The sequence below is a fragment of the Peromyscus maniculatus genome, chromosome 8 (genome assembly GCF_049852395.1).
Source record: "Peromyscus maniculatus bairdii isolate BWxNUB_F1_BW_parent chromosome 8, HU_Pman_BW_mat_3.1, whole genome shotgun sequence".
Classification (NCBI taxonomy): Eukaryota; Metazoa; Chordata; class Mammalia; order Rodentia; family Cricetidae; genus Peromyscus; species Peromyscus maniculatus.
The window spans coordinates 35,364,655-35,435,290 of NC_134859.1; the positions used below are offsets into that span (position 1 = coordinate 35,364,655).

Below are 70,636 nucleotides of genomic sequence, written 5' to 3' on the forward strand. Positions count from 1 at the left end.
TTGTTCTTCATAGTGTCTTGGGACCCGGGTTCTCTGTATCCTGGAGGTGCTACAGAGTCTGGAGTGTGGAGGTAAAACTAGGTGGTTGGATAAAGAAAATGTTGTATATTTACACCATGGAGTATTACTCAGCTGTTAAAAAATAGCACCATGAAATTTGTGAGCAAATGGATAAGATAGACCTAGAAAAATCATCCTGAGTGAGGTAACCCAGACCCAGAAAGACAAAGATGGTATGTATTAATTCAAAAGTGATTATTGGCCATTAAGTAAATAACCAATTAACAGTCCATACACTCAGAGGTTAGGTAAAGAGGAGGGATCTAGAGGGAATGCTTAGATCTCCCAGGAATGGAGAAATAGAATAGATCTTGTAGGTGGACAGTTGGAGTTGGAAGTGGGAGAGATGGGGATGAGTGGGTGGAGGAACAGAGGTAGAAAGACAAATAGTTTGTGGGTATTTGGTGGGTAGTGGGGAACCGAAGTCCAGTGTAAACTTCCTGGAATCTGAGGGTGTACCTAGTGAGGACTTCTACCAATGAGGGACACTGAGTCTGAACTGACCATCTCTTGTAGCTAAGCAAGACTCCCAGGGGTTTTTCTCTTTCTCACAGTGGCAGCAAAAATATTTCTGATGACGATTCCGTGGAGCCTTATTCAGAAGTGAATAAGGAAAGTGTGAACCACTGTTTTCAGGCATCAAGAATCTCTGCCTCCTGGCCAAGAATGGATTCAGGATCGAGCCTCTTGCAGCTTGAGAAAACACTGGACCCTTCCTTCCACATCTCCAGATGCTGGATCCTTGTCACCTAAGGGGAAACTTAGGCTGCGATGAGTAACAAGACAAAGCCTCTAATGAATATTGTAGACTTCCACTACTGAAGGGATCATTTAAAGACAGAAGCAGCTCTCCTTTGAGAGGACCTCACCCACTCTGTCCAGCTCACTCTCTTCCTGTTGCGGCAACGCCCACGCTACCACCACCCATTCACCATATATAGGCGAGGGGCTGTGGATTAAAAAATAAGAGACCAGAGACAGCGAGTCATTCGCCACAGCAGAATGCCAAATGCCATTTATTGAAAGAGGGGGGAAACCTTATACAGGTTTACAGCACAATGGAAGTATGTTTTCAAGATCGAGCAGATATTTTAGATAGACAGGTCATCTTCAAACCCTTCAGAGATCTACAGAATATGGCATTTAAAAATGTTTTAATAACTTAGTCATAAAAAAATTTCTATGATACATGTCTGCTCCTAGCAGTACCAATCTACTTCAGAGAAGATATGGACATCTCTCTCAAGTTAGCGGCAGCCTGCGTGTTGAGCCACTCATGGCGGGTTCCTGGCATGCATGCAGACTTGACCTATGCTATGTTACACAGAGGTGTCTCCGAGCTGTGCACTATGCTGTGTGTTGGATATAGTTTTTGCTGGTTTAAAAAAAAAAAAAAAGGCTTCTGAGCTACATGCTGCTTTGTTAGAAGCATAGACCCATTGTTTCTGAGAATTGATGGCTTCCAGAGCTGGCAGTAAACAAACCATGTGGGGAAGCTGAGGTGGGCGGAGCCACCAGCCACAGTGGCCCTTTTGGTCTTACAAATTCTGCAGTTTAAAGCAATAGTTACACAATAAACCGATTCAGATGAAACAAGACTTTAAATGGTTTACAATGTGTGTAAAAATGTACATAGGCTTAAAAGAGAAAAAAGGAATGTGCAGTTATATAAAGAAATACATAGTTTAAAAAAATAAAGTCTTTAAAGAGACAGTAAAGGTAGTATAAAAAATAAGCCACATAAAGATATTACACAGAGAATCTAGGTTGTGTTGTCTTTGAGATTTTTAACTGCAGAAAAGCATTTAATGGTAAAAGCTGAGTTAAGCCAATATGTATATTATAAAGATAACTTGGCTTCAGAATTTGGATGTAAGAATGTTGCTTTGAAAAGGAGGCTCTGCTTTTGTCTCCACAGAAAGCCAGAGGCTATGGATTTGTTCCAGATTAAGATACATCAGGTTTGACCAGCCAAGATCCCCTGAAAGGTCTCTGACACCATGGCCCAGATGATCCAACATCCAGAACGGTTTCAAGGCAACTGGCTCAGACAATACAGCCTCACAGACTACCCCATAATCCTAAAATTTTCTTTGTGTCCCCATAAGAAACGGCACCCCCCCCCCTCCAGCAGGAAGTAGTAAGAGAAGCTACACCCAAATTCCCAAATATACCAAGCTGGCTTTGAAAATGGAATTGGCTCACTCCTTCTCTAAACATAAGCATATTCTTAAAAGAAAAGGTTGAGAGATTCTTGTGTCCAATATCTAAAGAGCCCTCTGATGTGGGACAGAGAAAAAATATTTTTATTTAAAACAGGTTGATTATAAATGATTTCTTTATAAAGAAAAGGGGATAGTTTAGATATGACAGGATGAAAGGGTAGATTAATGAACATACTTTTAAAGAGTAACAACTTGTTTAAAATGTTTTACATTGCAATGGATTTGTTTATTGATAGAAGTTTAATCTTAATTTTGTTATACTGTATATATATTTCTATTATTGTTTGAGGTGTTATGTTTAACTCATTTAGATTGTAGTGGATAATTAAGAAATACAGATTAATAATTAGTCTTCTGATTGTCATACTTAGTCATGTTGTTTTCTAGATATACATAGATATATTTCAATTAGGTAGGTAATCTTTAAACACTTCAAAGACCTACAGGATATGGCATTTAAAATGTTTTAAAAATTTAGACTTTCTGGACAATGAGACATGTCTGCTCCTGGCAGCACCGATTTACTTCAGAGAGGAGGATGGTCATCAAAGACAATCTCTATGGAGTTTATCTTCTTCTTGGCAAAAATAGCCATTTGGGCAAGAAACTGTTCTTGCCTGGACTGCTTGATCGCCTGGACATGCAGGACCCATAGGAAGGTGACCACTGAACTTTGCTTGGCGAAAATGGTCCTTCAGGTTCCTGCTTTGCAGAGGAAACTGCCAGACATTCTACAGGACACACAGAGAAGTGACTGAGAGACTCTAGGCCTGTGGGCTGAAGACAGATCCCCCAACTTTACAAAAGAACTTTGGATGACTGTCCAGGCTCCCAGCTGTCTCTGTCTACTCTCACAAGACTCTCAAAAGTTGCTTGCATCCTTCTACCATTTCTCAGGTAATATTATATCCTTCTGAGGTCTTTGATGTAGTTGAAGACTAGATAGTAATCTTTTATCATAACTAAGGAAATTATAAGTTAACTATGAAATCTTAGACTCACAAATATAGGATAGATAGAATATTTTCTTTAATTTTGCCAAATACAAATAGACTAGATATTATAACTGTAATTCTTGCTTGATAACTGTTTTGTTATATGTAATTTTGCTATGTGAAAGTTAAAGCCTTTCTTTTTGAAAAGAAAAAAAAAAGAAAGGAAGTGCTGTGGATATTGCTCTGTATATAAAATGCTGATTGGCTAGTAGCCAGGCAGGAAGTATAGGTGGGACAAGCAGAGAAGAGAATTCTGGGAACAGAATGGCTGGGTCAGAGAGACGCTGCCAGCTGCTACCATGAGTACCAACATGTAAGATACTGGTAAGCCATGAGTCATGTGGCAAAGTCTAGATTTATATCTTAAATTAACCCATTTCTATAAGAACTAGATAACAAGAAGCCTGCTGCAGCCATACAGTTTGTAAGCAATATAAGTCTGTGTGTTTACTTGGTTGGGTCTAAGCGGCTGCGGGACTGGTGGGTGAAAGAGATTTGTCCTGACTGTGAGCCAGGCAACACTGGAAAAAAACTCCAGCTACAATATCCCTTTTTTTTTTTAGAGTGGAAATTTTTTTTTCTCTTAAGTAGTTTTTCCTTTTAAAATGTCTGATATCTTAATTGACTTAACAAGTCTGTGTACAAGAGTAGAAATCCGAGGGAATTTGAAAACGGCTACCTAGCCAGAGATTGGAATCCAAAGAGAAAAAGAGGAGGGACGGGGCAGGGGGGAATGACGACGGGGTAGAGGGGGACGACGACGGGGCAGAGAGGGACGGTGTGGGGCATTTACCAACCACCCCCACAGTTCCCCAGAGTTTTCTTGAGTGCGAGCAGCAGGAAATATTAGAAGGATTTATAGCGGAGAATCTTGCAGAGATAAACAGATAGAAAATAAAGGATAGCCTCGAGAGGGCCTGGAACCTATTCCAATGGGCCCCGACTATCTCTGGCCCAGGGTTTTTCTAGAGATGCCAAGGGGTGGAGCAAAAGACCTCCTCCCCCAGCACAGCCAAGTGCAGACCATCTCAGACACCTGCACTCAGGCCCGTGGTCCTGATCATCCTCTATTCAGACCTGCTGGGTAAAGCCACGAGGAACCCCAGAACGGGCTCCCACAGGTCCCCCCTTCTTAATATATATAAAAAAAAATAACTATTAATGGCTTACAGCAATCCCCATAGCTGTTACACCTCCCAGTATGGGAGTAGAGGATGATATAGATGGCATTTCTCTTTTGAATTAGGTCCAAGGTCACCACAGCAGTCTTAGCTGCCTCAAGCCCTTTCTAAACCAAAAACTCTTAAGGCGACTACAAACTTAAAGAATCCCTTAGCTTCATCATTACCATTAACAGGTAAACATAAATATTGCTATACATAGTCACAATTCTCTCAACCTTACAACTCAAAGCAAACTCTTAACAGAACCATTTGAATTAGCATATATGGTGCCATATATAGTTAATTTTCTCCGTCTTACAACTTTAACTCAGTCATTTGAATTTTCTTGTTAACAGAACATAGGAAAAACTTTGATGTATTCACATCAAACTTAAACATTTCCTCAACTCCACAAAACCAGGGTGCATTAATATCAATAGGTTTCTGTGAACATAATTCAATCTCATAGATCCTCCTTTTCTTTATAATTTTTAAACAAAAACTCAAACCTAGTTAGAGGAACCCAAACTTATACAATTCCTACAAACCCATATTGAAAAGCAATACTTTCAATCTAACCATTAACACTTTGAAAACTTTTAGCAAAACATCCAAAAGCAGTTTCTTAAATTCTTTACACACTTTAAAAGTAGTCTCTTAGAATACCCCATTTGCATTTCTTACTAACAAAACATGACATTAATCCACTCAAACAGCAATTTAAATTAAATAGACTAAGGAATATTAACTCTCCCTTTTCTTTATAATTTTAAGCAAAATCTCAAGCCTAGTTAGAAAACGCAAACTTTTCTGTTTAAACAGTTCCATTTGTAACACAAAACCAGTTCCATAAATAATTCCATTTTTACATAAACAGTTCCACAAAACAATTCATAAATCACCAGTTAATAAAGCATATATGCATACACAAAATTGCATCTTGATTCTAAGTAGAAATATATTTCTTCATTTAAACAGTTCCATTTTTAACCCAATTCCAGAAAACCGTTCCTAGGTCATTACTCAAAACTGTCCCATTGCAATGAAATCTCTATTGTTTATTTCATTTAAGTCTTAAAATTCAAATGATAAATTCTGGTACTAGCCTTCCAAATATGAAAAATCCATAACCTAAATCTTTTTGTAATTTTATCTCATTTTTAAGTTCAAAAAGTTCAAACAAGAAAAATTCTGGTATCAGGCTTTCACTTCCAAATATGAAGAGACGTTTTTCACCAAAACTTTTTGCAGTTAATAATTTTTGTTCAAACAAGCATCTCTGAACTTTTATTCTCAAGCCAGAGACCTTTTTAGGTACAGTAGTATTCTAAACCGCACCGTTTTTGATGTTAGCTCAGGTTTTTCTGTGTTGTGTCGATTTTTCCACGGATCTCAGCTGTGAATGCCTTGTTGTGCTGGTTCTGGCTTCCACCATTCTTAGCTTCTTAGCGGCTTCTGGAGCTTTTAAAACCATTCAGACTGCCTACTTTGCAGTCTACTGGGACACTAACCTTCTGTGTCTCGGGGTTCTTTCACCATATACATTAAGAATAGATTCACACTTAACATTTACACTTTTTTACAAACTCACATAACATGTGCGTAAGCATAAACTCACTCAACATTTACACATTTTTACAAACTCACATATAACATATTAACATCTACTTATTTATACTTTAAGGAAACTATAGAACTACTTTAGCAAATATATTTCTTATTAATTCTTATATACTTATATTCATTCCATCTTATTTAAACTTACATTTACAACTAGCATCTTACAAGCTCATTACTACATGTCTTAAGACTACCTTAGATACTTCTTACAAGCTTATATTCTTAAAGGAACTCTATAGATCTATTTTACAAACTTATATAGGCTACCATAACTTAGCAAACACCTAAAGATTTCTTAACACAGATCTAACAAGACAGAATTTTTTATTTTTTATTTTTTTTTTGGTTTTTTGAGACAGGGTTTCTCTGTGTAGCTTTGCGCCTTTCCTGGAACTCACTTGGTAGCCCAGGCTGGCCTCGAACTCACAGAGATCCGCCTGGCTCTGCCTCCCGAGTGCTGGGATTAAAGGCGTGCGCCACCACCGCCCGGCAAGACAGAATTTTTACAAACTCACATATCTTATTTTGTCTTTCTACTTCTTACTCTTAATTATTATCACCATCTCTATTAGAAAGATTCTCCCAACTAGACAGGAAGTACGTACATCACTTCTAAAGTTTAGAGTTTATAGTCAGCTTTGTTATAAAGCACTGGGATTTAGTGAGTGTTGTCATTATAGAGTTGTGATACTTGTTGCTAGGGGGCTGTAACATTCTCCGGACAAAGCCACACCCCAAAGAGTTCTCTCGGCTTTTCTGAACCGGCAGAGATGTACTGTCAGTGGTAAACAGTTTTTAACTAGAGGCCGTCTCTTCACCCCAATTCATGATAGCTCCCCTAAGTACTTCAATTCAGACAAACGTTTCTATTACAGCAGTACTTTTGGTTTGTTCTACCGAAAAACTTCACTTCACACTGAGGGTGAAATTACTGGATTTAGCTGCTGTAAAGCTCTCAGCCAAATACTGCACAGCTATTAGGTGAATAAGGCATTTTACCAATGGAGCCCCAAACCTCGAAGCATCTAGTTCCGTATCCTTTCAATTTTTCATTGGAACTGACACTTAAACCCTTAGACGATTTTCCTCCTTATTCTTTTAAAAGCTGTATTTTAATTTTAGAGCTGACATATGTGTTTCAGGGCAATGTCGCCAGTGGAAAAACTACCTTTCCCAGAATGCATTTCCCTTATATCAGTCCATAATAATATCAGTCCCTTACATCATTTTTCTTATATCATTCATTTCCCATAGTTCTTTTCAGGTCTGAGAGTCAACTGGTTCTTTTACTAGACTTGCTTACAAATTCTTGCCCGGGAGGTTTGAACAAAGTTTTTTGCTTTTACAATGGGAGATTTGAACAAGCATTTTACATTTTCAGCTATGGCACATTGGGAGGTTCTGGTCTCTCCTCAGCTGGCTTTAACAGGTGTTTCTCCTTCATCAGACACTGGCCTGGATCAGAACCACACCTGCCTCATTAGCCAGCATTGAGGCTGGCATTCCTGATAGCAATTTTCCTCGGGGCTTGTGTTTGTTTTAGCCAGTCAGTGAAAAACAAAATCATTTACAACAGCTTTTCCATAGCTCTTTCAGAGAGATTTTCTCCCACTGATCTATCTCATTTTTCTTGTCCCCCCCCCCCCCACCACCACCACCAGATGCAGAGCTTCAGGTATCTGTCTGCAGCTCTGTACCTCTACTAGCTGCCTTTTGGAGGTAGGGGCTTTTTCTCTCCCCCTGAATCTGCCTCAAATTCTAGCAGCTTTTTCAGGTCATGTATTTCCTGGGGAGGTATCCCTACTACTGAAGGTAGGGGCTTTAGTCCGTTTCTGTTTTCGGGGTCTGTGTGGTTTGCATACAGACTGAAAATCTAACAAGGGAGGTTTTTGTCATGTCTAAACTCCCATTAGGACAGGTGTTTTGCCTCATCAGGCCTTCACCTGGCCCAGTCCCTCAGTGGGTTGTATTTGCTTGTCTGGGTGCTCAAGGACAGAGCTTATGCCAGAGGCAATCACCCCTCAGGGCCACACTCCCTAATCTCACAGGACTCAGTTGAAACAAAGCTTTTCTCAAAGAGATGCTTTCTCTGACAGAAAAGAGCTTTACTCCTGGATAGTTTTCTTCTGCCCAGGCTGGGCTCTTTCCCCAGACGGCGTTCTGACTCGGCAGCACAACTGCTTCAGACACAGTTCAGCTTTACTGTTTTCCCTGAAAGGTCCTTACTCTGATAGGAAAGCTTTTTCTCAGATTTCTTTTTTGCAGTTGTGGACCTATCAACCCGGGACTTGTAGGAAAGCGCACAACTGTGCCGTTCCCACAGGCTTTAGCTTTGTTTGTTCATTGGCAATCTTCCCCTGGGTCCTGCACCTTCCTGCCTCAGCTCTGTGCTTCAGGAAGTTTGCAACTGCAGGAACCCTAGTATCCCTGAAATGCACTCCAACTCAGAGATGCTGGCCAGTCACCTCTGGGTTTTTGCTCAGAAGCAAGGATACAATGCTAACAGTTTGCATTGCTTCAGGGGATTTTTGCATTAGAACGATTAGGAGCACCTTTTCATTCTGAAATGCTCACTCAAAACCTTTGCTGCCTCAGCTCAGCTGTAACTGAAAAGCTTGGCTTTTTTTCTTTTCTCAGGTAAAGTTTCCTGCACTTTTGGGCTCTCTGTAGCTCTTTACCCACACTCTCCCAAGAGTTTCCCTCAGGGTACTCTGACCCACTGTCTTTTACTAGCTTGAAGAGACAGAGCTTAGAAGAGCTTTTTAGAAACTTGTTCCTGCCTCCTGCATTGCAGGGAGGATTGTTAAAGCTTGAAAGAGAACTTAGAGGTTTTGCTGTCTTAAGAGTTTTGTTTTCCCAAGCCGGGCGTTGGTGGCGCACGCCTTTAATCCCAGCACTCGGGAGGCAGAGCCAGGTGGATCTCTGTGAGTTCGAGGCCAGCCTGGGCTACCAAGTGAGCTCCAGGAAAGGCACAAAGCTACACAGAGAAACCCTGTCTCGAAAAACCAAAAAAAAAAAAAAAAAAGAGTTTTGTTTTCCCTTAGAGCTAATCACAGGTGGTCCCCCTACTAATATCTTCAGGTGATTCTAATTTTTGTCCTTCTGAGAAAGTTAAAGGCTTTAGTTTTTAAGTTTAAGAGCTTTTGAGAATGATTAAGGCTTTTTAGAGATTTTCCCCTAAAGTTTTTCAAGAAAAGCTTTCGAGTTTAAGAGAAAGATTCCCCCCCCCCAGGAGAAAGACCAACTTTTCCCCAAAACTTCTGAACTTCAAACTTTGACTTCTTACACCCCCATTTTTGCCTCAGGGAGAAAACACTTTCTCCTGCCGCTTGGACTTAGCATTTCAGCTGTCCCCAGGTCAAAAGCTTCCATAGGAAACTTTTTCTTCCCCATAAGCTCAAAGAAGAGCTTTTTTACTACCCGTAAATCCCAAAGAATTTTTTTCCCCAGTTTGCGTTTATAGCCCCCAAAGTGAGAAAATTGAAGAGTTTTTCTGTCTAGTTGCCTTACTTATTTTTTCCTACACAATCTTACACTTCTAAGTTTTTCCTAAACTATATTACTACCCTATACCTTATACTTATTTTTCACAGATAGAAATTGAGACAGGGATAGAAGATAGAAAATTTTGACAGAAGAGAATTTCGCTGCAGCATCGGACATCCTTCCAGTCCGCTTTCCTTTTCTCTCGAGGATAAAACCCCTGCCTCCCAAAAATATATATAAAAAATATATTTTCATAACACCGGCATGCCTTTCCACTGGCAGGGCTGACTCAGCACTTTCACCAAAAACTCTGTAATAAAACTATTTTCCTTTATCTTTAGTCCCTGTTCATTTGTCTTTAGTCCCCCCTTTTTTTGTTCCCCTTTTTTTCTTTAGTCTCCCCTTTTTTTGTTCCCCTTTTTTTCTTTAGTCCCTGTTCATGGCGCCATTCTGTGGGGCGTTTACCCACCACCCCCACAGTTCCCCAGAGTTTTCTTGAGTGCGAGCAGCAGGAAATATTAGAAGGATTTATAGCGGAGAATCTTGCAGAGATAAACAGATCGAAAATAAAGGATAGCCTCGAGAGGGCCTGGAACCTATTCCAATGGGCCCCGACTGTCTCTGGCCCAGGGTTTTTATAGAGATGCCAAGGGGTAGAGCAAAAGACCTCCCCCAGCACAGCCAAGTGCAGACCATCTCAGACACCTGCACTCAGGCCCGTGGTCCTGATCATCCTCTATGCGGACCTGCTGGGTAAAGCCACTGGAACCTGAGGGACGGGCTCCCGAGGGACGGGCTCCCGAGGGACGGGCTCAGTTAAAAGCCCAAGAGGTCAGAGCACTAGCGAATAGCATTTAGCTTACCAGCCACTGCAGTCCTTCCCCTGAGAAAAGAGACCTACTTCCTGTGTGTTTGTATTTCTTATTGATTTTCTGTTCTGCCTTCTCATTGGGTCTAAACCCAACCACATAACATCTTCGTCACTGCCTTTCTATACAGACCTTCAGGTCTCTCTGGTTGGTACTTGGATTAAAGGCATGTGTCACCAAGCTGGCTATGTCCTTGAACAGACACTACCTGCCATGTGATCAGATTAAGGGCCTGTGCTGCCACTGCCAGACTTCTGCTAAATAGCTTGCTATTAGCTCTAACCCCCAGGCAACTTTATTGACATGCAAATAAAATCACATTTTGGCACAAATAAAATCACCATGCCACTTGATCTGCCAGTTGCTGAGATTGCATCTAGGAGAGGAGTCGCACACTCACATGTGATACAGGGGAGGGAAAACCGCCCGCTCACAGAGCAGCATGGGTAGAGTGTGTTGAGACATGTTACTATGGATGTTAAGGCCCAGCCCAAGGGAAAGTCAGCTGGAAGACCTGCATGTGGACTCCTGAAGGGAGGGAGGCATCCGTTTGTCCTTTTTGCTGTTGTTGGTGCTGTTGATTTCTTCTCCTTTGGGAGAGAGGGTCACAGGGATCCTAGGCTGCCCTGAAACTGCTGGTGTGCCCTGTGTAGTCTGGAATCGCTGCACACCTCTGGCCCCACGTGAAGGACTTAGGGTGCCAGCCCCACAGCAGGATGCCTTCCTTGGCAGCCCTTCTCCAACAAGAGCCCTGTCTCTTCTGATGCCCAATCCCAGCGCTTCCTAGCAACCTTGATGGTCTTTGGATGACTGGACACAGCAATGCCTGGGGTGTATGAGGCAAGGTTCTCTAGAGAAATAAGAATATCTCCCTACTTTGAGAGACAACTTCTAGGTCCCCGGACTTCACCAGTAGGGAACTGATGGCAAATGGCAGCCAAGGCAGGTGTGTGAAAGAGCAGAGGAGATCTCAAGCCATCAACACCAGGTGAACAAGAGAGCGAGAGCGATGGGACATGCAGGAGTCCTCCAGCTCTCAGAGCTCACCTTACTCACATACTAAGTCCAACAAGACCAGAGCCCCTAACCCTAACAAAGAGGACCACCAGCTGTGGAACAAAAGATGAAGAATGAGAGACCATGAGACACAGTCTGAAACCACCAGTTTGTGTTCCTTCCTATCCTAAAAATAGTTCCTGAGATAAGAATGAGTCTCTGATTTTTTTCTCCATTGCATGCATAAGCCACTGTCTTTGTGTGTCCGATGCCATCCAGCAACACCCCGGCTCCATCCCGTTTGCATTGCACTGTGGAGAGACTGAGGCTGTGAGACACTGAACAAGAATGACCAAGAATGAAATGGCAGAGCACAGGTCTATGGAAGTAGAGGTTGCCCTGGTGAGAGAGGAGACCCCATGCCAGGAGTCAGATGGGAGAGGGCAAGTCCTGGGGCACCAGAGAATGAACCTCTGAAAATAATTTCATAGCCCCTCTTTACTTATGGACCCCACTCAAGAGACAAGGACAGGGCAGAGCATTACTTCAGGGACATTTATTGACTTTATTGATTTTTACATTGTCCTCTCTTAGGAGGTAGAGAAAGAAGCCTAAACCCACAATGCTGCACGGTCCTGAGGTTTTGAGAGAAGAAAAAAAAAAATCCACTAGTCTTTATTGAGAATCTGAGTTTTAATCAGGGGTTGACCATGGCTGCTGATGCTGGAGGCCCCAGAGTCCTGGATCACAGGCAGATAGTAGGTGTGGAACTGAGGACAAACAGCAGTGCTTCTGGGTCTCCCATCTGAGAAATCAGGAATTTCCCTGGGACATCATAGGCAATGGGTTCCTTTGAAGCTGTGCAGAAGGAACAGGGATGCAATGATCTCCAGGCTGGTCCCTGAAAGGTTGAGGGTTCTCAGGATGCAGGTGGTTACCAAACCCTTCATGGTAGAGAGGACCTGAGAGGGAGAAAAAATGGAGAGAGTTCAAAGGACCTGCATGAGAAGGAGGGAGGTGATGAGCAAACACTGGACCCTTCCTTCCACATCTCCAGTTGCTGATTCCTTGTCACCTAAGGAGAAACCTAGGCTGTGATGAGTAACCAGACAAAGCCTCTAATGAATATTGTAGACTTCCACTGCTGAAGGGATCATTCAAAGACAGAAGCACCTCTCCTTTGAGAGGACCTCGCCCACTCTGTCCAGCTCACTCTTTCCCAAACTCCTTTCTGTTATCCAAGGGATAGAAAACCCCTAATAGAATCTCCTTGTGAGTCCCAGCTGTGCTTCAAGCACATTAAGGTCTCAGAAGAACTCTGTGATTAAGTAACTGTTGTTCTAGTATCACACAACAAGGGTGCTTGGCACGGGGTACTATCCAACCCCTTCCATGAGAGATGAAGGCCAGTTCAGAAGTTCAGCATCAATCTTGGCTGTAGAGTATCCTGTGGGCAAGCATTGGACCACTCAGAGGCTGCCTTAACAAAGGAAAACCTAGAGATATCCCAAGGACAGGGAAGGGGCTGACTTCTGTACCTCTGTAAATTGGAGCATGGTTTCAAGTTCACTGCTGTGGAATGGTCTGTATGTCAAATGTGTTGTTCTGATTGGTCAATAAATAAAACAGATTGGCCAGTAGCCAGGCAGGAAGTATAGGCAGGACTAACAGAATTGAGAGAACAGGAAGGCGGAGGGAGGCACTGCCAGACACCGCCATGACAAGCAACATGTGAAGATGCCGGTAAGCCACCAGCCACATGGCAAGGTATAGATTTATAGAAATGGGTTAATTTAAGATGTAAGAACTAGATAGCTAGAAGCCTGAGCCATTAAGCCAAACAGTTTAAATAATATAAGTGTCTGTGTGTTTATTTTATAAGTGGGCTGTCGGACTGCTGGGGCTTGGCGAGACCTGAGGAGAAAACTCTCCAGCTACAGTTCACCATGTCTTCCCAAATTCCTGATCAGAGGCAGGAAGTAGGTGTGGAACTTAGGGCAGACAACAGTGCTTCTGGGTCTCCCTTCTGAGTAACAGAAAATCTCCCTGGGACATCACAGGCAATGGGTTCTCTTGAAGCTGTGCAGAAGAACCAGGGATGCCATGATCCCCAGGCTGGTCCCTGGAAGTTTGAGGGTTCACAGGAGGCAGGTGGTTACCTAACCCTTCATGGTAGGGAGAACCTGAGATAAGAAATGGAGAGAGCTCATAAGCATGGCACCCTCACTCTCCCAGAATCATGCTAAACCATGGTCTGTCTGTCCTGTGTGTCTTGGTCCACCCAGAACATGTCCAATTTCCACTCCCCTGGGGTGACAGAGGAAGGTAGACAAACACCAGAGGACAGGTGTTTGTTTTCACCATGTGTAAAACTGGCCCCTGGGAATGGGGGTTCCCTCCAGACTGTGCTCTGTTCTGTGCTCATGAAGGGCAGCCCAGCCCATGCTGCCCTCTAGTGGAATTGGCGGGGCAATGCAGAGGATACTAACATGGGAAGCAACCCATGATGCTGAACAGGTCTTCTGAGAAAGAAAACAAGGATATGGTGTCTCCTCTCCCATTGCACAGTCTCCTGTGCAGATTCTGCAGGGTCAGCAGCAGGTCCACACAGCTTTCCCAGCTCTTCTTCAGGTCCCAATACCCATTGAGTCGCTGGTAAATAGCCCAGCTCTTCTGGTAGATCTTCTTGCCTGGGTGCCCAGCATTTCTTTCAACTACTTTCCACTCCTGCAGGAAGATCCTGATTTCAGAGGCAGGCAATGGGTGTCTACAGGAAGGACCAGCAAGAGAAGGTGGAAGGTGATGAGTGCCATTGATGCTATGCACGGCGCATCTCATCACTTCTAGAGACCCTCTCTGCACACTGAGAGAAGACAAGAGTGGCCTCATTCACTTCTCAAGAGATCGGGAGCCCTTGCTAGCAAGCCCAGGCTTACCATCTGCCCTGATCTTCACACCGAGGAGTACACCTGCTTGCAAGTGTAGCTGCCTTCAAGTGTAGAAAATGCATTGCAAAACAGAAAGGGCTCTCAGGGGACAAGTGCTCCCTGGGGACATTGTCCCTACATAGACTCAACCCATCTGCCTCCTGAGAGACTCTCACAGAACCCTGAGACTTTGGGTCTCTTGCAAGAAGGGCAGGAAGCTGGGACCACTGGGGACAAGAACATCCTTGACACAGCTGTCCACGCCTGAGGTCCTGCCTGAGCTCCTCTGTCCAATAGTTAAGAAATGCTATGGTGGAAGATTTTGGTCTTAACTCAGGATTCCTCTGAATACCTGAGGGCCTTTGTCCTCCCTGCTTCTGACGCTGTCTCATACAGGATGTCTTGGTGTTCCTCAAACCTTCAATGTGCTCTGCGTCTCCCTGTTCAGAAGTGAATAAGAAAAATGTTAAGCTGTTTTGGGGCATCAAGAATCTCTGCCTCCTGGCCAGAAGTGGACTGAGGATTCAGCCTCTTGCAGCTGGAGCAAACAATGGACCCTTCCTTCCCCATCTCCAGATGCTGAATCCTTGTCATGTAAGGGGAAACCTTGGCAGTGAAGTGTAACCAGGGAAAGCCTCCACTGAATATAGTGGCAGCCCACTGCTGAAGGGAACATTCAAAGATAGAAGCACCTCTCTTTTGAGAGGACCTCGTCCACTCTGTCTAGCTCACTCTCTTCCCAAACTCCTTTCTGTTATCCAAGGGATAGAAAACCCCTAATAGAATCTCCTTGTGAGTCCCAGCTCTGCTTCACACACATTAAGGTCTCAGAAGAACTCTGTGATCAAGTTGTTGGACCCCAAAGTCTGGGAGTCTGGAGTGGGTACTTCAAGAACCCAGACTCCAGTCCAGTTGATGCAACAGCACGAGGTTTTTATTGAAGCAAACTCTGCTCCTAAGAGCAAGAGCCACATCTTACTGCAGCCACATGGGGGCTTATAAAGGAAAAACTCACAAAACCCACAAGATTACAATTCCCATACAATTTCATGGCCTGATCACAGAGTGATCACCGAGTGGGTACAGTCACGTCTGCATGCACATTCTTCCTGAAACCTCAAGGGGGGTATCAGGGCGGGAGTGGAGTTTACACAAAGGTCACAGTGGTCCTTCCTGGAACACCTGCAACTATCCCAGTCACAGTTGAGCACATCTCTTAACACAAATCTTTTTACATTGTTACATTGTGGCAGGGGTGGTTGAACAATGGCTGAGTCAGCTTGCTCTTGGAACTAGATTCTTAGTTTCTCATTTCCTGGGGCTTGGGGGGTGTAAGCCTGAAGTGTTAGGGTCTTTCAAAGTTACTGTTGTTCTAGTATCACACAACAAGGGTGCTTGGCACAGGGCTACTATCCCAGCCCTTCCACAAGAGTTGAAGGCCAGTTCAGAAGTTCAGGATCATCTTGGCCCTAGAGTGGCCTATGGACTAGCCTTAAACCACTCAGACACTGCCTTAACAAGGTAAAACCTAGAGAGACCCCAAGGACAGGGAGGGTGCTGACTTCTGTACCTCTGCCATTTGGGGGCATGGGTTCAGGTTCAAGGTGTATTGCCAAGTTTCCTTGGCTGTATAATGGACACAGTGTCAATACCTTCCAGGAGACTTGCTCTGACTACCCAGTGAGTTCATATGCACATGGGAAGGAGACACCTGCCAGAGATACCCTTTTGGAGCTATAAAATTTCTGAGAGAAATTGAAAGACAAATACACAAGCCATCCCCCAGATCATGTACCTGCATTGTGTCTTCAGAGTTCTGTTGTGTTGCATAGAGTCTAGGGCCCTGGACTCTCTGCACCCTGGTGGGTGCTACAGAGTCTAGATTGTGGAGGTAGAGCTGTCTTGGCACCTCTCTTGGCTTCTGAGGTCTGAGAACCAGGTGGAGATCTGGGCCTTTATGTAGCTCTTGGATGAGATTGAATCAGACACACCCTATGTGGGTGTGGGATATAGGCTGGATCAGCAGAGCTTAAGCCAGAGCCTTTCACCCCCTCTCAGGAGGCTGAGACAGGAGGATTTCCCAGATTCCTGGAACTCTTCGGCTACTTGGCAAGACCCAGGCTCAAGAGAAAATATCCAAGAGAGAACATTCACTATTCAAATTTCATTTTTAAAGCAGGGTCTCTTTCCATGGTCCTGGCCATCCTGGAACTCACTATTCAGAGGCAACTAACTGTCCAGGCACTGACTCCCCTCCAGGGTGCTTTGATTAATGTTTGATTTGATAATTGTACTCATTTGCTAAATATCCTCAATTCATCTAGTATTTGATTGAAAACCTGAGAGATACAGAATGTTTTCAGTCCGTTATTTTGTAACTTGGAGACACCTATTAGATGCAGTGGGACCCTGCAACGTCTTCACCGTGGGCACAAAGAGCAAAAGGGAGCAGTGGGAGACACAGGGTACCAGGACAGTAGAGCTGTGGAAAAGTTTGGACTGCTTGAACAGTGGGACTTCATATGATGGAGGTCACTCCGGGTCCTTCAACTCCGAGCCTGGTAGTAGAGCCCACTGTCCTTTATTCCATGTCAGTACCATTAATAGCCCAAAGGTCTGTGTCCTGAACCCTTCCCTGCTCTTCCCAAGCTCTCAGTTGCTTCTAGGTGGTGTGATGGGAGGTTTTGCTACTGTGTTCACTTGAATGTTAAGGAAACTGAGGGAGAATATGGGTGATTGACCCACGTCAGTAATTTTCAAGGGTTGTGGGAAAAACCCTTGAAAGACCCTAACCCTTCAGGCTTACCCCCCCCCCCAAGCCCCAGGAGAATAAGGAAATAAAAAGAAAACTAGTTCCAAGGGCAACCTGACTCAGCCATTATTCAACCACCCCTGCCACAATGTAACAATGTAAAAAAATTTCTGTTAAGAGATGTGCTCAACTGTGACTGGGATAGTTGCAGGTGTTCCAGGAAGGACCACTGTGACCTTTGTGTAAACTCCACTCCTGCCCTGATAACCCCCTTGAGGTTTCAGGAAGAATGTACATATGGACATGACTGTACCCACTCTGTGATCAGACCATGATCTTGTGAAACGAAATTGTATCGGAATTGTAATCTTATGGCTTTTTGTGGGTTTTTCCTTTGAAGGTGCCCATGTGATTGCAATAGGTGTGACTCTTGCTCTTTGGAACAGAGTTTGCCCAACTGTACAGCTGCATCAATAAACACCTCTTGCTATTTCATCAACTGGACCGGAGTCTGGGTTCTTGGGGTGCCCACTTGAGACCCAAGATTTTGGGGTCTAACACCCTCATTCTGCTTTTCGTTGGGTTTTCTTGGCTTGAGACAGATTTTTACAGAGACAGGATCTCATGTACCTCAAGCTATCCCACAATCCACTCCCTATGCAAACATGGCCGTCCGCTTCTACCCCTCCCTTGATCTGCGTTTCTGGATTACTGCCAGGGTCACACACATATCATGTGACACAGTGGAGAGAAAATCATTGGCTTACAAGGGTGCTACAAGGGTGTGATGTGTTCAAGGGAGAGATACATCTGTTTCCTTTTTTCTTCCTTCGAAGTCCATCCTCTCACTTTATCATGATACCCAATTGTCTGCTTTTGTTTCCTACTCCGTCCCAAAAGTCCTACTGTTGATGTTTCTGACTCATGCTTCTGAGTCCTGAGGGTTCACTTTGATTCTCAAGGCCCAGCTATTTACTCATCTGTTTTTTCTTTTCCCTCCTTTAAAATACCCTCTTTCACCATGGGAATGGAGTTCACTGAATCAACTAAACAGGGCATATATGGGCTCATAGAGACAAAGTGGCAACAGGGATCCCACAGTGGTCTGCACCAGGTCCTCTGTACTTATGTTGTGGCTGGTAGCTTGGGTTTTTTGGTTTTTTTTTTTTTTTTTTTTTTTTTTGTGGGACTCCCAATTGTGGGAGCAGGTGTGTCTTTGACTCAGTTGCCTGCTCTTGAGACTCTCTTCCTTCTGTTGGGTTTCCTTGTCCAGCTTCAATGTGATGGCTTTAGCCTTGTCTTATTGGTTTTTCTATTTTTTTGTTTGTTTATTCTTTTTATTTTTCTGTTGTGATTCATTGTTGTTGTCAGGACGTATTGTATGGGAGAAGAATCTATTTTCAATAAAAAAAAATACCATCTTACTTTGTACAGTTTTTCTCCCCTCTTTCTTTGATGATCAAGCTTTGATGGCCATGGCATGTGCTCATCTACCACCCCCATCTATAAATTCAATTATTTTTTAATTGGTATTGTAATTAGATTAGTGTAGGTTCATAGTGACTAGTAATGTGTGATAGACTTTATGAGATTAACAAACATTTAGCTGCTAGTTTAATTCCCAAGGTCTCCTTTGTGGAATACCTGAGTGATTAAAGTCCTCCATTTAATTTGTAGGTTTCCATTCTGGTGGGCGGGATGGATAATCTAAGAATCCATTACTGAGTCTGCAGAGGAATTCTTCCTTCTCTAGAAACTTTTGGGCATGACCTAATGAAAGTTTTGGTAAATGGCTTGTCCCCTGCCGCTTCCAGAGCCAATATCCTGAGGACTGCAGAAGGCTGACCACATCCCTCTGTCAGGTATTTCCAAAAGGTACATGCATCTGTGACCTGACCCTGGCTCTGAGACCCATTCAGTGATGAGTCAGACCTAATGGCTCACACCAGTAATCCCAGCAATTAGGGAGCTGCAACAGGAGGATTTCTGTGAGTTCCAGGCAGGCTTGAGCTAGGTAAATTCCAGGTCAGCCCTGGCTATACAGAGACTATAAAAAAAAAAGAAAGGGCGGGGGGGGGTAGAAGAAGAAAAAGGAGGAAGAGAAGGAGGAGGAGGAGAGGCAGATATAAGTAATTAAAGGAGTGGTCCAGGGCTCTTCCTGTGTTCCCTGTGAACCGGCTGAATTCAGTTATTCCTGCGCACTCCACTCCTACCTCACACAGGCACTGCCAAGCCCACTGGGAGTGGAGCTGCTTCCCATGCTGATATGTTTGAGTCTCGGTTACCAGTGTGCGGTTTAGCTTTCTCCCAGGGAAGTATGAGGAATTCTGGGGGAACCAGGGCACTGTCCATCTTGGCAGTGTGGGATGCCTGGGAGATCTACTGTGACTCATGGTGTGGTCTTTAATCATCTTAGGATGTGAAAGGATTCATTGTTTCATCATGTGAGCTTTGGTGACATGTCACCTTGAAAAGCTGTTTTGTAAGACAGAAGCTTTTGATCTTGCCAAAAGATGGACTCAGGACATTTTCCTCTAAATGACTAAGAAAAGTAAGTTGTTTTTTGTATTTGTTTTTTTCCTTTGTTGCACTAATTGAAGCGGTCAGTATGACAACGTAAACACAAGCTCTCTGGAGCTAGCAAGGCCGAGGTCTGAATAACATTTCCAGAAGTTAAATCTGTAACTGGAGCAAGGAACTAATAATCACCTCTTGGGGTCGTCCAGATTACTAGAAAAGACTATAAAGCGATTGGCAGAGAGGATTTAATTAATCTGGGTATGGTAGCTCATATTTATCATTCCGGCTCTTCTGGGAAGGAGGACCAGAAGTTTAACCCTACAGGGTTAGGCAGTATTTATGGTGTTGGTGGATTCTCAGACAGCTTTGCTGTTTCAGTTTTGATCTCATGTAGCCCAGACTGGCCTTGAACTTGCTATGTAGCTGAGGATGACCTAGAACTCCTAATCCTCCTGATCCTCCTGCCCATAACTTCTGGGATTACAGGCCTGTGCCACAAAAGTCCAGTTCTCAGAAATTAAAATTATACATATACACATATCAAAAATGTATTATGTCTTCTGACCACAAATGTCCATTTGTCCAGTAACTGTAATAGAAAGGAACGAGACTGCCATGGTCATGACAGGAAGAATGCCTGCAGGAGTCTCAGGAGGAACTTGCCCATTCCTTTTGTTTTGCAGGCTGAGGGGCGAATGCCTTGAAAGGGTAAACACCTCCTAAGCTTGTTTTCAGAGATATATTCAGATAAACTTCTCCAAATCCAGTTTAGAGCGGAGCTCCAGGTGACTAACACATCCCGTCACTGAGCTGCCCTGGCATCAGCCTGGACCTGGCACAGAGCCTCTGAGGACTCTGTGCTCTGATGGCTTCTGCCTGGGGCTGAGGTCCCGGGAAGGCTGAGCAGTGACTGGCAGGCGGAGTCCGATGGGGGCCCCACTCTAGGATGAAAGGGAAGGGTCAGAGGTAGGCCCTGCCCAGGGCGGCCACTCCCAGAAAAACTCTTTTTTAAGAGGCTGACACGCGCCATAGACTCAGGGCGGCCCGCCAGGTTCACCTAAGAACAGAAAGAACCTCCACTGGACAGCCTGACAGCCCCTCGTTCTACATACAGGTGCGGTCCGCGCCGCGCAGCCGCGGTGTGGATGAGCGAGCCCCCCCCGCGCCCCTGACGTCACAGACCCCGCCCCCTTGCGGGATCTGTGGGCGGGCACGAGGCTCCGCGACGCATGCGCGCTGGCTGGGCGTAGGTGGCGCTGGATCCACCTGAGGAGGTTGTGGGGTGACGGCGCGGACGCCATTTTGTCGGTGTTTGTCGCAGCGGCTGGAGAGAGAGAGGGGACGGCGGTTTGGCGACATTTCTCGGCCAGAAGGCCTTTCGCTTTTGCGGAGGTGAGGCGGGCAGGGCCTCGCTGAGCTAGCTGTCTGAGGGAAGAACGGGCTTTGGGGAACCTCGGCGCCCGGGGGATGTCTTGTCGGGGCGCCGCTCAGCCGGCGGCGACAACACCCGAGCCGCTGCGGTTTCGCCGCTCAAGTCGCCGCGGCCCCCGCGGGTCCCGGGTTCGCCCGACGGTACCGGCCGGCCGCTCGGGGCTCGCTCACCCGAGGTCAGGTCAGGGGCTCGGCCGGCCGTGGTGGGAGCCGGTGGGGAGACGTTAGCGGGGCCCGGCCCCGGTGTCGTCGGGAGTCGGGCCACCCGACCCTCTCCTCGCTCCTCCCGGCGGCCTCGGTGGTTTGCGGCGCTGGCGGGTGTTGCAGAGTCCCGCGGTCGCCCTGCGGGTCTGCGCCAGAGGCCCTGGCCCGCTGCCCGGGGGAGGTGGAGCCGCCGCTGCGGCCAGCCAGGTGCCCGGGGGAGGTGGGGCCGCCGCTGCGGCCAGCCAGGTGCCCGGGGGAGGTGGGGCCGCCGCTGCGGCCAGCCAGGTGCCCGGGCTCACCCCCAGCTCGGAGGAAGACGCTTGGGAAAGAAGGCTCGTCCCTTGCGGCAGGCGGGGCTTTTTTCCCCTCCCCAAAGACCTGGGTCTCCCTGACAGCCCTCGAACTCACGGCGATCCTCCTGCCTCTGCCTCCCGAAGGACGGGATTAAAGGCGGCCGGCGCCACGCCCAGCCTGTTTGGTTAGTTGTTTTTTTTTTAACCCGCCCCTCCCCTATACCAACGTTGCAGAGAACGAACCTTGCTTTTACGTTGTGACAGCCCTGTTGCTGAAGTAGGTCTGTCGGCCCTCCAAACCCCGTGGACCGGTAGTCGCCTCGTTTTCTGTTAGAGCTGCGGCTGTTTGACCCAAGTTTGAACAAGCACCCGAGGGGCCTCCTGTTCCCCACTTACAAAATGCAGCCCTTGGAGAGACTGGAAACTCATGTCTTGATGTTTTTAATCCGTGTGTTTAGTGTGGAGTTGACAGATAACATATGGTTTTTAAAAGGATGGTGGCGAACCATATTTCTAATATGTATATATACATATTGGTTCCATTGCATTATTTTATTGAAAGATACCAATAATTCTAGCATGTAGGTAGGGCTGTTGTTTTTTTTTTAAGTATTAGAGACAGTGTAATATTTTAAGGTAGCTTTCCTTCCTGTGTATGAGAAGGAACTTCAATCATATATGAGCCCAAAAATCTTTTACTTTGCCTTATAAGTAAATATTTGTTGGTTTGTTTGAGACAAGGCCTTACTCTGCAAACCAGGCTGACGTCGAACCCACTGTCTAGAGCTCTGCCTGCCTCTGCCTCCCAGAGTGGCATGTGCCACCACACCTGACTAAGAAAATTATTTCTGACCTTTGCTGGAGATAAAGTGGGGATGGGGGATGTTCAGCGGGAGTGGTTGGGACTGGGACCAACTGCTGGATTTTAAGTAGTGAATCTAACTAGAGGAATACAGCTCTTGGCCTCTCCTGAGGAATCCCTTTTAATTTTAATGTTTGCATGTTAGTATAACTTGAGAATTCTGTCTGGTAAGAGGTAAACGGGTTGTGGCGGTGTGGAATAGAAGCGGGGTTGGGGGCAGGGAGGACACTGAAGCAAGCAGTAAGTCTTGTGAAACCCTGCATAAGGGACGGTCTGATGAGTCATCAGAAGCTGTGAATTTGCCTGCTGTTATTTAAGAGCCTGTAGCCTAGTGATAGTGCTTAGTTTAACTTGAGATTCAGGATTCAGTTCCCAAAGAAATGGAGAAAAAAAGGCTTAATCGGACCAAAACCTAAATGTAGTTAAAATACAATTTTGATATAGAAGGAATGGGTCAGCAGAATGCCCGTAGAAATAGAAAGATGAGTACTTCTCTGAAGAAAGTTTGAGTTTTTGGCTTTTGTCTCAAGTAAATTATTATTATTTTTGTACTTTGCCATGTTGAAATAACTATATCAAAGGGAATGCTTGGCTTTCTTTTACTGAGACACCTAGCAACAATCTAGAGATGTGTGTGGCTTAATCCATCCTTTCTCTTTTAACTGAGCTAAAAGAGAAGCCACATTATCAGAAAGATGCCTGATAGACACAGAACTAGAAGGAAGAGAATAGAATTTACTGAATATTTGGGCAGGGGATACAGGTCAGTGGTAGAATCCTTGCCTGGCAATTAGGAACTCCCTCATCCCCCATTACATCCTCAGTAGTCAGGACAAAAAAAAAGAATATTGATATCACACCCTATGGTGTGATGCACACCCTTTCTTAGGAGCACTTTGGAGGAGAGAACTGAAACTGCCTTTTTTCCACGCTTGGGGTTTAAATAGATTTGTTGGCATATTTTTCAGACATTTAGGCAAGCTGAAGGTGGTTAACTAAATTTGTGTCTTATTCAGCTCCTTTGGTAAGTTATCGTGTTCTCTCTCTCTCTCTCTCTCTCTCTCTCTCTCTCTCTCTCTCTCTCTCCTCTCTCTCTCTCTCTCACTCTCACTCTCACACACACACCATTTAAACTCTGCTTCGCAGAGTTCAGAATTAAAGATTTAACTAGAACTGCAGAGACTGGCTCAGAGGTTAAGAGTGTGTATACTGCTCTTGTAAAGGACCTTAGTTTGACTATAGATTTAGGGAATCTTATGCCCTCTTGTGGCTTCCATGGGCAATTACACTACTCATGTGCAGCTTCTCCCCCCCCCCCCCCCCCCCCCCCCCGCCCCCCATTAAAAAAAATGAATCTTTTACAAAACTGCTCTGGAGAGCAGGATGGTTAAGTGAATAAAGTGCATACCTTTGATCTCTGAGACTCACATGATGAACGGAGAAAACTAACTCTGGCAAGTTGTCCATTGACCTCGTTAACGCTGGCATACAGCATTCACACACATGTAAAAGGGGTAAATGTTAGATAGTGAGCCAGGCTGTACATAGGAAATTGTAGATGAAGTCTGGGCATTGTTACCATTATTATCCGATGTCACTGGTCAAGCCTCAGTTTGAGGATTGGTCCAATTCTGGCAGTTGGAGAAAACAACTCTACAGAGTTTGAAGAAAAAGACACCTCATTAATGAAAGGCTCTTTACCTTTTAACCAGTCACTTCCTTGCTTCTCTTCTAATTATTTGTATTATACTTTGCCAGGCTGAAGGACATTTGTGATACTCTTGGTGTGAACTAGCCCTAACTATAGCGAGGGTGCTGGGTTTTTTGTTGTTTTTGTTTGTTTAAAGATTTATTTATGTATACAGTATTCTGCCTGCATGTGTCCCTGCTGGCCAGAAGAGGGCACCAGATCTCTTTACATATGGTCGTGACCCACCATGTGGTTACTGGGAATTGAACTCGGGACCTCTGGAAGAGCAGTCAGTGCTCTTAACTGCTGAGCCATCTCTCCAGCCCATAGGTGCTGTTCTTATATTCAGATCTGTGTATTCATTTCAGTCTTAATTTTTGAAATCCAAATTCAGAGGTGGGATTGTAGCTTAGTTGGTAAGAGTGACCTAATTAAAACATAAGCATAAATAGAAGGTAACAAGAAATAATCACTTTCTGCCTAAATGCTTTGTCTAAGCTTGAACTATTTTGTGTGTCGGGGTGGATATGTACATTCTGGTTCATGTGTAGACCAGAGGTCAACATGGGTATGTTTGTTCATGGCTTTCGCATTATTTTTGAGGCAGGGTATCTCATTGAACCTGGAGCTTGCCAATTAAGTTAAACTGGCTAGCCAGCGAGTTTCAGGGATCTGTGTCCGTCCGTTCCCCCCCCCCCCCAGGTCTGGAATTACAGTTCTGAGCTATGATGTCTGGCTTTTAATATGGATGTGAGTGATATGAACTCAGGTCCTCATACTTGCACAGCATGCACATTACTGGTTGAGTAATCTCCAGCCCTTGAGCAATTTTAATTTTAACCCTTTTTAAAAAAATTTAAAGGATAGCCAGATGCATTGATGCATGCCTTTGATAACAGCACTTGGATGTCAAGGGCAGGCAGATCTCTTTGAGTTTGGGGCCAGCCTGTTCTACAGAGTTCCAGGACAGCCAGGGCTACAGGGAGAAACCCTATCTCAAAACAAAACAAACAAACAAAGCAAGCAAAAAAATTAATGAGTATTTCTGAAAGCAAACTAACTTGTGGATTTGTCCTTTTACTAAGTAGTGTAAGAAATGTATTAAAGGCTCAATGTTGTCCATCATTTAGTATTAGATCAGCTCCATTCTTCAGTCATTTCACATAGCAGTGGTATTGTGTTCTAAGCTTTGGGAAATGTAACTAAAAAGATTTTTAAGAGCCTGTGTGGCCCTATGTATAATTATACAATCATCTTTAGCTTTCCAGCTCATTCTTTACCCCTCCTCCTGATTAACAGATGCGGCATTCCAAACGAACTCACTGCCCTGATTGGGATAACAGAGAAAGCTGGGGCCATGAGAGCTACAGTGGAAGTCACAAACGGAAGAGGAGATCTCACAGTAGTACACAAGAAAACAGGCATTGTAAACCACATCATCAGTTTAAAGACTCTGATTGGTAAATGACTTGTATTTTAAGTTCTAACAGTTTTAACAATTTATCATTTGCTTATATAGCTTTTATCAAATTTAGAATTCAGGCAACAAGTTTATTTCAAAAACAGTTACAGAGTGCAATAATTGGCTAGCTTCTATAGTGCTTGGACTATATCTGTGAATAAAATAGTTTCTCATATGTCTGACTGGGAATGGTGGGGGACAGATGCTCAGCAAGTGAATGAAATAAGGCCTCTGGGGATGTATGTAGTTCAATGCTAGAACACTTGGTGCCTACTATGCGTGATATTTAAAATCCTTAGAAACCCCTTCATCAGAAAAGGAGAGGGGAGGCAAAAAAATATATTCAGTAACATACAAAGTTGAATAATAATGATACCCAGTAGTGGTTTTAAGTTGTATAGGAAGGTGGTATGTATATTTGGGTGTGCAAAAAGTGTTTCACAATTGAGATGTCATAGAGGGTGGTTAATCCAGGTGAGAAAAGCAGCATATGCTATTTGAGAACATTCAAGTGCTTTGGGGATTTTAGTCACTCATGTTCTACGGGTTATAGTTATAGAAGAAAACTAATGGGTATGTCTGTTGGAGATTTTTAGAAACTTGCTATATTTTGAGAACTATTTCTTTCCACGGGCATTCTCGGCTCATTTAGGATAGAGCCTCAGTTAAAAAAAAATGGGGGGAAGTCTTGTTTATTATAATTATGATATAAAATTTGGAAGCAATATGTTAAAAAAATTAAAAGAACCTTAGTTCTAACTAGTAAAGAAAGGCTAGGTGAGTAGTTTCTTTCACTCTGCCTTCCGTTAATTTCCCTTTCTCACTTGTTTTGTTGGTTCTATGTTTTCTCCTTGTTTGTACAGATGTTCGATGGGGGCTGGTTACCAGATTGCTTTCTAAATTAGCCAGCTGGGGTTACTTTAAAAAACAGTATGTAATTTTTTTTTCCTTCTCTGTGCTAAACAAGAGTTGTTCTGCCAAAGAGCTTGTTTGTAGTTCTTGTACAGTAATCACGCTTTATCAAACAGTTACGTAAGGGGTAAGGTTTATGGCAAGATTCAATGGCCAGATCTTATTAATGAACAGTACACAATACAAATTGTACCCCATTATTACAATATGCAAAAGTACAAAATACTCTGTAAGGCTTACCCTCTTACAACTAATTATTCATAGTGCTAGTGTATATTATATATGTGTAAAGGTTGATTTCAGTGATTTATGTTCATAATTAACTATAAAAACCAAGTCAGTCCAAATAGCCAGTAAGCCAGCACTGCCATCTTTGACATTGACACCAGACAAATTTGGTGGTGGTTATTCATCCTAATCCAGAATATTCATTAATTGTAAAAAAAAAAAATACTTTTTGAAAGCTAAATATTTTAACAAAATTACTGGGAAATTGAAGCAGCAGCAAAGCATAAGAAAGGAGCAGGATGGAAACCATTGCCCATTACTTGACTGAATTACTTCTCACTGTCTGTTCCTAAAGGATCTTTGTGTGCAAATCTTTGCCTGAAAGTAGATTCTAAGAAGAGGCATTTTCAAGTTAAAGGGTATGAAGTCTCACAAGGTTCTTGTTGCATATTCTCATTTCTTTTTCTAGAAAGCTTGTAACATGCTCCTTCATGCTGTCTAGTTTTGTCTGTTTTAAATTGTTTTCTTAATCTGAATTTCTAAATTTCTAGTGAATTTGTTCAGTTTTATGAAGAATTTTTACATCAATTGTTTTATGTTAAAGTATGTTTATTACTGATTTACAAGACTTTTATTATGTATTAATTATTTTAGCCCTTTGTTACATGAATTATAAAGCCTTTTCCCCCTGATAAATCTTTTGGCAGTAGCCTGTGAGTTGATCTCTTTTTTCAGGAGGCTTAATTAATACCCAGAAGACTAACATAGCTGTAAATAATCTTTATATATTAAATCCAAAATCCTTCAGTGTCGCCCCATAACACAGAATACCGAGTTTTATACCTTTGATAAACTAGAAATCACCTAGGAGGTATGCAGACTAAGATTCAGACTCAGTGTGATCTGGGTCCTCATTTATAAACTATATTCAGTATTAGTGCTAGTACACTGTCCTTTCATAAACACCTTTAGTTTGGGGGCGGGGGGGCTTCTAGTGACATATTCTCCTGGGTGAAAATTGGCTCTTGATGCAGTCATCTACCTGCTGTCTGCAGAGTAAAGTGTAGATACACGCATTCTAAGCCTCTGGCTGGTGGTGCTCTCTATATAAGATGGCCCTATGCTGTTCTGGAATTTCTTCTACTGTCCACTTTGTCCAAATCCTGGCTTTCCTTTAAGATGCCTATCTGCTTCCGTCTTTGTCATGAATTCTTCCCAAATTGAATTCCTTGCTTCCCTGAGTCTAAGCGATCATTTGCACCTTTTCAACATTTTTTTGCATTTGTCTATTTTGAGTTTTCCTTTTCTTTTTCTTTTCTTCTTTTTTTTTGTGAGTAATCTTAAATTGTTCATTTGTTGGCAGAGACTTTGCCTTATATGATTTTATTTTATCTCCCACAGGACCTGTGTGGAAATAAAAGCAAATGTCAGTGCACTCAACAGTTTGGGCTGTTTTGAAAAGCTACAATGAAATATTTACTAGGCAATCAGTGGATATTTTTTAAAAATCAAATCTGTTCTTCTGTCTACCCTGTCCACAGCTTGTATAATTCTGTAGACTTTAATCTTAACCTTTGGTCTTTGGTTGTCATAAACTGGAAAAGTCCTTCTCATGCTAGTTCTACTTAACGATAGTACATCACCACCCCATTTTTTATCATTGGTAGATTGTATTGGAGTGTCAGCAGGGCCGGTTTCACATAGTATCCCAGTTAAAGATTATCAGTCTAGTTTTTTAAGGTAGACTTTTGGATGTGGTAGAGGTGGGTGTAATACCTTATAAAATTAAATAGGATGCCCTTAGAAGTATGACATCTAGCTTGTTGTGTTCCATCTAGGTCTCTGTTTAGACCAACTGACTCAGGCCCAGAGTTTTATCCTAATAGCCTGAGTTGTTTCTCCAGAGGTCAGGAAGAACTTGAGAATGGTGCTAGGCAATAAGAAGGCCCAGCCTGAATTAGTGCCGGTCCTGTTGAGTAGTTGTCCTAGGGATGTTTCTCTCTAGTTCTGCTTAAACCAGCACTTGGGAAGAAAATGACAGCATATTCTGGGGAGTGTAAAGGGGTTGGTGGGGTCAGCCTCAGCAACATCTGTCACTCCATTGCTTGTCAGGATTATTTAGCTGATTTGTCTGACTGGGCAGGTGTCCCCTCTCTCCCTCAGTGCTCCATGTGCATCCCTCTTGAAGCTTCGCACTCTGTTGAAGAGGACACTCATCCCAGGTAGAGGGGGGATGGGAAACTGGGCCAATTGAATCTGTCCTTTTCTTTCCATCAGATCAGGACACTTAACTGGGATCCATTGACTTCCTGAGGTCCATGACCTCCATGAAGTTCTTGCCAAGTTTTGTTTATGCATTTGTACATTTCTTGGGGAAAAGGGTCTACAACCTATCCCATCAGGTTCTCAAAGGGATCTAGAGAAGCACTGTGGCACTAGAAAATGCTGTTTTCTTTTCTGTATCTTGGGTATTTTGCAAGAGTCACAGGAAATTAGAAATGCAAACTCGAGCTGGAGAGATGGCTCAGCCGTTAAAAGGCTAGGCTCACAACAAAAAAATATAAGAGATGCAAAGGCAAACAGAATGGATGTCCACAGTCCTGGACCCTTTCTTGTTAGGAGGGTCAGTTTTAGATGTGTTTGGCACACTAGGCAGGCCTCAGAAGTTCTGGTGTCTGATTCTCAAACGGGTAACAGAAAACTTAGAAAAGAGAGGAGATAGAATAGGTGACATGTAAGGTGGTAGTGACAGCTTGAAAAATCTTAGTTTTTGCCACTAGTGTGCTCTGCAACAATGGCATATCCTTTAGGGATCTTAACTGAGTCAGTAAATGAAAGGGCTGAAAGACATTTAAGGCTCCTCGCATCTGTGATACATAATATGGAAGAAGTCTGTCGGGGATATCCAAAATGCACTTACATTAAAGGGGAAAGGAAACCTTTTGCCTTTCTCTAAATGTGTGGCTCTGAGGGAGAGGGAAAGGAAGCCAGTTTCAGGTTCCTATGTTGTAAGATCAGTGCATTTCAGAACAGGTTTGTGGGCTTGGTCTTGATTTTTCAGGAGGTAAAGGAACATTTAATTATAAGTATATTGTAATTGAGGCTTTGTTCCTTGGCATGAATTGTTGACAGTAATTTTCTAATGTATGGGATTTTTTGTTTGTTTGTGTGGGGTGGGTTTTTTTTTTGTTTTGTTTTTTGTTTGGTTTTGGTTTTGGTTTTTTGTTTTGTTTTGTTTTTTTGGAGATGGTTTCATGTGGCCCAGACTGGCTTCAAACTTGCAGTGTACCTCAGGATGACCTTGAATTCTTGATCCTCCTGCCCTCACCTTCCAAGTGCTGGGATTACAGGCATGCACCAACATGCCTGGCTATAGAAATTATATATGAAAAATATAGACCTATTTGTTTAAAGTTATTAAGCTGAGATAAGCATAAATTTCATCTCATCGATCTGAATCGTTCCTTTTATTGAGTTAGCCATTTAAGCCAAGAATTCTTGAGAATTTTGTTTGAAACCACATTATTCCAGAATGAAGAGAATAATTTGAAATCCTTTAATGTGTTTGCAGTCACTATTTAGAAGCAAGGTGCTTGAATCAAAGAGATTATCGGGACCGGAGATACATTGATGAGTATAGAAATGAGTACTGCGAAGGATATGTTCCAAGACATTACCATAGAGACATTGAAGGCACTTACCGAACCCACTGCAGTAAATCCTCAATCCGAAGCAGGAGAAGCAGCCCTAAAAGGAAGCATAATAGACACTGTGCAAGTCATCAGTCACATTCGGTATGAGTGGTTTGTTTTTATTTTGAGTGGATTCTTGTTTGTAAGGCTCTAAAAGAACAGTGATTAAGTTTCTAAAAGTTTCTTTAATGCTATTTGGATATGCTGTAATTTATATTCATATTACTTGAACCCTTAAAGGAAGTGAACACATTCTCATAACTGACACCTGGGTATTAGCTAGTCTTCACTTGCCCACACTTACTCATTCTGCAAACCAGATTATGAGTTTGTTGGTTTTAATAGTAAAAATATCTTATTTTGTGGTCTTGCAGTATATTTAAAAAATGAGGCACCCATATTTTTCTTTGAATATAAACATTTTTTTATTTTGAAAGAATCTGCTTTACTGATAATTGGAAACAACTCAGGCAGGTCACACTGTTGGGTGCTTAGCCATTGCTGACTAGTGTGTAGTCTAGCACCTCGTTTTCCTAGTACAGCATTGTCTGCAGTTCATTTTGCTGAATTTGTGAACCTGGGTGCTGAGTGGGAAATAAATTGAGAAAGCCAGACATTCTTATTCGTAAATTTTGAGATGCCATTTCCCTCTCCAAGTTTTTTCCTATAGAACTAGCATTTACTAGATTGCAGATTGAAATTAGCCTTTACTTCCCCCTCTTACTTTGATGTCCATTTTTAAATGTTGCTAAAAGAGAAAAATTTCAACTAATCTTGACATTTTTCTGACTGACTAGACAACTCAACTCACAGCATATGGTTATAGCAGAAATAGTAAATCTTGACATTGCATTCTTTAAACTTCAGACTTCAATTAAATCAGTATTTTAAAGAGACAATTGTGTTGTTTTTTTCTATTGCCACTTTAAGTATCTTATCTGAAAATCTGTTCCTTGCCATGTTTTTCTTCTGTAACATAAACTGTGCCCTGTGAATTTCTGGGGACTGAATTTGAAATTGCTCCTGCCAACTGTTCGTGGCCTGGTGCTTATCTGAATGCCTGAATATCTCCCCGCTGAATGAATTGCGTATTCTGCCCTGAATTCACTCTGATATATTGATTGGCTGGACGATCTTGGTGCTGCCCACTTGCCGTTCCAGAAGAGCCACCGAAGGAAAAGATCCAGGAGTATAGAGGATGATGAGGAGGGTCACCTGATCTGTCAAAGTGGAGACGTTCTAAGAGCAAGATGTATAGAATATTTTTCAACACTTTTTAAACTTTGCAGACAGAATAATCTTTTAAAGAATAGTTTGTCAGCGGGGGGCTAAAGACTCTTCATTGCTTTTTTGTTTTGTTTTTTGTGGGTTTGTTTGTTCTTTTGTATTTCTTCTTTTCTGTAGAATTTAAATATTTCTATTCTTAAAATTCCAAAATAATCAGTGGAGTTTGAGATTAGAGCAAGACAGATAGCTCTATCTAATTGCTTTGTAGCAGCTGAAAATACAATAACTTGAGCGATGAAACCTTAGTTATGCTTTGCTAGAGATCATTTGGAAATATGCCACACTTAAGCATTCATTGTTTAACAACTGGATAATTGTACTCGGACACTTAGACCTCTCCTTCTCTCCTCACTTTAGATGAAATCGTGGACACTTTAGGTGAAGGGGCCTTTGGCAAAGTTGTAGAGTGCATTGACCATGGCATGTAAGTTTGCTTTTTTTTTTTTGAACGTTCTGATGAAATGTATTTTAAAGTAGTTGCTATGAGCTTTCCTGAGAGGTATTCAACCTAATTTCTGGAACTCAATATCATTTATGTGCCATAAGTATTAATTTTGTTTTGTGCGATGGCAGTTTCTCTCAGATGGAGGTTACTCTGTAATTAGAGTGCTCAAGTTCTGTAGGGTTCAGTGGCTTTTAGATTGCAGAGTCAATAAAGTACACCCAAATTTGCATATTAAAATGTATTTCCTAAACTACAGAGAAAGTCTGTTAGGACCTATGAAGTGTGCATTCTTTAGTGGGATATACTGACCTACCTCATTGCACCATGTCCGTTCAGAACCTCTGTTCTGTCGTTTCACCACTGTTTTTGTAAGTGTCTTAAAATAATTTAGTGAAGCTATACCTTTCTAAAATAACATCTGAATTTTTTTTCATCAGAAATAGTTGGAAAGAGTATAATTTTCCAGCTTACTGTATATATCAGTAGTTGGGGCGGGGTTGGGGTTTGTTTGTTTGTTTGTTTGTGTGCTTGGTGCGCGTTTTTGGTTTGTTTTGGTTTGTTTTTTGATTTTTTTCAAGACAGGGTTTCTCTGTGTAGTATTGGCTATCCTGGAACTCACTTTGTAGACCTGGCTGACTTCGAACTCATAGAGATCCGCCTGCCTCTGCCTCCCGAGTGCTGGGATTAAAAGCATACACCGCCACTGCCTAGCTAGTAGTTTTGAAAGTAAAGTTTATCTGTCTTTAAACATATTTGATGACTCTTAGTATTATAGCCACTTGATCTATGATCAGACTGCTTGAGTTCATACTTGGAAATGTTTTATTGTTGAGCTTGGTGTGTGGCTTAGTGGTAAAGCGCTTGGCTAACTTGGGCAAGGTCCTGATTCCATCACTAGCCAGAAAAAGTTTTAGCCCTAAATTTCCTTTCATTCCATTGTCTATGATTTTCTTTAAATACTGTTTATACTCTTTAAGAATTAATCCTGGAAATGTCCCACTACTCTTGCTGTAGCTATTTGTACGTAATTGCAAGAATGAGTCTGCTTGGGGGGTGGGTGGGGTTCACTAACTTGTAGATAATGTCTTTACTCAGCTGTTTTATTTCTCTCCCAGTTTGACAGGCTCACAGCAATCGGTTCTGTATCATTGTATAAATTGCTATTTTATTGTATGAGTAGTTGGGGCTTCATCTTTTGTGAGAATGTCTTAATACTCATCTGCCTTTGTCATTAGAGTGAGGCATGTAGGAGTGAGTCCCATAGTTGAGTACTAGCACTAGCACCTGTGCCTTGTCTCTAACACAAAGTAGATCCAGCCTAGCAAATAGACAAGTGCTTTGAATAGCAACATACTCTGATTCTTTTTGTGTGTGTGTGTGTGTGTGTGTGTGTGTGTGTGTGTGTGTGTGTGTGTTTTACTTTTAAATTTTTGTACAAAATATAAATGTAAATTTTTAAAAGCAAATGTTAAAACTCCTAAGTATTATATGAATGATTGCTTTGTTTTGAAAAGATGTTCTGGAACCTAGTATTAATGTGCTCTGAAAGATTTAGAACAATAATATGGGAAAGTTGTAATTACAATTGTATTTTAGGAGGCTGAGGTAGGAGTTTCACAAGTTCAGTGTCAGTCTGAGCTACATAATGAGTTTAAGCCCAGCCTAAGCTACATAGAGTAAAATCTGGTCTCAAAAACAAAACAACAAAAGAATGTGCATTTCACAGGGTGTGTAGTTTTATCCCACCACTTGTATATTTAGCAGCATCATCTTTTGTTTTTAAGGGATGGCTTACATGTAGCAGTGAAAATTGTAAAAAATGTAGGCCGTTACCGGGAGGCAGCTCGCTCTGAAATCCAAGTGTTGGAGCACTTGAACAGCACTGACCCCAACAGTGTCTTGTAAGTGTACATCGAACCACAAGCTGTCACACTGTGTGAGCTGCGCGCTTCTGTGCACTCAATTTTTATTTTGATCTCTTTTAGCCGATGTGTCCAGATGCTAGAATGGTTTGATCATCATGGTCATGTTTGTATTGTGTTTGAGCTGCTGGGACTTAGTACCTATGATTTTATTAAAGAAAATAGCTTTCTGCCATTTCAAATTGATCACATCAGGCAAATGGCCTATCAGATCTGCCAATCTATAAATTGTAAGTATTCGTGAGTACACGGTATATTTTATTGTCTTTATTATCTAATCAGGTTGCAGGTAAAGCTGAAATCCCTTTTGACCCCATATCCTAGCATTGGTTAAAAATCTCTAAGACTAATGATGGTTTTCTGTTTTCTTTGTAGTTTTACATCATAATAAATTGACTCATACAGATCTAAAACCTGAAAATATTTTATTTGTGAAGTCTGACTATGTAGTCAAGTACAATTCTAAAATGGTAAGTTAAAGACTTGTTTTAATTTTGGGTGTTGTCTTTAAAATTAATTTAGCTTGGTGATCCTTGAATGAGGAATTTCACTTCTGAGCCTGTTTATATCTGATGTTCATCCACAAATGGAGTAGAAATAGGATGTTTGTATCCCAGCTGGGGAGAGAGGAGGGAGGATTCATTTGCAAGCTTTATGAGTAGTGCTATAGAATGTTTTATGTCTTTATTGAATTTCATCTTCACTCAACTGTGTCTCTAGAAACGAGATGAGCGCACATTGAAAAACACAGATATCAAAGTTGTTGACTTTGGAAGTGCAACATATGATGACGAACATCATAGTACTTTGGTGTCCACACGGCACTACAGAGCTCCAGAGGTCATTTTGGGTTAGTAGATACCAGACTTCCTTACACTCTTAATTGTTGAAGGTCATGGTTGACTAAAATGATGCTAGCAGGATATAGAAATGAGTTTTGTAGGTTTCTCCTGTGTGACAGTGTTTGTGAAAGGTATTCTAAATGCTAATGATTTGTAAACCTCAAGTGATCATAACAGTGGGTATGTTCAGTAAGGGCATCATAGTCTTGTGATTGTAAGGTTACGTAGTCACCTATTTCCACTCTATCGCTAAAATAAGGCTCTGGTACAGATGCCCAGGACTTTGTTGGCTGACTTAGAAATGATAGATAGGGAGCAGAGGAAAGAGACTTAAGCAAGAGTTTCTGTGTTAGCCATTGTGGGAGAAAGCTGGAAGTGAAAGGGCAGAATTTGAAACTCAGGGTATATATTACACCTCAAAACTTAGAAGTCACTGATAGAATTGGGGGCTTGGAAACAGGACAGATGAGATATTGTTGCTACAGATGTGAAGTTGGAGTCACTAGAAAAGGAATCTGGAGTCTGATGATTAGAATACTAAGTGTGGGTGTGTGTGTGATGTTCCCAGGGTGAAGGCAGATTAGAGAGGAAGGTGCAGTTGGATGTTACAGTTGAGGGTTGAGGGAAGGCAATTGCCTTAGATGTTAGCAGTCAGGTAACATTGGGGAAAGGGTGAGAAAAGCAAGATGAAGTTCCATAGTATCAGAAGTGATTCATTGAGTAATGAGGTGAAGGGCTACAGTTAGTCACCTGAGGAAAAATATATTGAGATGTAGTGATTGAAAACTTTGTCAGAACTCAAATTCTAATGTCTACCAATGTTACTGTATTGCTCTATAAGTTTTCCAGTGGTGAGCATTGTGGAATGAACAAAAGTGACTAAATCGGGGCCAGGTGTGGTCGTACCCACCTATAATTTGACCACTTGGTAAGACTGAGGAAAATACCAAGTTCCAGACCAGCCTGAGCTACGTGCACTAAAACTGTAAATCCTGCTGTTGTGGTCTCCCAGATAGACTGTAAAGAGCCCCCAAATGTGGGGAAGGGTCAGCAGTTTAAAGTTGTTCCATAGTAATATGCCTATGTTTGTTTTGAATAGCTTTAGGTTGGTCTCAGCCGTGTGATGTTTGGAGCATAGGCTGCATTCTTATTGAGTATTACCTTGGGTTCACAGTCTTTCAGGTATGTATCTAATACGTTTTATTTGATGGTCTTGAATGAATTTTATGTTAAACATGCTTTATATTTAACTTCCATACTGGAGATTTCCCATAGAGCATTATTGAAAGTAAAACATAAATATCATCCTTCTGAAACCACAGTTGATTGAATTCCTACTACTAGTGAGGTTGTAACTTGTTTTGAATATGTGTGACATCTTCAATGTGTAATTCATGCAGAGTTCATGTTAGTGTTCTGGTTTTTCTCTTTTGTTTTATTGAACTTCTTCCAATTTATATTGGTGTCAATGTGGCTAATTGTGATTCTGCTCTATCTATGCTAACCATGTTTCCAAATACATAAAAATAATAAAAACATAAAAATGTGGAACTGACTAGGCATGGTGACACCTGCTGATAGTTCTATCACTCAGGCTGAAACAGGAGGATCAAGTTGTGAGGCCTCACCTACCCAGTGAAATTAAGGCCAGTCTTGGCTGCAAAAGGAATCTGTCTCACAAAACAAAAACAAATGTGGGAGTAAGAATATTTATTCCTGTCAGTAATAATGTTTTAAAGGCAATATGCTTGGGCCCTGTAGTTGATAACTGTAAAAACATTAAACACAACACACAGTCTCTGCTCTCTAGAACAAAGATTGACAAACTGGGCTATTGTAAAAGCCTCTGCTCTAGACTAGACACCATTTCACCTGTGTGGATAGCTCTGCTTCTCTGATGTAGCAGCTCTGTGCCGTGTCAATTTTGAGTAAGATCCTTGACTTGGGTTTGTTGTCAACTTTGCTTATTTATGAGCTATGTGCCTTTGTCTTAATCTCTTTGAATTTTAAACAAAGCTCAGAATTATGGTAAAAATTGTTGGAATGGCTATATTACCTGGGATAAGTGTCAGTAAATGGTCTAGTTAAATAATTCATGATATGGAAATTGTTGCATTATTTTGTTAGACACTTTTCATGTTGTTTACTACGTAGATCTTACCAGTCTATCTTGGACTGTATTATGTTTGCACTAGACAACCTAGCTCTTTCAGTATCGTTCATCTTGGAAGAATTTATAATGTTAATTGTGTAACTGGCTAATCTAGTCTTTTGGTTGTTATTAATTATATTTATTTATTTGAAGGAGTGCACACGTGTGGAAGATAACTTGTGGGGTTGGTTCTTTTACCATCGAGACCAGGGATGATCTTGGCAGCAAGGGCTCTTTACCCATTAAGCCATCCCTCTGGCCTTAGTCTAGTTCTTTTTAATTTTGGGTTTGTTTTTTTTTTGTTTTGTTTTGTTTTGTTTTTTTTTCAAGACAAGGTTTCTCTGTATAGTCCTACCTGTCCTAGAACTCACTCTATAGACCAGGCTGGCCTCGAACTCACAGAAATCCGCCTGCCTCTGTCTCCTGAATGCTAGGATTAAAGATGTGCACCACCACAGCCTGGCTTAGACTAGTCCTTTTATATCAGCACATATTTTACTTTTCTCTTTTATGTGTATCTAAGAAAGTGGAGAGCTAAATTCCCTTTTCCTGATTTTTTTTTTTTTTTTTTTAGACTCATGATAGTAAGGAACACCTGGCAATGATGGAGCGGATATTAGGACCCATCCCAGTGCACATGATTCAAAAGACAAGGTTTGTCTAAGATGCATGCAATGGCCTTTGCTTAGACTATAGAAAATGTAATGCCTGTTTTAAGGGCTGTAGGTTTAGAAGGAAAAAGAAATTTTGTACAAGTGATTACTAGGAGCTATAATCTTAGCATTTAAAAGTCGTTTTCAAAAATAATTCAGTATTTTAACTTGTGCTCTTGTGGAGAAGGGGACTTAATTTTAGTGCTCAGGTTACTTTTATGTAGATGTTTTTGTAAGTTGATAACAATACATACGAGAGCCTGTTCTTACTGGAGTCTGTCAGTCTTGTTTGAATTTCCTGTTGTTGCTAGCCAGCTCTGAACCCTTGAACAGGATAGTGTAGTGTTTTCTAGCTCACCTGGAAAGTTGTTACAAGATTTCCATCTCCATCCAGATCTGGTGATTCACAGCCAAGAGTCTTCCTGTGTAAGTGAGCGTTTTCTCATTTGTGAACAGCTTAGTTGAGATAACTCAAATTCCCCAGGGTACATGAAAAAGGAAGATCCCACATAAGTTGTCATGTATAATTGTTGCCAATATTTTAAAGACTTATACACAGGTAAAAATTATATGTCTGTACATTTAGTGAGAGATCTATTCTGTCTTGTCCCCACTAGGGGACAGATGTGGAATTTTGCTTATTTTATTAATTTCAACTTCTTTTCTCTTACAGGAAACGCAAGTATTTTCACCATAACCAACTAGATTGGGATGAGCATAGTTCAGCTGGGAGATATGTTAGGAGACGCTGCAAGCCATTAAAGGTAACAGGAAAAAAAGATTATGACTAAGTAACATTTCCACTCATGTCTTCATTTAACAAGACCATTTTCCCCAGGAATTTATGCTGTGTCACGATGAAGAGCATGAAAAGCTGTTTGACCTGGTTCGAAGAATGTTGGAGTATGACCCAACGAAAAGGATTACCTTGGATGAAGCATTGCAGCACCCTTTCTTTGATTTATTAAAAAGGAAATGAATGGGAATCAGTGGTCTTCCTATATACTTCTCTAGAAGCAATTACTTAAGACTGTGTCAGTCAACTAAACATTCTAATATTTTTGTAAACATTAAATTATTTTGTACAGTTAAGTGTAAATACTGTATGTTTTGTATCAATAGTATAACTACCTTGTTAAGTATGGTGTTGATAATGAATGCAATATGAGTTAAAGTGAATTTTCCCTTTTGATGTTAATTGCCATTTTTAAAGGCCTTTGGAATACCCTTTGTGTCCAGTAATTAATGTGATTGGTCTTGTCTTTTGTACATGAAGGTTGACTCTGCAGTGATTCTTTTTTTCTTGAGTAAAAGGAAATCTTGACCACTTTGTGTGATTGAGTATTCTTTATATACCTCTAATGTAGAACTTTTCATGACAAAGGTGTTTTTTGTAATTGGTTATTGATCGTTCTAGGTGGGCAGATTTTAAAAACCAAAACTCAGAAAAATTAGCATGCTAAAGTTTCATTAAATTTTGTTTTCTGTTCTTTGGGTGATGTCCACAGGCCCTCATGGAAAGACACCCAGTTAGTCCATGACAGAGTTTAATCAGGCCAAACATAGATCATTTAAGACTTAAATCTTAATTTTTCATTGCAGACCAATTTGAGCTGTATCTGTCTATATTTCAAACCACAAATATGTGGAGCTTTCTTTCTTCTTCATGACAAGTAGTAAAGCCAGGCTGTCTAGAGGCAGTTTTCCTAGTACAGTAGGACTAGGAACTTCAAGGCTATAGCTCCATGTCAGAGAGTTCCACATAAAGCATATTTAGGCTTCTGTTGTAGTCCACATATCAGCATGCACCACCTTCAGAACATTTCTAAAGTCACTGTTTAAAGATAGTCCTGAAACTGGCATTGCTACACAATGTTTCCATTTTTTATTTTCCATCCTAGTCTTCAGTCTGCTTCCTGTGCTTCCCCTAAGCCTGTCTTTCCCCAGCATGGGCTCCTGGGTCCCATCTTCAAAAACTTCTCATTGGCTGATGGTGATGTAAAAGGAAAGATGGTCACATTTCTAAAAAGTCAATGGCTGCTTTTGGGGACTGGAGAGATGGCTCAGCACTTGAGATCATGTACTGTTCTTAGTACCAGAGTTAGATTACCGGCACTATGTTAGGCAAACATAACTCCAGCTCTAGGAAATCCAAGAGCTGCTGTCTTCTGACATCTAGGCAGCTGCACTAATGTGCACATAATCACACGTAACTAAAACAATGTTGTTTTTTTTTAAAGTAACGGTCTCTAAGTCCATTTTCCTTTGAAAGTTAACATTCTTCACAGGGTGTTTTACTAACTTGTGTTCTAATTCACATTTTAGGAGTTACTGTATGTAGAAGAAATGAGTAGTGGTCAGGGTGGTCATTCTGGAAATGTGCTTTGCTGAGCATTACCTCCTCTGAGCTCTCAGCTGCCTGCTCCTACCTTCCTGTATTGGTGCACTCAAATTCTGGAAGGTTCACTGCTTTTCACAGTGTTTGCAGCTTCAGCACTAAAAGGAAAAGGGCTTAGACTGGCAGATATATGAATGTGGATCATTTGTAATGGAGGTAATTTTTTAAAATATTTTTAAGTCTTGGATTATGATCATATCTCCTTAGTCCCTTTTATCTCCCATTCCCTCTAGACTCCTTCCCTATATGTTTTAGTTTTTTTAAGAGGAATGTTATGCTCTTAAAAGATGAAAGTTCTCTGATAGGACTATACTTGAGTTATTGGGGGAGGCTGGTTCTTTATTAGTAATTTTTTTTTCATCTAAAAAACCTTTTTTAATGTAAGATAGAATGAGTCCCCCTCCCTAAATATATAGCTCAGCTTCAAAATATTAAAACACTTGGCATTTTTTTAAGTCAGTCTACTGTTATGTTTAAATACAAATGTTAGATACCATAGTTCATAATTCTATATTTTAATAGACTTAAATATATATGTGTGTATAATACTGCTATCATCAAACAGTTGTGTTTGGGCTGGCAAGGTAGCTTGGTGGCTAAAAGCATTTGCTGCCAAGCCTGACAACTGAGTCGTCATGCATGCCTTGGGCCCACACCCACCTCCAAACAAATAAATATAACGAAATCAGCAAAAAAAAAAAAAATCTGATGTTTTAAGTCTAAGCTTGCCTCAAAACGTTATCTTATACTTGGGCTGTTATATTTACAGGACGCAGCCAGGATGACACATTGACATCTCACTGGCCTTTGTCCTTCCTGTGTTTTATAGTTAAGGAGCCGTCATGTGTCCTTTAACTTATTTTAGGCTGTTTTTCATGACTTTTGGTGCCTTGGGTGATAAGCAGCTATTCAGCCTTTGACAGTTCAGAGTGTGCATCCTCTTAAGCAGCATGTGGCATCCTACCTCTTAGCACAAGAATGACAGCACAATGAGATGACATCTCCTCTGCTGAGCTTTGGTCTTCATGCATTCTATTCAGCCATATAAAGTCATACAAGGTGTCACTATTTTTGTTTTAAGCCTTTGAAGTGTCTTAATGAGATAGCTTTGTTTTGAGACAAGGTCTTTCTCTAGCTCAGGATACCTCAAAATCCTCAAGGTGATCATCCTGCCTCAATCATTGTGGGGCCAGAGCTAGTATGTCTAGATTTTTATAAGATGTGAATGTTTTGTTTTGGAGACAGGATATATAGTCCAGGGTGGCCTTGAACTTGCTATGTAACCATAGTTAGCTTTGAACTCCTGATCCTTCTGTCCCACCTCCCAAGTGTGGGATCACAGGCCTGCATCCTCACCAGCACAGCAAGGAGTCTTATGTTTATCCAGAGACTTAGGGTTTCCTTTGTGTAAGTTCATATTTCTAGTGTGGTTTTCCTTCTGCCCTGAGTTATGGCATTAACATTTCTCTTTACTGTGGCTGTGATGATGACAATGAATTCTTTTAGCTTTCGTGTTTCTGAGAGTTTTCAACACCCTCCCCCCATGAGACAGTTTCATTAACCCATGCTGGCCTTGAAGCTTTCAACTCATGGTCTTCCTGCCTCAGCCTCATGAGTAATAGGATTACAGGTATGTATCATTGTCATTGTTGTCCTTGCATTCAGGCTGGGTCTGGAGTTGTGTTGATGAAAATGGAAGGTTCTCTACCCTGTATGTTATATGTACTGAGGCCAGGAAACCTGCTGTTTTGTTCCTTTGCATGTTTTTCTTTTTTTCTAATTGCTTTTAAGTTGGTTTTTCTTTACCACTCAGTTCAAACAACCTTTACTGTGCCTTGTGTGGTTGTCTTCATTGCATAGCCCACCGATCGATGCCCTTGGGCCAGAGAGTGTGGGGTCCCCTGCTGTAGTATGCTCTGCCTTATTTCTTTGAGAAAGTCTTGTCACCAAACCTGGACCTAGTCTGACCTGGCCAACATGCCCTAATCTTGTCTCTGCCCCACACAGTGCTGAAGTTATACTTGGCTTTTTGTGGGGGTTTTAGGAACTCTTAACTCAGATCCCCATGCTTGCAAAGCGCAAGAACTCTTCCCCACTCTCTAGCCACCTTCTAGTTTTGTAGGTTTGTAAGTGTTTTGCTTGTTTAAATGTCTGTGCCCATGAAGCCAGAAGAGGGCATTGGATTCCCCGGAACTGGAGTTACAGATGATCATGAACCACTGTGTGGGTGCTAGGAATTGAACCCATTTCTCTGCAATAATAGCAAGTGTTCTTTTTCTTTCCTTATTTTAGGTTTATTATTTATTTCATTTGGGTTTTTTCAAGACAAGGCTTCTCTGTGTAGCCCTGGCTATTCTGGAACTCACTCTGTAGACCAGGTTGACATCGAACTCTGCCTGCCTCTGCCTCCCAAGTGCTAGGATTAAAGAGGTTTATTTATTCTTATTTTATGTATATGGATATTTTGTCTACATGTATGTCTGTAGGGTGTTATATTCCCCCAGAACTGGAATTACAGATGTTTGTGAGCCACCCTGTGGATGATGGGAAGCAAACCTGGGTCCTCGGAGAGCAGCAAGTGTACTCAATTGCTCCGAGCCCAGAGTTGCGGTTTTTTGTTTTGTCTTTAAAATTTCAAATTTTCATCTTCTAGAATTTGTTTTGGGTCTTTTAAAAAAATATCTGTCATGGCTCCTTACCTTTAGTTCCTTGAGCATGAAGAATACAGTCCTCACTTTGATACCTTTGTCCACTAATTCTCTTGTCCCTGCCATTTCTGGATTGCTTGTGATTGCTTCTATTCATCTCTGCTATATGGTCCGGGTAGTTTCCTGTTGTACCTTACTAGTCTGTGCTTGTATTCCCTCACACTTCAGCCATTACATGCTTATTTGCATCAATTTGATCTTTTCAGGTTTTGGTTTTAAGCTTTTAAGCAAGACCTAGGTCAATACTTAGTCTAGGGTTAGTTTCCCCAGGTTTGGGTCCTCCCCCCCTCCCCGCCCCCCATCAAAAAACATTAGTGCTCAATGACATCTGATCTATCAGATTTTCTGTACTAGCCGGCAGGAAGACCCCCTGGCCTGTAGGGCTTGTTTGCATTTAGAATTCCAATCATCCTGGTCTGTTTTCTTACTCACCGGGAGCCTAGATCTCCAGCTCTCTTTCCTGCAACTCCGAACTGCCTGCCCTGGCTAGACTACCAGAGCTGTAGGCCAGCTCTGGCTTTGAGGCCCTCTTGCACCACGGCCTGGGAAGTCTCCAGAGTCCTTGAGTTCCCTGTTACCATCTCCCAAGGCTCACCATCCTTTCTGTTGCTGATGTCCCATGCCTTGCAATGTGCCATGTAGTTTACTGGGTTTTGAACACAGTAAAGCTAGATGGTCCCCATTAGCTTTTTAAAAAAGCTGAAAACTGAGGGTCTGAAGGGTAAGTAGTACTTGCTTCAGTTGTACTGTCAGCTGGTAGACCAGGACAAGAGTCACTGAGTGAAGACCTGGTGACTTTTCTTCAGTGACACTCTGGCCATGTAATTGTCTCTTAAAACCTTAGAACTTAATTTAAACTTTGGGAGGATGTAGCTGGAAATACACAAAGTCCTGCAACCTTGAGCAACATTGTGAACACATTCAGACCCTTTGGTTGTCTGTGTTACCTAGGAGTATCAGCTGGGGGAAGGTATTGCGCTTTTCTGTTCCAGTTACAATTCAGCAAAGTGGTATGGTCAAGCAGCCCATGTATCTCCCTGCCCCTGGTGTGGAATTGCAGTACTCCCTGGTGGTCAGGCTCAGTTACTCGTTCAGCCTCCTGAACAGAATTCAGAGCTCACAATTCATGGGTCCCTTGCTCCCTTGGCACGCATAGCCCAGAGATGCGAGAAGAGCAAATGCCAGGTCTTTGTAGCTGTGAAGTTGGGTCACATGTGATGGCTGATAGTGCCATTCTTGCTTCCACCCCTAAGTTCTTTGATGCATATGTTCTTATTAAGAACACAGCATCACAGAGAGGTACCCTGCTTAATCATGTGCCACATCCCAAAACTGCACCCTTCTGAGTTATTTCATCAGCGCCTCAGAGGCAGCTCCAGTATTCCAAGACTGACTCCTTCAGCCAGTGAGTTCATGGTCATGGACTCACCCCACTTCTTTGGCTAATAAGTAGATTGCTTGATTGGGTGTGTGGTATTAGATTTCATACCTGTAGATTGCCTGTTATGTGAACATCGTGCAGGTGACTGAGACTCTGTAAATTGGAAAAACAGCTCATAACTGAAATAGTTATCCCTGTGGACCCCTGGCTCTTCCTTTGCTGGGAGAGTCCAAAGTAATCCAGGTGGCCAGTTGGTCCCTGAGGAGTGCCATGCAGGGGTATATCACTGACACACTGACACTCAGAGGCAACAGTAGCTCACTGAATGCATGAGAGGTTGGGTACATACCTGACCTCTGTCTGCTTTTTGTGGGTCTGCCCTCTGTACGGCTCTTACTGGCCAGTGGGGGTCTCTAGCAGGAGAGGGACATAATTTCTTCTTCCAGCCTCTTCTCCCACCAAGCCATGGTTCACAAAGGCTGTGTCCTCAGCCAAAGGTCACAGCGCCTGCTGAGCAGATGACTTCTTAGAGTCCCCGACTTTCCACAGGCTGCCCAGCAGGCTTCTCTCACCTGTTTGCTAGGGATAATGGCTTCCCATTACTGTGAGCCTGAGAGTGCTCCCCCAACACTCCCACCCCCTGCTGGCTTCCCTCCTTGCCACTGTAAAGCCTGTCTGCAGTCAAGCTGGCTTCAATCACCTGTTCTGAGGGTGCCGCCTTTTCCTTCTAGGACCCCAACTGACAAGTAACAGTGTTTTCTAGATTCTCGCTTTTCCAATTGAGAACTGCAGACAGTAAACTTATTTTTTGTCTTAATTTACTTACCAAGTGTTTATTGAGCGTGGACTATGGGCCAGATAGTGTTCTGTAAAAAGACAGTGGAGGAGAAAACAAGGGGATACAGTTAAAAGGTAACTAGGGACAGATGTCCCCATCCCCTAGTTAATCATGAAGGGGCCTGAGGATGGGGCCACCTTAGATTGGGCAGTCTGGGACAGGCTCTGGAAACCTTGACTTCAAGATTAGGAGCCTGTTCTTCACAGTCTGAGAGGAAGCTAATCCACATAGCTGATAAGAATAAAGGCCTGGGGAGCAATGAGCTTGGCCTGTTCAATACACAGAAGCTTCTAGAACAGCAGTATCCATTAACACTAACACTGGTAGGAAGTGGGAAATTACCTTTTAATGAGAATGAGTGTTAACTTGTAATACAGTGTTGGCCTCTTTACGGAGACTTCAGTAGGCTGCCGGGTTTGCTTAACAAGTGGTTTGCAGAGTATTTATTGGGCACACACTCAATTTTCTCACTGGGCCAAGAATGTATAATCACTACCAGGAACTCACTTTACCTGAGGCCACAGCTAAGAAGCTGTTGGAAATTGCATCCTTGCTTCATTTCAGTTCAGTGGGTCTCGAGGGCAGGGTGCTTTCCCTCTGAATTAAGGGAGTACGAGTTTTGCTGGGGGTTGGGAGGGCGGAGTTCAACAGTCTTAACAAATACAGAATGGATAATGTAGGCACAGGAATTAAGCAGACAACCACAGGAGATTCAGGTGGCAAGTCATCTAAAAACCATCACAGTTGCCCATTACCAGGTTCATGATTGGCTGTTCTCAAATGGGTATCCCAGGAACTAATGCAACAATTCCTTGAGACCTGTTTTGACCTATAAATATGCCTTAGGGCCCCCGACAGCTAAAACCTAGGTTCCAACTTCAGCCTCCCTGGCCACCCTGTAAATGGATGGCTTTCTCTTTGGCCCCTGTTGGTGTCCTGATATCACTGTAGTTAAGTCAGTTTGGTGCATTCCAGATTTCGGTTTTGTCCAAGTTTTTCCCTGCAGAATTCAAGTTCTACAAAGTTTGGAGCTCCTTGCCCTTTTATTTTCGTCTGCTTCCCGAACTAAACGCTCCCTCTGGGGCAGCTCCCTCCAAAGTGAGACCATGTCTGTCTAGTGTCCATGCCTGACATTATAAACGGTGAGAGCATTGACTAAGAGGTGTCTGCTTCTTTCCCTCCGTTTCTTCCCTTCTTCTTTTCCCTTCCTCCTTCCTCCCTCTTCTCGCGTGCTCTCTCCCCAGCCCCCCTCATCCTTTCTTTTCTTCCTCTATTTCTTTTTCTCTGGTTCTCTACCAAGTCTTTCCGTGCCCACATGCAGGGGTCGCTTTCGGCCACCAAGCGGCGCTCAGCGACCGTCTAGGACGGACTTCTAACTTTCCCACAGGGTTCCAGGTTTTGGTTTGCAAGTGTCAGAAAGGTCAATCCACAAGTTTGGGGGTCGCTTCTAGGACACGAACCGCGCTGCAGCCTCAGAAGGGCTGCAGGAGAGCCGAGACAAGGCGCATCTGGTCCCCTCGGGTGGCCGCGGCCGGGCACAGAGGCTCGCGCGCCGGGACCAGCGTGGCGAGGACCCGGAGCCAGGGAGCCGGTGAGCGCCGGGGGCCCCCGCCCTCCCCGACCGGCCGCTCCTCCCCTGGGTGGGTCCCCGCGCCTTTTCTGGCGGGGTCTATTTGCATAGAGGGAACTGCCCGCAGTGGCCGCTGAGTTGGAGCGGGCGGCTAGGGGGGCGTGCGCGATCCGCGGCCGCCGGGACGCCGATCCCCGCAGCCGCCGACCTGGATTCGCCCCGGGCCGCAGCGCCGACGCAGAACCGGCTGGACGCTATGGGCGCGGGCGAGCGCCCGGCGGGCGGGGGAGGCGTGCAGGACCCTCGCGCGGGCTGCGGGGCCCGGGTGCTGGGCGCGCTGTGCCTGTTGCTGTCGGTGGGCTCGGCCGCTGCCTGCCTGCTGCTGGGCGCCCAGGCGGCCGCACTGCACGGCCGAGTGGCGGCGCTGGAGCAGGAACGCGAGCTGTGGCGGCGTGCGGGGCCGTCCGGAGCCCTGACCACCTGGGCCGAAACGCACCTGGAGCGCCTGCTGCAGGAGGTGAGGCGCACGATCGCGGGCCCGGGGATGTTACGCTGCGCGCGGGGGTGTGGGGCTGCGGGAGCGGCGTGATCGTCACCCCTAGGAACGGGGCTCACCCAGTGGATTGCACTGGGGTCGCTGGTCGTGAGGTGTCCTGCCGTCCAGCTCCAGTGCCAGGACTTGCTTCTGTAGGAAAAACCATCCAAAGGGGCCGTTTAGGGGACACTCAGGAGCGAGGGTAAGGTAAGACCTTGGAGTAACAGTCCTGAGCGCTGCGTTTCTACTGAAGTGTGCGCTCAGACCCACCGCCTCCTGCCTGCTCCTGGCGCCCGAGATACTAATGAGGCTCGTGCGTCCGTCCCTAAGCTTGCTCAGCCTGTAACAGCCCGGATCCATCAAGGCTCGGGCCAGCCCTCCCTCGGTGCCCTGCCCGAGAGGTTTGGCTTGGAGCGGCTCTGACTTGGAAGTGCAGTGTTCGCAAGCTGTCCTACTCAAACCGCACATCTGCAGGACGCAGCTGAGCTGCCTGTGTGCATTTGTCTGTTGGGATCGCCACAGCGCACTCCAGAGCGTCTTTGATTTGTTTTCTGAGAGTTAAGACGGCTGTTGTGAGCGAGGGTTTGGTGGCTCATCGTAATCCCAGAACTTGGGAGGCTAGAGGCTGCTTTAAGCTGTGTGTGTGTGTGTGTGTGTGTGTGTGTGTGTGTGTGTGTGTGTGTGTGTGTGTGTGTGTGTGTGTGTGTTTAAGATCCAGGTCCAGCCTGGGCTACAGAATAAGACTTAAAAAGAACAGCAGCAGCAGAGCAGAAGTGGAGCACGTCTCTAACCCCAGCACTTTGAAGGCAGAGGCAGACGGATTTCTGAGTTTGAGGCCAGCCTGTGCAGGACAGCCAGAGCTATGTAGTGAGACCTTGTCTGGGGGGAGGGGGAAAAGATGGTCACTTTATGGTCGGACCTCTGAACCTCCGCATCTGATACGTTGGGCAGAACCTCTACCTTTTGTGCAGCAAGCCTCTTTCCTGTAGAACTATGGCAGACACCAGCACACTAGTCAGAGTTTTTCTTGGCTCTGCTTCCCTTGTGCGAATGGTTATCCTCCTCCTGGGGGAGGTGGCTGCCTCAGATCTAAAGAGGTGGGGGGAGGGGTCACTCCTGAGCACAGTAGAAAATAAACCTTACTTCATGGAGGAGGAAGCAGGAAGACAGGTGAGCTACCTACCACCCATTCCTAAGCGGTGCCCATCTGTGATCTTTGTTACTACACTGAGCCAGCCGCGCAGGGCTGGGGGTGTAGGTCAGTGGTAGAGGCTTGCTTAGCACGTTCAAGGCCTTGGGTTGCACCCCTGGAATCAGATACAAGTATTGAGCTGTATATAGTGAGCTCAAGTGTACCCGAGATGGGGTGAATTTGAGATTTCAAAGGGAATGGAAGAACTCTAGAATTAACCTTCCTGTTCCCCACAGTTCCTTCTTAGTCACTTTAATAAGCCAACAGTACCTCTCCTGCTTGCTTCTCGGCAAAATTGCTGCTTCCTGAATGATTTCCTCTTTCCTTGCTGAAGTGTCTGCAGAAGGCAGAGCCCAGCCGGCACACTATGGCAGTAGTTTCATAATTGCCGCCATTATCCTCTGCCAAGCCCCTAGAGACCGGGGTGTTGAACTGCTTTGTGGAGAGCTGCTTTGTGGAGAGCCAGTTACTTTCTACCTGTGAATACCATGCTGTCCTTTTTTTCTCTTCTTCCTCTCCCTTCTCTTCTCCCCATTCCTTTCCTCTTCCTTCTCATTCTTGTTTCTCCGTTTCCTTCCTGCTATCACCCTTCCTTCTCTTTTTCCATCTCATATCATTTTTTCAGATAGAGTCTTGCTATATTGTCCAGGCTTGCCTGGGACTCACTATGTAGGCCAGGCTGGCCTCAAATTTGCAGTGATCCTCCTGCCTCTGTCTCCAGAGTGCTGAGATTACAGGCATGGACCACCATGCCTAGCCTCATACTTTTTTCCCCCTTTGCTGAGACAGGGTCTTTCTTGTAATGTAGTCCTGGCTGGCCTTGAACTCAATACTGACTTCCTACTCTGTCTGGACTTTAAAGGCAAAAGGAAAAAATTCAGGCCCTGAGATCCCCACCCCTACCCATTGAGAACCACTGTACCCTTCAACACATGGTACTGTGGCTATGTATCCATGTTCTGAGGCACTGTGATGCTCCAAGTGTAGACTGTGGGGATAGGAGTGTAGACGGGCTCCTTTTCCTTCCGGGAAGAGTCAGAGATGACCCGGCTCCAACACTTGAGGGTTGTTTTCTGCTGCGGGTCTCTCTGTCTCTAGTGACAAGGCCCCACTCTCCCTGAGTGCCGTTCGGGTCCTGCTGCTTGTTAAATGTTTCTGGGTGGGGAATGCACACACTGATCAGGATGGGAGATCTTGGGAGGCACTTTATGGGGAGCCCACAGTGGGCTTGACCTCCATGTGCAGATAGTTTTTCTAACCATTCGGTATGGAGGATAAACACTTATCGAACTGAACATCTCTAGGGAAACGATGCTTGGATTCAGCATGTTTCCTAGCTTGCTTTGCTCCCTGGGAAGCCCCTTTTTAAGTCACCGCTGAAGTAGCTGTGTATAAACAAGTGCCTGTTGCTTGCTCTTTAACCAATAAAGTCGTGTGTAGAGGATCCGAGGCAGAAACCATGTCCAAATTTTAAAAAAAGAAACTCTTGCCAACCACACACAAGTTTAATGTCAGGGGGAAAAGAAATGAGTCAACAAAAGCCACTGTTTATAGGGGACCCACTGTCCCTGTTCCCTTGGGAACAGAACCATGACATCAGTTTTTCTGGGGCCGGCTGATGTGCCTGATAACATAGCTACAGAAGGAATATTCATGTTCTGTCGTGATTATCGAAGGACTCTTCCCGCAGTACATATGGGAAAGAAAGGACTTTCAGAATATCAAAACAAGATTTCCAAGCAAGAGCCATTAAAGGCAGTATCTTTAGTAGGATCTAAAAATATTCATGCAAAACCAAACATCTCCTATCCTGCTTTGAAAGTGCCTTAAGTAACTGCCCAATTAATCCCCCGGCTCAGCAATCACACCTCTAGCTAGTGTTGCAGAAGCTGAGAATGCAGAATGCATAGCTTTCATACTGCAGTGAAAAACTTAATGCAGAGGATTAAAGCAATAGTTGGTTGTGTTCAGAGGAGGCCCTTTCCAGCTTAGAGTGGCTTGATTGTTGGCTCTTGGCCTTCTATTGTCCAGACCAGTTTGAAAACAAGGAAAGCCCAGAAAGCTGGAGAACACTCAAGCACTTTCCTTCCTATGTATTTGGTTGTGTTCCTGTCAAATCCAGAATCCAGTGTGACTTTCTCAGCCTCTCTGGTAGTCGGCTTCTCAGGGATGCTCTGTGGGGTCTCTGGTAGTCGGCTTGTAGGGCTGCTCTGTGGAGTTTCTGTTAATAAAGATGCCTAGAAATGGAATATAAATCAGCTCTGATTCGGTTCCTTGACATTTCCTGGCTCCGACCAGCCCCCCTCACCTCCCCCCACCCCCCGGAAAAAAGAGGTTTCCTTCCAATTACTTTCTGGCACACTTTACTTTCTCTTTCTGCTGTTCCCTTTGCCTTTAAAACTTTTTTTTTTTTAAATGCTGCCATTTGGGAGAGCTTCGTAATAATAGCAATGTGTTTAGAAGAAGCCAACTGTGTGGGGTGTTCTCTCCAAAGACACTTTAGAGTTGTGGAATTGGTCATTTCCAGGCTGACTTTGAAGATGGGGGGGGAGGGAATGGACGGACACGAGGCAGGCTCCTGAAAGGGGATTGAGGTCCTCTGGAAGCTGACTGAATGCTACCATGGAACCGAAACCAAGCCAGGCAATGCTGCACATGGTGTTCATCCCATGAAGGGAGTTTGAGACCTGGCCCCGACATGTATAAGCTGCCATCCGACTTCTTCAGCTTCTTGCTCCTCAGCCTCCTTTTTCTAATGGCATGTGTAATGAGAGGCAAGTAGGCTGATGCAGAGGCCACTCCTGGTTGATGCTAGGGTTAGGATGTCACTCGAGATATCCCCCAAAGGTTCATGCACTGAGAGCCTAGTTGCCAGGATGCCAATGCTGGGAGGCGGCGCGGGTCTTTAAGAGGTGGTAGAGCCCAGTTGAAGTCCTTAGGTCAGTCTTAGACATGCCGACCTTTAGAATATAGGATGCCCCCTGTTCTGACTTCCTGATGGTGCTGTGATTCATTGCCTCCCCTTTTATCCTCTGCTTCTCTCTCTTCCTCTCCCTTCCTGCCATCATACCATCTGCCAATAGGTCATGACCAGAGGCAAAAGAAAGAGGCTGCCTGATCTTGCACTTTCGGTCTACAAGAGTGTGCTAAATCTCTTTTCTTTATAAAATATCCGGTCTCTAGTATTTGATTATAATAATGAAAAACAGGCCAGTCGTCAGACAAGGTCTCATTACATAGCCCAGACTGACTTTGAATTCACTATGTAGCCTAGGCTGACTTCAAACTTGTAGTCCTCCTGCCTCAGCCTCCTCAGTGCTGATATTATGAGCATGCATCACCATGCCTAAGAGTAGATATGCTTTAGATGGCAGGTAATGGGACGCCTGATGTGGCTGCTTAACCGTGATGATCTAATGGCAGCATTGGATTAGCTCGTATAGTAAGAGAAGCCTGGAATACAGCGGACTTGGGCAGTTCATGGCTCGCACCTTGGTGCCAGATTGTGCTGGCAGTTCTCTACTTTTCCAGGGCCCTGGTCTGAAACTCCCTTGGCACCAAATAGCTAAGGTAGGGGATGGAAGAGAAAGGGCTACCCTCCTGAGCTTCCCCCTAGTGTTTAAACCTGGGGGAAATGCTGGAGGCTTCTTACAGCAGAATCCCCTTGTAGCTGTCAGCCAGAATCAGGTCACGTGACCATGGCCACCCTTTCACTGGTGAAGGTAATGAGCTGCCAACCGGGGGGCTTCAGCCAATCTGGATTCATCCTCTGGGGCTGGGCACCTTGCCACTGGAATAGAATCGAGGCTTTGTTAGGAAGGAAAGACAACTTGGGGACTGCCCAGCAGTGTCAGCCAGGTGCTAACTGTTGCTGATGCCACTTTGGAGCACAGGGGCAGTGCTATGCTATGCTAACTTCGCACGGTTTCCACAACCGTATTCTCCTTCCGCTCCGTGTTTCCCAAGCACCACACTGAGGACCCGTCTCCAGTGACAAACCCGTTAGGCCTTGGGAACTTGCTGCCCATATTCAGCTCTTGTCCAACCCGAGTTGGAGGGAACACCCGTGTGTTTGAATTCTTCCTGGTGCGTTCCCATTCTCTGCAGTTGCATTAGTCTGTTGCATTTTCTGTTAGCGTAACACAACGTCAGAGGCTTGGCCACTTATAAAGAGAAAAGGTTTATTGAGTTCATTGCTACGGAGGTAAAAAGCCCAAAGAGCATGACACTTGCTTTGGTGGGGGCTCCTGGTGACATCATGTCATGTCAGATGTAGTACGGAAGAGCCAAGACAAAAGGGGGAGAAGAAGCCAGAGCACAGATGGGTTCTTACAACAACCCTCTCTCATGAGGACTAACTCAGAGGTCCAGCGTGCTACCTTAATCCCTTCCCAGGGCACCATCTCCAACGACTTAAGGACTCCCGCTAGGCCCCACCTCTTAGAGTCCTATTTCTTAACATGACATGGTCATACAGAGGACCAAGCTTTGGACACATAGGCCCTGGAGGGGGGGTGTCTTTAACCCTTGACTGGACTGTCGTGCTGACGTGCTCTAACTCTCTGTTCCCAGCGTTTGCAGAGAAAGGTATCACTTCACATCACCGCCAGAAATGGGAGTGGCTGCAGGTGGAGGCAGCTGATCCAGCCGATCTGAGCACTGAGATCTGATGTGTGGGCTGCGCCTGTCCCTGCTCAGTGCGCCCAGGCAGCTCTGCGTCTCTCAGGCCTGCTTCCCAAGCCAGAGATCTCTGCAAACGTATTTCAATGTGGGCTCTGAATCCTGCAGCAGAGGAGGTCATGGTCCCCACGGCAGGGTGTCTGTCCCCTTTTCCTTTACTAAGAATGATCTATGTATTTGTCTGATCATGCATCTGCAGTCACGTTGCAGACAGAGAGGAACACTGGCGCTCCGTTTGCTTTCTCCTTATTTTGCAGTCCAGGATCCCAGTCTATGACCTGGGGCTACCTTCACTTTGGGTTAACCAAGTCTTGATAATCCTTCACAGACTTGTCTAGAGATGTGTCCCTTCCGTGAGTCTACATTCTGGCAAGTTGACAGTATTAACTATCATACTCACTAGGTAGCCAAGGATGGCCCTGAAATCTTGATCCTCCTGCCTCTACCTCTCAAGTACTGGAGTTGCAGGTGTGTGTTACTATACCACACTAGCATGGTATTTAAGTCAACCTTTCTATGTCTTTTGAGTCCTGTACCTTCAGACAATGTAACAGAGCCCCTCTCCGCTGAAGGGGACTCAGATTCCAAAAGGCTTCATGGTTTGAATATCCTAGAAGTTGGAGTGCGTATCTGCTCAGGCACAGCTGCTGGCGTCTTGATCTGGGGCTTCAGTTGGTTCCATATTTCTTAAGGATGTCCTCAATGTCTTCAGGAGATGCCAGGGAAGCTTCTAGAAGCAACAGATTCACACTCATAGCATCAGAGTTTCTTTTCTGCTGCAGTACTGACAGAAATTCCCTAGTTCACTCTCTGAGAATCCACTATACATTAACAGTATCCATCAATGGGATTATTTGTGTGGGACACTGAGCCCAGCAGAGCACCTCTGTAATCAGCCAGATTCCGCTGTGTGTGTGTGTGTGTGTGTGTGTGTGTGTGTGTGTGTGTGTGCGCGCGCGCGTGTGTGTATATATGGCCTGAAGGATGGAGAAGTCGAGGATGTCTCAAAGGATAATTTGTAGAGAGAGGGAGATTGGAGATATGAAGAAATTCAACCTTATTGGCTTGAAATTTAGCCAAAGGAAGGTTTGTGCATTTGTTTGTTTTTATTTCATTCATTTGTTCGTTCATTCATTCATTCATTTATTCAGTGTGTATGCTTTGTGTGTGCGTGCATGCACACACTACAGTGCATTTGTAGAAGCCAGAAAATAACTTCCGGTAGTCAATCATTTCCCTCCACCTTGTGGGCTCTGGAAATCTACCCCAGGTTGTCCGGCTTAGTGATAATCTCCTTTACCCGATGAGCCATCTTTCAGCCCCCTTTATGTTAGAGTTTCAGCCTAGGGTAGGTGTCTATGCCCAAGTCATCTTCTCAGGAGGTGGTCTCATGAGGGGACCCAGCTCCTCCCTGGCCGGCTTACGGATCTTTGGGTAGTAGCCTGAAGGCTGGGGGCCAGTATGGGTGAGGTGCCTTACCTGGCACTGATCCAGGAGGCCTAGGTTTGGGAGAAGAAAATGTCCATGGTGCGGAGTGAGAGGCCAGCTCTGCTCACTGCTGTGTGGCCAGGGTGGCTGCCAGCCCCTTAGTCCTCTGAATATGGAGGTAGGGCTTGGCCCATGGTGGTCCACAGACATGGAGCAGGAGAGAGAAGTCTGGACAGGCACTCTGTCACAGAGAAGCTGTCCCATGACCCTTGCTTGGCATAATGGATGACTCATAGCCCCCTGTTAGAGTGCAGCAAGGCCATTTCTATTCAGGGTTACCGTGGACAGTTAGAGGCCGCCATATTGGATTTTGCAGAGACTGGCCTCTTGAGTCCTGCACTAGGAAGTAGCAGGGTATAGAGTTGAGGAGCCAGACAGCAGGCAATGAATAGAGAATGACTAAGTGGAAGGTCATAGCAAAGGAGCTCTTGTCAAACTGATTGGCAGGATTCTTGCTGAGAACAGGCCAGGGTGACCAGGTATCACTTGCAGGATAGTGGGTGTCATAGGTCTGATCTTGAATGCACCCCAAGGCCCATCTGTGGAAGCCTTGGCCCCTGCCCTGTGGTGCTATTAGGAGCTGGTGGGACCTTTAAGGAGACAGGGTCTAATGGAGGGAAGTTAGGTCAATGGAACACGCCTTTGAAGAGGACTTTAGAAAGGATCCCCCTGTGTCTCTTTCTCTCTTCCAAGCCTTCATGTTATGGCTAGGCCTTACCCATTATACTGTCCCCTCCATGACATACTGCATTCCACCCTCAGAGAAGCCTGTTCCTCATCCCAGGTTTCCACAAGCTTCTCTCTCTTCTCTAAATATCCTTAACCTGCTCCACGAGGCTCTGCCAAATGTGGGGGAGAGCTGAGGCCCCCTAAAACCAGACCTGCTCTGTTCAGGCTAATGTTGCCTCAGCCCTCCAGTTCTTTCCACTATGACATCCTTTAATAATACTTTGATGGAGGCCGTCACCCTCTGTGTCTGTGGGATTCAGGACCCCTGGATACCAAACCCCCTGATGCTGGGAGCCCTTCATGTAAGGTGGCATGGTATTTGCATATAACCTTCTCAGGTCCTTCATCACACTTCAAATCATCTTGAAAACCCTCACGACTCCTAATAGGATGTAAGCAGTTGACATCATGTATTGTTCAGGTATTTTAGGCAAGAGAAAAAGAAGTCTGTGCACATTTGGTACAGCTGTGGTGTTCCCCTAGTGGTGTTTAGTTATTATTGTGGGGTGGGGGGGATATGTACCAGGGCCTACATGTGGAGGTCAGAGGACAACTTTGTGGAACCAGTTTTCTCCTTCAGCTTTACATGGCATGGTGGTTTGTTTAATTGCCAATTTGATGCAACCTAAAATCACCCAGGAAGAGAGTCTCCATGCTGGACATGTCTGTAGAGGATTATCTTGATTGCCTCAACCGATGTGGAAAGATCCAGCCTGAAAGTGGGTGGCACCATTCCTTGATGTGGGGCCCTGGGCTAAGAGTAGACCTAGAAAAGGCCAGCTAAGCACGAGGCATGCGAGGTTCGTCTCTCTCTGGTCTTGACTGTGGATGTGCTGTGACTAGCTGTTTGAAGTTCCATACAATTCGACTTGCCCAAAGGAGTGGACTAGAGCCTGAAAAGTAAGGTAGACCAAACACTTTCTCCCCGAGGCTGCTTTTTGCCAGGGTGTTTCACCACAGCAGCAGAAAACAAACAAGAACATGTGATTCTGTGGATCAGCTCGAACCCTGGTCACCAGATTTTGCGGCAAGCTCCTCTACCTGCTGAGCCGGAGTTTTTGATCCGTAGTTCCTTAAACCGGCAAACACAGAACTTCAGAGATGGAGGGAGGGCTGAGCACATTAGGGAATAATCACCCAAACACAGCTGTCTTTCCCCAGCTATCTTCTTTTCTTTTCTTTTTTTTTTTTTTTTGCAGTGTTCAAACTCCAGTCTTCCGTATGCCAGGCACCCATTCTTCTACTGAGCTCTCCTAACCCCTTACCCTTGGGCATACTTTTCTGTTTTTGAGACAGGCTCTCACTGTGTAGCCTGGGCTGGCTTTGGACACCTGCTCAGCCTGCCTCTACTTCCCAAATGTTGGTGTTATAAATGATACCATTACACCTGGTTCAAAAAAGATCTTGATTCAAAACAGGCCACCTTTCTGGTAATGATCACTCTTCACCCTGGCAGAGGAGCTGTGTGCTTTTTTTACATAATCCCTCACAATTCTCCTCCATGGAGAGACTGGCGTTCAGTTCATTTAAAGCATGGAGCACATGCCATTTATAACTCACTTTTATGCTGTTGAACTTTACATCATTATTTTTCTAGATAACATGTCATCTTTATGGTCATTAATTTTTTTAACCTTTGGGGGGTTGCTGCTGTTGTGGTTTTATTTTGTTTTGTTTTTGAGACAGAGTTTCTCTGTGTGTGTGTTCCTGTCTGTCCTGGAACTCACTCTGTAGGCCAGGCTGGCCTCAAACTCACAAAGATACACCTGCCTCTGCCTCAAGTTCTGGGATTAAAGATGTGCACCACCACCGCCCCGCTAACCTTTACTTTTATTTTACATGTATGGGTATTCTACCTGCACATCTGTCTGTATACCACATGCATACAGTGCCTGCAGATGCCAGAAGAGGGCGCTGGATATCCTAGGACTAGAGATACAAGTGGTTGGGAGACACCATATGGATACTGGGAATCAAACCTCAGTCCTCTGGGAGAGCAACCAGTGATCTTAACTGCTGAGCTCTCTCTCCAGCCACTTTGTGGTCTCGTTTAATGGCTACATAGTGTCCCAGATAATGTGTACCTAACTATCCACATGGTGTGTAGGGTGAGGCCTCCTCCATGTTATTTTTGGCATGGGCAGGGACACAGTTCTGTGAGGAAATTCTGTATATCAGTGTCCGTTCTTTGGGATGTAGGGTGGCTAGATGAGGAAGATGTCCTTAGGGCCTTGGAAGGGTTTTGTTTTCATTTATCTTATTATTTATTGATTTGGGTGCCAGGGCCTTGGGAATGGTTGGCACTTCATCACTGTGTTGCTCAGTTTTTGTCAACTTGACACATACTAGGGTCACCTGAGAAGAGAGACCCTCAGTTAGGAATTGACTCCATCAGATTGGCCTGTGGGCGAGTCTATGAGGTGTTTTCTTGATCGGAGGTTGACATGGGAGGGCCCACACCTGGGCAGGTGGTCCTGGGTGGTATGAAAAGCAGGCTGAGCAAGTTAGTAAGCAATATTATTGCGTGACCTCGGCTTCAGTTCCAACCTCCGGGTTCCTGCCTCGACTTCCCTCAATGCTAGACCGTGACTCGTAAGCCAAGTGAAAAACCCTTCCCTCCCCCGGGGTTAACACGGGCACCAGAGAGCAAAATCAGGACAACCACGGCGCTCCGCCCCCAGTCCTTGTTTTAACATTTCAGTTACTCTGTCCTCTCGTGATCCTCAGAAGCTGTTGCTCCAGCTTGCCTCCAGCTTCCTGGTGGGCAAAGTTGGCTTCATGTCCTTTCTTTGTGCTTGTCCCCACTAAAAAGCAAAAAGAGGCCCTTAACAAGAGAGATTAAAAAAAAAAAAAAAAAACCAAAGATTTCTTCCCAGAATCGGGCGCTGTGGTGGAAGGTGACAGAGACCTTTTTAAATGATGTGTGGCAGTGCCAGGCACCAAGGCCTAGTCTATGCTTGACTTCCAATTGTGCAGATCAAAGTTAACTCAGTCTGGAAAAGTTTTCCAGTGTCCATACACAGTCTCCAGTCCTTGCTTGTCCCGTGTGTAGAATCAGAATGAATCTTTATTTTTATGTTTATGCTTATTTGCTTATTTATTTATCATGTGTGGGATCCACGTGGAGGTCAGAGGACAACCCAAGGGAGTTGTTGATTTTGTCCCCCACTCTTTGGGAAGTGGGATCCAGGGATTGAACTCATGTGGCCAGACTTGGCTATGAGTGCCTTTAACCACTGAGCCATCTTGTCAGCTCCAGCTTTAATCTGTAATTGTTGACACAAGCATTCAGAAAAACATCCCTTCATCATGTCCAGAGACATATTTCAGGACTTAGCACGAACCACTGGGGAGAGAACTAGGTTTACAGATGGAGTTTAAAGAAAGTCACGGCAGTGTATGGCCTAGAGAAAGACAAGTGTGGCCCCCCTCCCCAGCAGCCCACGCCTTCCTTGCGCTGCTGGAGATGGAACTGAGGCTTCTCTCATTATGGGCAATCGCTCCACCACCAGACTACACTTTAGCCCTTTTTATATGCCTGCCTGTGTGGATAGTTTTGCAGGTATGGCCTCCAGCTTCTCACTCACGTCTCCAGTGGCCTTTGCTCCTACCGTTCGTGAGGAGGGAGTCACTGTCCCCGAGAGGAACGTCGGAACATCTAAGGGTGTACTTCTGAACCCATTCCCCAGCCCTCTTGCCCTGTGCCCAGCCTGGGGGGGGGGCGGGGCACCATTGAGTGCGTAGTAGCAGGGACAGCAGCCTCTTCTGCCAGGGTACACAGCCTTGCAGCCATCTGTAAGTGACGGATGTATGGAAGACGTTAGCCTTAAGCAGACCCAGGTTCCCATCCCAACTCTGCCATTTCCCAGCTTGGTGACTTCTGGTACTAACTGTTTTTCTAACTTCAGTTTGCTCATCTGTTAAGCAGGGCTTGTGGTGCCTGCCTGGCATGGTTTCCGTGGGAGTGGAGTGGGAAGCGCTCTGTGCATTGTGAGCACTCTAAGGGCACTCTTCTCTCCAAAATGCTTGCTTTATTGAGCCTAGAAGGAATGGCTGGACAGGCCTGTTGGCTAATTGGAGCAGTCTCAAGGTTACGTAGCTGACCTCATGATCCTTTGGCTGGGCATAGCCGTGCACGCCTGTAATCCCAGCACTCAGGAGGCTGAGGCAGCATGGTCATCAGTTCAAGGGCAGATGGATTCACGTGTATGAATTCACAGTGAGGCTTTGACTCAAAATGCCCCAAACAAAGCAAAGTACAATACCAACTCCCTTAACACTGTGATTCTGCTATCTTATTAAAGCCATACAATGCAAATATATATATATATATATCACACCTTTAGGTTTGGAGTCCCCAGGGCTGAGACTCTTGCTTGGTAGTAGAAAGCAAACACAGAACTGACCTCATGACCCCATTTTTCTGGGTTTCTCATTTGTGCAGAAGGAGAGACTTCCCACGTAATTAAAAAAAATTGTATTTATGACCAAAAAGAAAAGCCAACGTGCTCATGGAAGTAACTGCATTTATCATTGTGACGGGTATCGGATCGAGTGCATTTGCTGTGACTGATCCGTTAGCCTGGCTCTGTGGCTGCACAGTGCAGCATACACATGCTTGAGTGCTCGTGATAAACCTGGAGAACCACAGGCTCCCACATCTGCTTCAGTTCACATTTGTAAATGAGAGAATTCATTTCCCTGATGTAGCCAGGAAATCTGGGCCGAGGGGGCCAGGGCGGGGGTGCTTTCACATGGGCAGTGTGAACAGCCAAAGTGGAATTCATTTCCAACTCTTTGAGTTGTGAAACAAATCATAAAGCAATTAAAATATAGTCCGGTTTAAAAAAATTAAATAAAATTGACTCAAGTTTGGTCCTCTGGGGAAAACACTCCACAGAGAAGGTGGGGTCTGTGCATTTGTGTAGTTACCTTTTGTGGGGGGAAGGCCTTGGCCACGACATCCTATCTTCAGCCCCAAGTTGTGGTGTGGTCCATAAAGAGCAATCCCGTGGTGGCCGTGGAGCAGTAGCATGTGAGGACATGACATGACATAAAAGAGCAAAAAAATGTGTGGGCAGGTGTGCTCATGAGTGTGTGTTTGTGTATGTGTACCTGAGTGTGTGTATGTGCACCAGCATGTGTATGAGTGCGTGCCTGTATGTGACCATATGTGTTCATGCATGTGGGTGTGTGTATTGAGTGCATGCCTATATGTGTGACTATATGCATGCATGTGACCGTGTATGTGAGTGTACATACTTGCATGTGAGTGTAGCTATATGTCTGCATGTGTGTGCATAAGTGCACACATGCATGGGTGTGAGAGTTTGTGCATATATGTGGGTGTGTGAGAGTTGGTCTACATGAACACACATGTGGGGAGCTGCAGAGGAATCCAGCAGAGCGACTATCATGTGCCCACATGGGACTGGTCTAGCCTGTGCTCTTTGGTAGAAGCTTTTTCACCCAGGTTCCCCCATGAGCCTCCTACAGTGGGCTCCGTGTAGCTCCTTTGTGGGAATCAGAGCTGGCTTTTCTAGGCCCCAGCTTCCTCTGCTGGGAAAAAGGCCGCAGAATCCGCCTCACTGGGTCCCTGTGGGGATGCAGGGGGCTCTCCTTAGTTGTACCCCAGCAAGGCGAAGGGAAGGCATGGGGCCTGTTAATGTCTAGTACAGAAGACCTTTGGGGGACCTCACTAGCTATTCCCTGGGGCCCAAGGAGGAGGACACTCGCTTGGCCCTGCTCCCTGGTCCTCTCAGACTCCTTGCTGCTTCTTTTTCTTGGTCCTCAGAGGTTCTGTGGCCGTCTGAAAGAAGAATGGCGTCAGGATGGGTTGTCTGTGAGCCCTGGTGGGCATTAGTGTGCTAAGCTGCCATGACAAAGCACCACGGACTGGGGGCTTGACCAGCAGGGCTGGGTTTTCTCCCAACTGTGGCGGCTAGAAGTCTGGCATCACTGTGTTGACAGGGTTGGTTTCTTCTGAGGCCGCTCTTGGCTTCCACATGGGCGTGTTCTTGCTGTGTCTGCCTGCCAGCTTCCCTCTGTGTCCCTCTGTGTGCCTCTGTGTGCCGGTCCCCTCTTACTGGGACACTGACTTCTTGGGTCCCCTCTTACTGGGACACTGACTTCTTGGGTCACTTCATCTTACCTCACTTATCTCTCTAAGGCCCCATTTTCAAATACAGGCGCATTCTGAGCTGCTGGGATCAGGACTTCATCATAGAAACTTGGTGGGAACACCGGTTAGCCCATGACATCATCGAATTCAAGCTTGATGTGTCAAAGGGAACGACCAGGTGTGTTCGGCCCAAAACACTGCGACATGATGTGTCGTCTACAGAGGTTATGCCCCCAAACTGTGTGGTTGATTTACAAGGAAACACCTATGTTTTTATGTGTGTGCATGCATGTAGAGATGTGTGTGTGCATGTGTGTGTGTGTGTGTGTGTGTAGGTCAGAGATTGATGTCAGCTTTCTTCCTCGGTCATTCTCTATGTTATATTTTTAAAATTAAAATTAGATTTTGGGCCAGGAGAATGGCTCTGAGCGGGTAGAAATTATATGTGTTTGTTTATAACTATCCAGAATCGGTTTTCTTCTTCTCTCATGTGGATCTAGGGCTGAGCATCAAATCTGGATCATCACCTTTCCCCGCTGAGTCTTCTCACTAGCTCTTCACCTTCTTCACTAAGACAAAGTGTCCCCTGAGCCTAGAGATCCTCAGCTAGTTAGCCCAGCTGGCTCTCAAGCCCTGGGGACTTCCTGTCTCCTCCCCAGTGCTGGGATTCCCATCTCACACCTCATACCTGGGTTTTCTTGAGTTCTGGGGGTCAAAGCCTGGTCTTCGTCTTTGCAGGGCAAACATGTTACCCACCGGGATACCTCCCCACGTTACAATGTTTTAAGTAAACCGTATAGTTTTGTGTTCAGCTACATTCACAGCTGTCCTCAGCCACCTGCAACCCACCTGCTTGGATGCAGATGCTGGGGTGAGCTGGAAGCGGAGAGCTGATGCTTAGGGATTTAGGCAGGGCCTGACAAGCAGGCCTGAGACTGTAGAGACCCTGGCTGTCATGTGGAGGAGGCTTAGCCTGTCTGTCTCCCAGCAGCCTGAGGGGTCTCTCAAGCAGCCAAAAGCTGTGGTGAAAACCCTCTATCCAGCAGGAGGGCCTCAGAAGGGATTCTTCCTGACAGCCCCATGTGAGGAACCCTCACAGTGGGTCCAATGGGAAGTGATGCGTGCCCTTCAAAGTGAATGAATAGCAACGCCAATGGAGGATTCCCAAAGAACTGGATTTTGTTTGTAGACCACCCCTTTCAATACATTAGCATGCGCTTTGAAACAAGCAGTCTTCAGGAAATCTGCCTGCTGATGTGGTTTGGAAGAGAGTCCCTCGCTGTGCTGATGGGAGTCACTGATTAAACCCACATTCCTTCCAGAATAGTCTGGAGCCCCTGCCAAATGCCTGGGCCAGGCTAGTGGCTCTCTAGTTTGAGTTTGCCGTGACAGGGAGGTTTTACCTGGTACTTGGGGGCTGGGGAGGATCTGAAGTTCAGGGAGATGCTGGCTGGCCCCAGGACACCCGCCCACAGCCCCCCAAACCACCCAGGCCTTGGGAAGTGGGGACCTGGAACTTTTTCATCATTGTTTTTCTTAGTTTGTGATTGACCCACAAGGACGTTTCACTTAGTTAAATTGTACAACTTGATACATTTAGATACATTTGCACCCTTGGGACCTTTCCAACAATCAAGTTCTTGCCTATAGCTGTTGCCCTCCAAATTTCTTCATGCTTGCTTGGCTTCTCTCCTTTCCATCTCTCTGCCAGCCCATCAGGAATCCCTGGATTTCTGTTACTTTTGATTAGTTGTCATTCTTTTTGAAAAAACCACTTCTTTGTTGTGTGTGTGTGTGATGCATGTGGGTGCATGGGCATGCCATGCTGTGCATGTTGAAGTCAAAGAACAACTTGCAGGAGGGGCGTCTGTCCTTCCACCTCGTAGGGCCTGGGGACTGAACTCAGGCTGTCAGGCTCGACTGCAGACACCTTTCCTCAATGAGCCATCTTGCCGGCCCTTGGTTTGGGTTTGGTATTTGGGGGGCGGGGGTGTTGTTTGTTTGTTTGGTTGGTTGGTTTGTTAGTTGGTTGGTTGGTTGGTGTTTTTTTGTTTTTTGTTTTTTTGTTTTGTTTTGTTTTGTTTTGTTTTTTTGTGAGACAGGATCTTACACCATAGCTCAGGCTAGCCTCAACTCATGTGTAGCCCAGGCTGGCTTCCAGCTCACCTGGGTGCTAGGATTAGATATGAGCCATCATGTCCAGCCAGGACTTACACTTTTTAAACCAGGTTGGCCTAGGACTTTCTATGTAGCCTGGAGTGGACTTAAACTTGTGGCAATGAACCTGGCCTCCTGAGTGCTGGTACTCTAAACACCTCCTACCACACCTGGTTCATGGTTTTAAAAAACTACTGAATTGTTCAGAGCTGTTTCACTTCATATTTTCTTCCTCCTCCTCCTCCTCCGCCTCCTCCTCCTCTTCCTCCTCTCCCTCCTCCTCCTCCTTCTCCTCTTCCTCCTCTCCCTCCTCCTCCTCCTCCCCCTCCTCCTCTTCCTCCTCTTCTTTTTGTTTTTGTTTTTTTTTGAGACAGGTTCTTTCTGTGTAGCCTTGGCTGTCCTGGAACTTGCTCTGTAGGCTAGGTTGGCCTTGAACTCACAGAGATCCACCTGCCTCTGCCTTCTGAGTGCTGGCATTAAAGGGGTGTGCCACCACCACCCGGCAGTATGTGAGAATTCTGATATCCACATTTTATCTGCCCACTCCCCTGTCCCCTGATACTTTTCAAGATTTTCTCTTTATTATTGACTTTAAGCAGCCTAATTATGATATATTTTGTTGTAATTTTGTTTGTTTTTGTTTTGAGAGAGGATATGACTCTAGCTCATGCTGATAATCCTCCTGCCTCAGTCTCTCACATGCTGGGATTACAAACATGAGTCATCACACCTAGCTAACAAGCCCCTACCGTGTGTGTGTGTGTGTATGTGTGTGTGTGTGTGTGTGCGCGCGCGCGCGCGCACGCGCGCGCGTGTGTACCTGTGTGCGCATGTGTGGTGTGGTGTGGTATGTGTGTGTGCGCGCATGTGTACATGTGTGTGCATGTGTGGTGTGGTGTGTGTGTGTATGTGTGTGGTGTGGTGTGTGTGGTATATGTGGTGTGGTGTGTGTGTGTGTGTGTGTGTGGTGTGTGGTGTGTGTAGTGTGTGTGTATGTGTGTGGTGTGTGGTGTGTGTGTGTAGTGTGTGTGTATGTGTGTGGTGTGTGGTGTGTGTGTGTAGTGTGTGTGTATGTGTGTGGTGTGTGGTGTGTGTGTGTAGTGTGTGTGTATGTGTGTGGTGTGTGGTGTGTGTGTGTAGTGCGTGTGTATGTGGGGTGTGTGTGTGTGTGTGTGTGTGTGTGTGTGTGTGTGTGTGTGTGTGTGGTGCAGGTGTGCCTCTCCTGTCACACCTACAGAGGTCAGAGTTGGGAGTTGGTTCTCTCCATCCCCCATGGGCTCCAGGGGCAAACGCAGGTAGTCAGGCTCCTTTAGCAAACATTTCCACCTGCTGAGCCTTCTTGCCATCCCCCAGCTGTCGGCTCTTACTGCTCATCATCCTTGTGTTCTATTGAGATTCTTGGATAAATGAGTTTGTAGCTTTCATCAAATTAGAAAACAGTTCTTGAACATTACCTCCTCACATCTTTCTTCTCCTCTCTTCTCCTGGGGTGGCTCCAGTACATGTCGTTAGCCTCCTGAAGCCCCACAGCGCCCTGCCTCTCTTCTCTTTTCTTCCTTTTTCAGAACGTTCTTTCTGTGTTCAGTGAATGCTCTCCATTATCTCCAGGGTCAACGGGTCTTCTCTTCTGCACTTAATCTGCCACTGATTCCTCCACCATGTTCTTCATCTCAGGCACGGCCATTCTCACCTCCAGACTCTAGTCTGGGCCTCTGTAATGCCTTTGGTGTTTCCCCTTCTAGAACATGTGCGCTCGGTTGTAGCAGTTGTCTTGTGTCTCCGTGCTAATTCCAACATCTGTGGCCGTTGTGGAGTTTTGATTAATTGATTTTTCTCATCCTGGACCCGATTTTCCTGGTGGTGATTTCTATTGACTGTTGGAGTTTTAAAGTTTCTATAAATATTCATGAGCTTTGCTGTCAGCTCAAGATGTAGCTTTAGTTGCTGAGAGTAGAGCTCAATGGTTGTTTAAACTACATTTTAGTGTGTGTGTGTGTGTGTGTGTGTGTGTGTGTGTGTGTGTGTGTGTGTCGTTGTGGGGGGTCTCTGTGTGTGTGTATATGTGTGTGTGTCCATGTATATGTCACTGTGGGGGGTCTCTCTGTGTATATGTGTGTGTGTGTGTGTGTGTGTGTGTGTGTATCTGTTTGTGTGTCAGGGGGTTCATGTTCCAAGGCACATGTGTGGAGGTCAGAGGAAAGCTTTTTGGAGTCAGTTCACTCCTACCATGTGAGAGTCCCAGGGCTAAACTCAGGTTATCAGGCTTGGCAGCACATCCCTTTACCTACTGAGCCATCCTGGGCCCATAGCTCATTCTGAGGAGTGCTTGCCAAGCATGCATGAGACAATCCCCAACACTGCATAAACTGAACGTCATTGATCATGCCTGTAATTCCAGTTCTGGAGAGGTAGAGGCAGGAAGGCAGGAAGTTCAAGGTCATCCTTAGCTATCGAGAGACATCAAGGCCAGCATGGGCTAGAGATCCTGTCTCAAAACAAGCAAGGAAAAATAACCTTTAAAAAACAAAACTAGACCTGGGCAGTGGCAGCGCATGCCCTTAATCCCAGCACTTGGGAGGCAGAGCCAGGTGGATCTCTGTGAGTTTGAGGCCAGCCTGGTCTAAAGAGTGAGATCCAGGAGAGGCACCAAAACAACACAGAGAAACTCTGTCTCAAAAAACAAAAATTAAACAAACACACAAAAAATAAAAAAAGAAAGAAATGTAGCTCAGTTTCCATTATAGTGAGTTCATTGTCCTGACAACATGGGAGTGCATACAGATGTGAGTGGGCATGGGACAGTGGTTCAGTGTGGCCTTATGATAACATGTGTTGCACATGCCACAGCAGGCATGCTCACATCAGTATCACCACAAACACGTGAGTAAGGTGTGTGCTGTAATCGTAGTGATGACGTCACTAGATGAGAGGATGCTTTAGCCCCATTACAATGTTACAGGGACGCTTGTGGCACACACACAGCTTAACCTGAGATTGCTGGCTCCCCGCTGCTGAGGTGGGACCCTCTAGATGCCTGATATGGCGTATTTTGGAGAGTTACTTTATGGAGTCCACTCCTGGACACGGTGGCCTTTGCTTCCCCAAGTGTCTTCTAGCTGCTGTTCCCTGCAGTCCTTTCCAGTAGTTCTCCTGACCCCAGGCAGTTTCCTCACCCACTCCTGCTCCCTGGGGCTTTACTCACTCCCCAGATGGGCTCTCAGCAGATGTCTGTGACATCTTACAGGATGGACATGCCCTCCCAGGGATGGCCTTGGCTCCAAACCGGGTGCTTCCCGCTTTGCGCGCTCATAGCTTCCTACTTGGATGGGAACAAACCTGCCTCTCATTACCCTGAGCTCATGCCCCCCCCCCTTTTTTTTGTCAGCTCTAATATGCATGTAAAGCACTTTCAGAGCTGTTCATCCGCAACCCTGTGAGAAGCAGCTTAGCCAACCAGAGCACATGGCTTATGTGTAATAATTTCGTCTGTCTTTACAGTTTGCAAAGTTGCTTGTGCCAGCCTCGCCCCTCACCTTCTCCAAGGTCCTCACATCCGATAATTCTCCTTTCCTCGTGGTCTTGCTTTCCGTGATTCAAGCTGCCCATGACTAATGACAGTCTGAATATAATGAGAAGAAAAAAAGAACCTCAGAAAGAAACTGCTCCTAGGTTTTCATTTGCACGCTGCTCTGAGTAGAGTGATGAAATCTCACAGCATCCTGCTGATTCTAGAATATGAATCATGCTTTCCTCCACTGCATCTACACAGTATGTGCTACCCACCTGGCATTTCCATGGCTTGATGACCTAGAATCCCCTGACACACACGACTGTCCTGAGGATGCGTCAGAAGGTCACTAGGAACCTAACTCTGTGTCACAATGCCTGTATCATTCTCCTTGGCCAACTCATCACATGGGCAATGTATCATGTCCTGTCACATCACAAGGATGACTGGACAGCACCATCTGATATTTTGAGAGAGCACAGCCGTATTAACATGTTTTGTTACAATATATTGCTACAATTGTCCTATTGTTAGTTACTATGAGTCTCTTTTCTATCTGGTGAACTGTATAAGTATGTGCAGAAAACTATTGTTTCTATAGGCTTTTGGTGGTGTTTGCAGTTTTAGGCATCCACTGGGGCTCATGGCACAAATCCCTGCAGACGAGAGAGGACCACTGAGAGGTGTTAATATAGTCAGTATCGTTGGTCACTGCCTGCATTCGTCTTCAGATTCTCTGGCTTCCCAGGTGACTTTTGGTTGTAGTTGGTGTCCGGCCATTAAAGTCCACACTCTCCTGTGTTCAGCCCTATGCGTTTGACCAATACATAATCACATTCACCTTGTTCCATACAAGCAGACTCAGTAGCCTGTGTGAACTGGCTTCACAGTTCACACAGTGTCTTCCCCTCGGCCAACCTTTCTCAAACATAGACCTGATTTCTATCAGTATAGTTTTGGGGGGCATGTGTGTATGTGTGTGTGTATACTCAGGTGCATGTTTGTGTGCATGCATGCACACGTATGTACATGTACATGGAGGTCAGAGATCCACCTCAGGTGTCCTTCCTCAGAAGGCCCCCATCTCGTTTTTTGAGACACTCACTGGGACCCGGGGTCCAGTGATTTGTCTAGGCTGCCTTCCCAACAGGCTCTGGGGACGTGCCTGTCTCTGCTTTCCCAGTACTACCTTGCAAGCATGTACTTGGAATGCACCTAGCTTTTTATATGGATGCCGGGGATTGAACTCAGGTACTCACACTTGCATAGTAAGCGTTTTATCAACTGAACTGGCCCCACAGCTCCCAGGGCCTGGCTTTTGGGAGACATGAAAATTGCTTGGAAACAGAAGTCATCTTGCTTTGGCTTGGAGTCGGTTGATACTAAGATTTGGATCTAGACCTGACACTTCCCTCCTAGTCTCAATTTCCATCTGTAAATGGGTATGGCCAGGAGAGCTGAGGGCTCTTGGCACAGTGCCTGCCACATACACCTCTTAAGTAGCATCAGCGGCTTCTCTGTCTGGAGTGGTGGGGAAAAGCTGCACCCTACGATTGCTACTAACAGTGATGGGGCCTGTGTATACCTTTCCTCTTGAGGGAGAAGGGAGGGCAGAGAATGTGTGGTAGTGGGGTTCGGTCCCAGGTGCTGCTGTTTGTGGAACCTGTGTTCTACCTGGGCCCATCCTGCAGTGGACTATGATGGCACATGCCTGTAATTCCAGCAGTTGGGAGGTGGAAGCAGGGGGATCAGGAATTCAAGGTCATCCCCAGCTACATAGAAACTTTGAGGCCTGGATTATCTGAAATTCTGTCTCAAAAAAAAAAAAAATTGACTGAGCATTATAGCACACTCCTTTAATCCCACACTTGGGGGTAGAGGCAAGTGGATTCTTGTGAGTTCCAGGCCAGCCTGATCTACATATCGAGTTCCAGGCTGACATTGCTATATAGTAAGACCCAGTCTCCAAAAAAAAAAAAAAAAAAAAAAAAAAAAAAAAAAAAAAAAAAACCCACAGGGCAGTGTCAGAAGTCAGAAGTCCTCTTGGCTCTGGCTCTTGTGCTTCTTCTGGAGTTTTTATATTCTTCTGAGACGACTACACCAGAGCAACGCAGAACTTCTAACAGCTGATTTTTTTTTTTTCCGGTGTTGAGGATCAAACCGTATACTAGATAAATGTTCTGCTACTGAACATCCCTAGAATAACTTTTGTGTGTGTGTGTATGTGTGTGTCTGTGTCTGTGTGTCTGTGTGTGTAAGTGGTGTGCATATCTGTGTATATGGGCATACACATGCATGTATTCATGTGTTCTCATGCATGTGGAAGCCAGAGATTGGCATCAGATGCCCCCACTTTATGTATGCATGTTGTATGTATGTATCCACAGCTTGCCACTTCAGCTGGCCTAGCTATCCCGCTTGCTCTGGGAACACCCCACCCCCACCCCCCACCCCCGTCTCCACTTCCCTTGAGCTGAGGTTACAGGTGAGCTGCTGTGTCCACCCAGCATTTATGTGGTGATCTGGACTCCAGTCCTCACCCTCACATGCCAAGTGCTGCTGAGCCATCTGCCCAGACCCAGGATTAGCTCTTTAAATAAGCACATCGCTGCAGTCTCAGTTGGGTCTATTTGGATGGGATTTGAGTCGTATTATAAACCTGATTCCTTGTGATATTCGTCTTCCTAATGCAGTTTCCTGACTGTAATGGTTTTATCAAGGGAATCTCCATTCTTTCTAACCCATCCCCACTGCCCAATGACTTCCCCATAAATAACTTTTTTTTTCCTTTTTTTGCTTTTGTTGATTTAATTCTTGGGGTTTATTTTGGAGAAAATTCCCTTGAGTAGGGATTTTCAGCCAAAATGTTTTATGGTTTCATTTACAGCATTTCACAGAAATAAATCATTGCATACTTTTATTGTTGTTTTCTTTTTATCTTTGAACTGGGGTCTCACTGTATAGTCCAGGCTGGCCTACAATTCTTGGATTCAAATAATCCTCCTGCCTCATACTCCAGGAGAGCAGAGTAGCTCAATTCTTTTTTTAAATTTATTTTTATGATTTTAAAGTGTGAGAGTGTGTGTGTGTGTGTGTGTGTGTGTGTGTGTGTGTGTGTGTGTGTGTGTACAGGTGAATACAGGTGCCTGAAGAGGCTGGAGGAGTCAAATGTTCCCGGAGCTGGAGTTCTAGGTGGTTGTGGCTGCCTGACATGGTTACTGGGAATCAAACTCAGGTCCTCAGAAAGAGCAGTCCATGTTCTTAACCGATGAGCCATCTCTCCAGAGCCATCAACTCACTGTGTGTGTGCATGCATGCACGCGCGCTGACCTGTGGTTCCCATCCATTCCAACCATTTGAGAATGTGACCAGACGATTTGAGCTCTTCTGGGCCATTAATAAACTTACCAACAGATCACAGTTGAAAATGGAGATTTTTCCCCCTTCTAAGTTGCCTCCAAACTCCCTGCTTTCCTTCTCTGGGCTTCTGGAGAGGAACACTCCCAAAGCCTCTTGTCTGTTCTCAGAAATTCATCCCTTCTTTGCTCTTCAGGGAAGGCCATGTTCGCACATGGAAACCCAGGACCGTATTGTATGCAGATGCTGGGGTGCCGCCAGATCACTGAATGGAAAGAGTTGAGGC

At 44.7% G+C, this 70,636-nt stretch overlaps 2 protein-coding genes and 1 long non-coding RNA gene across 18 annotated transcripts in view; 2 read left to right on the forward strand and 1 right to left on the reverse strand.

Moving 5' to 3' along the window:
* Window positions 1-12,088: 12,088 nt before the first annotated feature.
* LOC121831781 (uncharacterized) lies at window positions 12,089-19,422 on the reverse strand. 2 transcript variants are annotated; one of them, XR_006075348.2, is made up of 3 exons: window positions 19,307-19,422; window positions 14,694-14,781; window positions 12,089-12,376 (listed from the first exon to the last, which is right to left on the reverse strand). It is a non-coding gene; the product is annotated as an uncharacterized LOC121831781 (long non-coding RNA). The 2 variants fall into 2 exon arrangements; XR_013053261.1 differs by lacking the exon at window positions 12,089-12,376 and adding an exon at window positions 13,460-13,597 and having other exon boundaries at window positions 19,307-19,402.
* An 85-nt stretch (window positions 19,423-19,507) lies between these two features.
* Clk4 (CDC like kinase 4) lies at window positions 19,508-39,015 on the forward strand. 15 transcript variants are annotated; one of them, XM_076578301.1, is made up of 15 exons: window positions 19,584-19,644; window positions 25,393-25,553; window positions 26,419-26,485; window positions 28,859-28,917; window positions 30,267-30,489; window positions 31,549-31,639; window positions 32,032-32,098; window positions 33,904-34,020; window positions 34,105-34,271; window positions 34,417-34,511; window positions 34,762-34,891; window positions 35,983-36,065; window positions 37,610-37,689; window positions 38,362-38,452; window positions 38,527-39,015. In XM_076578301.1, exons 4-15 carry the CDS (start codon window positions 28,865-28,867, stop codon window positions 38,665-38,667), a joined length of 1,338 nt encoding a protein of 445 aa, XP_076434416.1. In that variant the 5' UTR covers window positions 19,584-19,644; window positions 25,393-25,553; window positions 26,419-26,485; window positions 28,859-28,864; the 3' UTR covers window positions 38,668-39,015. The 15 variants fall into 15 exon arrangements, with proteins under 15 accessions (XP_042139882.1, XP_042139883.1, XP_076434421.1 ...); XM_076578302.1 differs by lacking the exon at window positions 19,584-19,644 and adding an exon at window positions 20,872-21,005; XM_042283948.2 differs by lacking the exon at window positions 28,859-28,917 and having other exon boundaries at window positions 19,508-19,644.
* Window positions 39,016-46,700: 7,685 nt separating this feature from the next.
* Col23a1 (collagen type XXIII alpha 1 chain) overlaps window positions 46,701-70,636 on the forward strand; it is a 304,909-nt gene continuing 280,973 nt past the window's right edge. Inside the window, exon 1 of the mRNA XM_016009602.3 lies at window positions 46,701-47,100. Within this exon, the coding sequence (XP_015865088.1) occupies window positions 46,840-47,100 (261 nt within the window). The 5' untranslated portion in view covers window positions 46,701-46,839. The remainder of the gene's footprint in view (window positions 47,101-70,636) is intronic.

Coding starts and splice junctions, on each gene's coding strand:
- Clk4 (XM_076578297.1), top strand. CDS start 28,730: ATGACAGCATATTCTGGGGAGTGTAAAGGGGTTGGTGGGGTCAGCCTC. Junction 28,918..30,266: donor GAAGAGGACACTCATCCCAG/GTAGAGGGGGGA, acceptor ATGTGTTTGCAG/TCACTATTTAGAAGCAAGGT. Junction 36,066..37,609: donor TTGGGTTCACAGTCTTTCAG/GTATGTATCTAA, acceptor TTTTTTTTTTAG/ACTCATGATAGTAAGGAACA.